The sequence below is a fragment of the Arvicola amphibius genome, chromosome 3, assembly GCF_903992535.2.
Source record: "Arvicola amphibius chromosome 3, mArvAmp1.2, whole genome shotgun sequence".
In the NCBI taxonomy this organism is placed as follows: domain Eukaryota; kingdom Metazoa; phylum Chordata; class Mammalia; order Rodentia; family Cricetidae; genus Arvicola; species Arvicola amphibius.
In genome coordinates, this window is record NC_052049.1 from 127,918,577 (window position 1) to 127,989,480 (window position 70,904).

At 44.7% G+C, this 70,904-nt stretch overlaps 2 protein-coding genes across 14 annotated transcripts in view; both read left to right on the forward strand.

The window, feature by feature from the left end:
- Positions 1-10,604: 10,604 nt before the first annotated feature.
- Positions 10,605-37,576, forward strand: Celf6 (CUGBP Elav-like family member 6). 4 transcript variants are annotated; one of them, XM_038321337.1, is made up of 12 exons: positions 10,605-10,866; positions 14,572-14,654; positions 23,593-23,641; positions 35,040-35,168; positions 35,262-35,341; positions 35,487-35,630; positions 35,744-35,876; positions 35,958-36,107; positions 36,311-36,373; positions 36,646-36,726; positions 36,819-36,962; positions 37,449-37,576. In XM_038321337.1, exons 1-12 carry the CDS (start codon positions 10,605-10,607, stop codon positions 37,574-37,576), a joined length of 1,446 nt encoding a protein of 481 aa, XP_038177265.1. The 4 variants fall into 4 exon arrangements, with proteins under 4 accessions (XP_038177265.1, XP_038177268.1, XP_038177266.1 ...); XM_038321340.1 differs by lacking the exon at positions 36,646-36,726; XM_038321338.1 differs by lacking the exon at positions 36,311-36,373.
- A 13,752-nt stretch (positions 37,577-51,328) lies between these two features.
- Positions 51,329-70,904, forward strand: part of Parp6 (poly(ADP-ribose) polymerase family member 6) — a 32,664-nt gene continuing 13,088 nt past the window's right edge. For 5 of the 10 annotated variants that reach the window (XR_005284669.1, XM_038322773.1, XM_038322778.1 and 2 more), the window contains exons 1-16: positions 51,329-51,455; positions 52,706-52,966; positions 56,155-56,349; positions 56,965-57,042; positions 57,724-57,818; positions 58,253-58,313; positions 58,525-58,615; positions 59,221-59,287; positions 61,018-61,167; positions 62,185-62,395; positions 62,919-62,972; positions 64,370-64,465; positions 65,018-65,110; positions 66,271-66,396; positions 68,364-68,429; positions 69,522-69,589. Coding sequence is in view for 9 of the 10 variants with exons in the window: in XM_038322773.1 (XP_038178701.1) it covers positions 56,347-56,349; positions 56,965-57,042; positions 57,724-57,818; positions 58,253-58,313; positions 58,525-58,615; positions 59,221-59,287; positions 61,018-61,167; positions 62,185-62,395; positions 62,919-62,972; positions 64,370-64,465; positions 65,018-65,110; positions 66,271-66,396; positions 68,364-68,429; positions 69,522-69,589 (1,259 nt within the window). In the remaining variant the exon portion in view is untranslated. Of the gene's footprint in view, positions 51,467-52,511; positions 52,967-56,154; positions 56,350-56,964; positions 57,043-57,723; positions 57,819-58,252; positions 58,314-58,524; positions 58,616-59,220; positions 59,288-61,017; positions 61,168-62,184; positions 62,396-62,918; positions 62,973-64,369; positions 64,466-65,017; positions 65,111-66,270; positions 66,397-68,363; positions 68,430-69,521; positions 69,590-70,904 lie in introns of those variants that run through there. The other 5 variants (XM_038322780.1, XM_038322781.2, XM_038322782.2 and 2 more) reach the window with 3 other exon arrangements.

Consider the following 70,904-nt stretch of genomic DNA (forward strand, 5'->3'; position numbering starts at 1 on the left):
TTCAGAAGACACTGCTGATGTTTATCTAGTTTCTGAAAGTCAGGATTCTTGGACGCTCAGCTGGGCAACAAAGTGTCACTTCTGTGCTGGCTGAGTCCAGTGTGTGAGTGCTCAGCAGTAGATGTAGAGCTAAAGACGTAACTTAGTTGCAAAATGCTCGCCCAGAAGGCCCAGCCACCACAATAATGGGTGTTATTTCATTCCATTCTGTTATTGATGTAGGTGTATCAATATTATCCTCCTCCTGTTGTAATTAAACATCTTGACAAAAGCACCATAAAAAGGCTCATAGTTTGAAGTTACAGTCCACTGTGGTGGACGCCTGAGGCAGCTGGCTACAGTGTATCTGCAGTGAGGACGCAAAGAGGGAGGCATGCTAGTGTTCAGCCTTCTCTGTCTTCTGTGATCCAAGTGAAGCTGAAGCGCCTAGGGAATGGTGACACCCACATGTAGAGTGAGTCTTCTCACTGCAGCTAACCTAATCAAGGTATCTCCTTCACAGGAGGTACCCAGAAACTGACATAATCTAGACACTCAGCCACAGGTGTCCCCAGAGGCTTGTCTCAGGGTGAGTTTACATCCTTTCAAGTTGACAGCCATAACAGGGACAGACAGAAAAATTACATGACTTGCTGTGATTATATAGATCATCTGAGTCAGCATTTGCTTAGAGAATAGAGCTCTGAGCTCAATTCTACCCTCTATTATGCCACCACCAGTCCCTGTCTGACACTACATCAGGTGTCTACTTGCCTGGATGCCACACATAACACCCACAATGCTGGCCTCCCTGCTATATCTTAGCTTGAGTCAAATTTGTTTCTGGTCCATTGATTTGTGTGTTCGTTAATATAGTTATTCGTGATAGGATCTCACATATCCCAGCCTGGCCTCAAGAACTTCTGATCTTCTATACCCTCTACATCCTGCATGCTGGGATCCCAATTATGAACCACAACGCTCAGTTTGTGTAGTACTGGGGATTTGAATATGTATGTGGCTTCTTAAATTAGGCCCCAGCTTCCTCTACCACCACATGCCCCATCTTTCTCTAGAGGAAAAGTAAAAGTCTTTCAGACCTGCTTTTCCAGTTTGCTCTGACTTGTATTCTCATTTCCCTTCCCATCATGCTCCAGGACACTACAATGTCCTGTAGCATTTGTGATCTGACATCAGTCCCATCCAGAGCCTTTCTCAATAAGGTTGGGACAAGCTACATGTTAAAGTCAGGACACATTTCAATAAACAAGCAGTGTATCTTATGACCTGGTTTTGTATTTTGAATTTTTTTACTCCTCCCTCTTGAAAAATCTTACTTGCCGGTTTACTGTGATATGCTTTCTTATGTGTTCTGCTGTTTATGTCATTCCTTCCTATCCTCCATCACTGTTTTATAATGTCCATCCAATAATACTGGAACTGAGGGGTTTCCCTCCTCCCCTTGCTCCTCTCTCCTTCTTTTCCTCCTTCCCTCTGTTCATCCCGAAGATGGGAGGGGAAAAACCACTAACCCAAATCATCATGGCCAAATTAATTAAAGCAAGCAATTAATTAAAGCAAGCTTTTTTTTTTATTTGTGTGCAGAAGTTGCCCTGAGGTGGGATTCAAGAGGTCAGCATTGGCTGTGAGGAAGACAAGGTTTTTATAGCACAGGGGTAGGGGGTTTCTAAATAGGGAATTTGTCAGGCAAAATAGACAGAGTTACAGGAGCAGAACATAAGCGTAGCAATCACCCCTAACAACCTCCTGAAACAACGACACGGTTGCAGGATGGGCATGACAAGGTAGTCATAGGTGCTCATAAAATCTTGAAACAGTCGGGCAGTGGTGGCGCACACCTTTAATCCCAGCACTTGGGAGGCAGAGGCAGGCGGATCTCTGAGTTCGAGGCCAGCCTGGTCTACAAGAGCTAGTTCCAGAACAAGTTACAGAGAAACCCTGTCTTGAAAACAACAACAACAAAAAAAAATCTTTTGAAACAAAGGTAGGATTGCAAGGTGGTTACAAACAACGTTTTTGAAACAAAAACAAGATTGCTGTTCCTGGAACATTTGTAGTTAAGTGCAGTACAGAATCATTTGTAATTAAGGTTACAGGTGGGGCATAGACCAGTCCTTGAGAAACAGAGGTTTAGTCCAAAACAGGAATGAACCTTGTCTTTACTGTAAGACAGCTTTTAAGACTAAGATGGAAGCAGATTCTTCATTGCTCTTCCTTGGAACTCACGATGTAGCCCAGGTGACTCTTGAACTCATAACAATCCTCTTTTCTCTAGCCTGTGAGTATTGGAATTACAGGCATGAAACCTCTAGTTTCCTCCTCTCCCCACTCCCTTGCCTCCTTCCTCTCCTCCCCCTCCCCGAGTTCAAGGCCAGCCTGGTCTACAGAATAAGTTACAGGACAGCCAAGACTACACAGAGAAACCCTGTCTCAGAAAAAAAGGAAAGAAAGAAAGAAAGAAAGAAAGAAAGAAAGAAAGAAAGAAAGAAAGAAAGAAAGAAAGAGAAAAAAGAAAGAGACATTTAGAAATCATGTTTAATTTCTTCCATCCCAATTTTCATCAATGTTCTCATTCTACGTCAACAATTCCTAGTTCCATTTATTCCTCTTTACACAGCCCCATCTTTGTTCAGACTTAACACACGCTTCACTTAAACTTAGACTAGCATCCTATTGGATGCACTTGGCTCAAGTCTTCTAGAAAACAGTTTTTAAATTTTAATTATGTATATATGAGTGGTTTTGTGTATTTGAGTATAGGTGCCCATGGAAGACAGAAGAGAGCATTAGATGCCCTGAAATGGATACCGGAGGTTGTGAGCCTCCTCTTGTGAGCTGGGGTCTGGAAGAGCATCTCGATTGCCATTCACTCAGCATGGAATGTCAGCTTCCTGCTTCTAGAGGACACCTGCCTTGAAGTACCATTTCCTATCACTCTAACTATGTTGTTTACGAGGAAAGAAACTGGCTTAAGCAAAAGAGGTGACACTTCCTCACCATGGGCATACAATATCAAAAATGCAAATTTCTGAGCTATGTAAATCTAGATAAACATCGGAACAAAAAATGAGCAGACAAACAATCAAAAAAGAATAAGCATAGTACAGATAAAAGAAGCCAATAGAGGTAATACACCCTAATCCCAACCCTCGGGAGGTGAACGAGGCAGGAGGCTCAGAAGGACACTCATCCTTGCCTATATAATGAGTTTGATGTCATTCTGGCCTACATGAGACCCTGTCTCAAAGCAAAACAAATAATCAAAACCCAGATGTGTTGCTGGGTGGTAGTGGTGCATGCCTTTCATCCCAGCATGCCTTTCATCCCAGAGAAACCCTGTCTCAAAAAAACAAAACAAAAAAGAAGAAAAAGCCAAGATTAACAAAGTCTATTTTCAAGGAAAGAAAAAAATTGCACTATAGAATTGAGTTGATAACCAGACAGTACATTGTGTGTCCGTCCAGACAGGGTTTCTCTGTGTAGCCTTATCTGTCCTGCAACTTGCTCTATAGACCAGGCTGACTTTGAATTCACTCAGAGCTCCTCCTGCCTCTTCCTAGTGCCTAGTGCCTGCCACTCCAAGGCCAGCTCAATACACATTTTCCTTTGTTGTTTTGTTTTGTTTTGTTTTGTTTTGTTTCTTTGAGACAAGGTTTCTCTGTAGCTTTGGATCCTGTCCTGTCCAGTAGACCAGGCTGGCCTTGAACTCACAGAGACCCACCTGCTTCTGCCTCCCAAGTGCTGGGATAAAAGGCGTACGCAGCCACCACCACCTGACTAATACAGATTTCTTAATTATCTCACATATGCTTCTTCGTATCTTCAGCTACTCTCATACAAATTATATATACAAGGGCTGGAGAGGTAGTTCAGCCATTAAAGGTTAGTCTCACAACCAAAATGACAACATTATATACGTGTATGTATACACACATAAACATACAGTTTTGTTTTGTTTTTTGTTGGACATGGTTTCAGTGTAGTCCAGGCTAGTATTGAACTCACTGGTTAACCCACATGATCTTAAACCATTCATGATCCTCTTGTTTCTGCTTCCCAAGTTTAGAATTACATTCCAAAATGCCTGGTTCACACACAGGTTTTATGGCCATTATCTATTCTTAAGAGCCAATGCACACAATAATTATGCAAAATATTGCCAGGACAATACAGATATTGAGTCATTATAAGGCTGGGTATGGTACATGTCTTTAATCTCAGAGGTGGAGGCAGGAGGATCAGGAGGTCAAGGCCAGGCTCAGTAACAAAGTAAGTAGGAGGCCGTTCTGGGCTACAAAAAAAGTAAATAAAACAAATGAGTAGATGGGCATGAGATTAAGTGCACACCTTAATTCCAGCACTTGGGAGTCAGAGGCAGACAAATCTCTGTGTGTTTGAAGCCAATCTGATCTACATAGAGAGCTCTGGATGATCCAGAATACACAGTGAGACCCTGTCTCTAGATAGATAGATAGATAGATAGATAGATAGATAGATAGATAGATAGATAGATAGATAGAAGATACCTTTAATTCATGACAAGGATTTTGGTTCAGGAATAAACTAACTCAAAAAACAGGATATAAAACCTAGTCAAGAGGTTCTCCATACACAGACACTGAAATAATTAGAGATTACATTGAAAATTAACATGGGGACTTCTAATTCTTTCTGATTCTTGTGGAATAATGTTAGAAACCATCGTTTAGCCTTGCTTGCTACTTCTCCTATGAAAACATAGAACAAAAAGATAAATTTAAAAACAAGACTTAAATTGCATCTTCACTGAAGTAAGAAGAGAACTTAAAAATCTCACCCCAAATTCGTGATCCTAGAGAAGCCAAATAAGAAGGTTAATCCAGAGAAAAACATATAGTTATCCTCCTGGATATTGGAAGTAGACAAGATTGCTGGACAAAAAATGGGAACTTGGGGGTGGGGTGGGATGGGGGGATAGGGGGATGGGGGGATGGGGAGAGAAAAGTGTGAAGTGGAGGATGGGGAGAGCTTGGGGGAATAGGATGGTTGGGATATAGGAAGGGTAGATATGGGAACAAGGAATTATATATCTTAATTAAGGGAGCCATTCTAGGGTTGGCAGAGACTTGACTCTAGAGGGGTTCCCAGGTATCCAGGAAGATGCCCCCAGCTAGTTCCTTGGGCAGCTGAGGAGAGGGAGCCATAAATGTCCAGATCCTATTGCCATACTCATGAATATCTTGCATATCACCATAGAACCTTCACCTGGCGTTGGATGGAGAAAATGACAGAGCCCCACATTGGAGCACCGGACTGTGCTATCAAGGACCTGATGAGGAGCAAAAGGAGGGAGATCATGAGCAAGGAAGTCAGGACCGTGAGGGGTGCATTCACCCATTGAGACAGTGGGACAGAACTAACGGGAGACCACCAAGTCCAGTTGGAATGGGACTGATGGAACAGGCGACCAAACCGGACTCTCTGGATGTGGCTGACGGTGGAGGAGGACTGAGAAACCAAGGACAACGGCGATGGGCTTGGACTCTTCAGCATGGACGGGCTCACTGTGAGCCTTGTCAGCTTGGTTGCTCACCTTCCTGGACTTAGGGGGAGTTAGGAGAACCTTGGACTTAACATAGTGATGGGAACCCTGATGGCTCTTTGACCTGGAGAGGGAGGGAGTGGGGGTATGGGTGGAAGGGAGGGGAGGGAAGAGGGAGGAGGAAGGGAGGAGATGGAAATTTTTAATAAAAAAATGAGAAAAAACATCTCAAACCACCTCAACTCTGTGCTAATAGCTAGTTCAAATACTTCGAGCTTCGAGAAATTTAAGCAAAATATACATACATACACATCTTAATATAAATCATCCATACATAACTTAATATAAATACATGCATATACACCTTAATATAAATACATACATACACACCTTAATATAAATGCATACATACACATCTTAATCCAGGATTTGAAAGGTAAACAACTTTCAAAATTTAAGCTTTGAGGTTGGGGAGATAGTTTAGAGGTTCTTAGTACTGGCTGTTCTTCCAGAGGACCTGGTTTAATTCCCAGCATCCAAATGGTTGCTAACAACTGTCTGTAACTCCAATCCCAGGGAACCCAAAGACACCAGACACACTTGTGGTGCATGGGCATTCATGCAGGCAAAACACCCATATGCATAAAAAAATAAAAAAATTTTAAAAATTAAAAAATTATAAGCCTATTACTTCTCATCTTTATAAAGTAGGTGACTGGAGACAGGTCTGCCCCTGGAGATGGTTGGAAGGGCTCGGAAACACTAGCATGATGAAACGCTGTGAGAAAGGACTCAGATGAGATCTGAGAAAGACTAAGATCCAGCATTAAAAGCCTAGCATTTGGGACAATGTTCCATTCTGGGCACAACTGCCAATTCTGGATAAGCATTTTCTGGAAAACAATTTAGATAATGCCTTAGGGGTGGGAATTAGAAGTTGTGGTCTAAGGTTCAGAAAACATCCTCTGGAGTTGGGGGGATATCTCAGTGGAGAGAAGCACTTGCTGTACGAGCATGAGGACCTGAGTGGGAACCCCAGCACCCATGCTTGTGCATTTAAGGGCCAGTCATGGCTATACATATGGTTATAACCCCAGACTGTGGAGGAATTGGAGACAAGCAAATCACTGGGCTTCCCTGCTGCCAGTGTAGGGCAAGAATCAATGAGAAACCTGTCTCAAGGTAATAAGGATAAAGCAGGACACATGACATCCTCTGTTGGCCTCTGTGTGCACATACAGGGGTGCACACACCTGCACATACATGTGAATGCACACCATACACACACACACACACACATACACACACACACACACTCACACACTCACCCTAAAAAACTCTCTACTCAAAAGTCCCAAAGAGCGAGTGAGTTGGAAATAGATCAATCACTCCGGAGACTACAGCTCAGCTTTGAGTCATCTTAATCACTAAAATTTAGTTTGATTATCTCAAACTGATAGAGATTCTGGATGCCTTCCAGAAACAAATGCAAGTTCATTCTGGAGAAGAAAATACTAACCTCCCCCAACCTCCAATTATTTCTAAAAATATTTTTCCAACACAATTCCTATCACATAATCAGAAGCATCCAGGCACATAAAGAGAATATTAATGAGGTAATAATGATAAAGAATTTCCCCATATTAGTGGCAGACAACAAATCGAAGACTCGGGAATCTCAACGAGGGCACAGCAGCATAAACACACTAGGTAATAACCAACGCTCATCTTAGCATATCATATTCAAACTACAAAAAAACCCAAAAACTTGCAGAACTGGGGTCAGGAGACAAGCCAGAGTATATATCCCATTCACCTGCAGAGGAACAAGGGTTAGAATGGTGTGACATATTTAAGAAAGGAAAAATATACCCACCACTATTTATTTGCCTCTTTTTTTCATTTCTTCATTCCTCATGTTTGTGAATAGGAAGAGTCAGTATTGTTACAATAACATTTTAAACAGTGTGTGTGTGTGCACATGTGTGTGGGCGAATGTATGTCCATGTCACAGTGCATGTGTGCGGAGGTCAGAGGACCACTGTGGGAGTTGGTTCTCTCCCTCCACCATGTGGGCTCTAGGGAAGAACTCAGGTTATCAGACTTGATGACCAGGACCTTTACCCACAGAGCCATCTCCTCCAAGGGCCGCAACAACAGTTTTCTTTCTTTTGTTTCTTCCAATGTGGTTATAGCAATGCAAACCTCGTCAGAATTCCAGGAAGCTATTTTATGGGTTTGGTGATTGTCATCTTAACACAAACTAGAGTCACCTGGAAAGAGGTGGCCTCATTGAATTTCTCCCATCGGATTGGTTGGTCTCTAGCTATTTCAGTGAAGTGGGAGGGTCCAGCCCAGTGTAGGCAGCTTCTTCTTCCCTAGCAGGTGGGCCTGGACAGCAGAGAGAGCTTGCTAAGCAAGCAGTGGGAGCAAGGCACACAGGGTTCCTGCTCTGTTCGTTTGTTTGGTTTTGGTTTTTCGAGACAGGGTCTCTTCTGTGTCACAGCCCTAGCTGTCCTGGAACTAGCTCTTGTAGACCAGTATGGCCTCAAACTCACAGAGATCTGCCTGCAACTATCTCCTGAGAGCTGGGATTAAAGGTGTGAGCCACCACCACCCTGCTTTTTTGGTGGTTTTCCAAGACAGGGTTTCTCAACTATGGAGCCAGTACTGGAACTCACTCTGTAGACCAGGCTGGCCTCGAACTCACAGAGATCCGCCTGCTTCTCTCTCTGCCTCCTGAGAGAGCTCAGATTAAAGGCATGCACCACCACCGCCCAGTTCGGGAGGGCTTCTATGCCCTTCAGAAGCAAGACCCAGGGTTCCTGCTCTGACTTCCTTCAGTGATGGATGGCTTGTGACCTAGGAGATGGGAGCTGAAATAAACCTTTTTCCTCCAAAGTTGTTTTGGATCATGGTGTTCATCTTGGCAACAGAAAGCAAACTAGTACAATGAGTGTTGACAAGATGAATCTAAAGTTTATATCTAAAGGGAAAAAAAGAGTACAGAACACGATATCAAAAGAGAACAATGTGGACCGCTGCCAGCATTTAAATTTCAATTTGTCACAGAACAAATAAAACACTTTTAAATTCAAAAGACCCAATCATATGTATTTTTAAAGTTACCTGCTTTAAATGTAGCTATGGTGCTGGAAGGCACACCTCAGTGGTCTGGTACTTGTCTCCTCGCAGGGCTGGGTATGGTAGTCCATGCTTGCATTCTTAGCTCTGGAAGGTTGCAGCAGGAGAGAATCATAAGTTTGAGGCTAGCCTGGACTATGTGACAAGATTCTGTCAGAAAAAGAAAAAAGTTGCTCCACCAAGAAGAAATCACAAATTGAAAAGTAGATGTACCCCACACAAACTACTAAAAATATGTGATTAGTAAGCTAACAAATCTTCAGCCCAGCATGAGAGTGAGTGCCGGTGACCTCAGAACTTGGAAAGTGGAAAAGGAAGCTCAGTGGTTCAAGGTCCTACTCAATTCAATAATGAGTTCATGGCCAGCCCGGATGACATGAGAGCCTGTCTCAAAAACAATAACATGGGCCTGGAGAGATGGCTCAGCAGCTAGAGTCCTGGCTGCTTGCAAAGGACCTGGGTTCGATTCACCTTCTTCTGGCCTCAGAAGGCACTAGGCATACACGTGCTGTGCGTACATGCAGCTGTGCTGCCAAAACTCTCATACACATAAAATGTTTACAGATTTACTTGTGTGCGTGTGTGCGTGTGTGTGTGTGTGTGTGTGTGTGCGTGTGTGCACGCAGCAGAAGAAACACATACGTGGCGGAATGCTTGTTGAGATCAGAGGACAACTTTCAGGAATGGGTTCTCTCGTTCCATGTTGTTGAGGGTCCCTCTTGTTTCTGTTCCTCTGCTACATGGCCCTCATGATTCTCGTTTCCTCCTCTCCTCTTTGCCACAGAAGTGCTGGGATTAGAGACTCGAGGCTCTGCATCTGGCTTTTCCTTGCGGGTTCTGGGTATCCAACTCAGGTTAACAAGCTTGTTCATTAAGAGCCTTCACCTGCTTGTCTATCTCGCCGTTTCCTCATCTTTATGAATGTGCGCTTGTGAAAAGGGAAGTAAACACTTTAGTATTGTGATTTGACAGATAGCTTTTAGATATTAACACACACGATTTATCAATTTCCGTTTCTTCTTTTGCCCTCGGCTCTGCAAATGCTAGGGACACCTACGCCCTAACTTCTTTGACCCACAGCATCCTTTTCAGGAAAAGGAGATAACACTCCTGAGTAACAGAATAAGGAGGGACCAGGCACGAGCGCTGAGTAAATATGGCTACATAAGTTCTCTTGCTCTCCTGAGAAAGAAATCCGTGCTTGGGGGCTTATTTTAGGATGCAAGAGACGAGAGTATATTTGATACTCAGGAGCGAGGAAGTGGTTGAAGATACGAACGAAAGAGGTGTGTGATGGAGCCCTGTAGGATGGGTTGCGTTTCGGTAGTAGGGATAGAGAGTTGGAAGCCCCGTCCGCCCCACAGAAAACGGTCTCGCTGTTGGAGGTGTGCAGGAAGGGATCGGCTCTGACTCCCGCAGACATCGCCACGCATGACGAAGCTACTTCCCATCCACTGCCACGCCCGCACACCCTCCACATACAGGGCAGCTGAGGGTCCGGTTGCCATGGAGAGCTGGAGCGCGTGAGCCTAGCCGCCCCTCCCGGCCCCCGCCCCAGCTCAGCCAACTCCCGCTCTGATTGGCCACCGCTATCTCATTTTGCAAATCACTTGCGTAGACTGGCCCCGCTAGCTGTCTGACGTCACTAAGCTCGGGGCTGGGGGTGGAGGAGAGCTGGGGCTCGGGGCTGGGTTTAGCGCGCTTAGGGCGGGAGCCCAGAGTGCTCCGAGGGGGACTCCAGCCGGACTCAGGCGCCCCGCCCCCTCGACCACGCCCCTTTCCAGCCAGCCCCGCCCCTCGCTCTCGGCCGGGCCCGCCCCCTGAGTAGCCCCCCGCCCTCGCAGCCGGGCCCCGCCCCCTCCCCCAGGCCCTTGCCAGCAGTCCGGGGAAGGGACGGCGGGACAAGCGGAACGCGCGGGAGGGCAGACGGGGCGGGGACATGGCCGCGGCTCCCGGAGGGTCTGCGCCGCCCTCCGGCCCCGGCCCGCGCCTGGCTTTCAGCACCGCGGACAGCGGCATCGGCATGAGCGGGCTGAACCCTGGTCCCGCGGTGCCCATAAAGGACCACGACGCCATCAAGCTCTTCGTGGGGCAGATTCCGCGGGGCTTAGACGAGCAGGATCTCAAGCCGCTGTTCGAGGAGTTCGGCCGCATCTACGAGCTGACCGTGCTGAAGGACCGGCTCACTGGCCTCCACAAAGGTGCGCGGGGGTCAGCCCAGCCCAGCCCAACCCAGCCCCAATCCAATTAGAGCGCAGCCCAACCCAACCCCGGCCCCAAATGCAGGCCCAACCCCAGCCCTACCTTAGAGCCAGCCCAGTTCAGTACCTGCCACACCTCAGCTCTGACCCCTCCCCAGGTCACAGAGCCCCAGACCCAGAATTTTCTCTTTGACATGCTCTTTCTGAGCATCACTTCGATTCCCTAACAGGTACTTCACTTTAACCTCCAAATCCCTTGTCACTTCTCACATCCCAACCATCTCCACCTCCCAGCTGGACCTCTCCACCATCCCTTCCTTCAGACACCCCAAACCTTGCAATTTGGAAACTTATTCTACCTTCCAGCTCTGGAATATGCGATCTCCTGACCCCTGGACCCACGTATTTCCAGAGCCCTCTGGTGCCACCCTACTCAGGCCTAACCACTCACACACATCTTGGATTTGCACCCCTCCTTTTGGCCTCCAACCCTAGTGAACCCCCAAAGCCTCCATTTAACTCTTGTGTCTGAAAGCTTTAAACACCCCTCACCCAAATTCTCTTTTTCAGAATTCAAATCTGTCTAATGTACACAGTCCCACTCACCTCCCAGGAGACTCTCAGAGACAAATGCTCTCTCACAGGCTATTTGACAATAACCCTGGTGTCTCATACATTTTTCCAGAACCCAACACTCTTCTGATTTGAATCCAGAATCCCAACCTCAGCTGGGAGCAGCCACCTTCCTGTGTCCCCTTCATCTTAGGTTTTCCCTTACGTGAATGCACTTTTTCATGTGTCATCTCACTCCTACGGCTCTCTGCTCCCTCTCAGTCCTCCTGTCTTCCTTTCTTTGCTGGTTGATTTCAGATCAGAGCACTCTCAGGGTGGGGTTAGTTTAATGAGGAAGATGGAGATGGGGACCCTTCTCACTGACCTTCCTAGGAAGACAGAGGCACCATGGTCCTCTCCAGCCACACCCCTTTCTTCCTGTAGAGAAGGGAGGAGACTTGTTTACATGCAGAAAAGTCTGTCCAGGCTGCACTGGAGTAATAGAGCCAGAATCATATAATAATAATTTGAGGAGAAGCGTCTTTATTTCCCCACTAGGAAATAATGTGGCTTCAGGATTTTGGTGGGGGAAGGGTCACCAACTAACCTCCATGGTCTTCTGAGAGAAAAGTGACAGGACTTGCAGGGCAGGTCCATTCCGAAGGCTTGTGAGCTAGCATCAGACAGCTACCTCCTTCCAGTCGGAGACTCCAGAGCACTCCTTGGCATGTTAAGGTAGGAGGCTTTGAGAAAATGTCCATGAAAGACCTAGGCCATTTGAGTAGGGATACATCTTCCACCCATTGGGGTGAGGTTATGTTAAACTTCCACAAGGACAAGTTCATATCATCCAGACACCTTACAATGCAGCCCAACTGCCTGTCTATATTCCTGCTCATCCATTTATGGCACTTTTTTCTAGACATTGAATTCAGTGGGTAAGCATAAAACTAATCTTTGTAGGTGATCTGTAGAATAAAGAAAGTGTGCGGAATAACAGCAGTCCTCACTTAAACACGCGAGTGCTCAGAGTCTCTGAACTGTTCCCTCATTCTCTGTCCCTGCTCACTAAGCTCTAATTCCTCCTGTTCCTCCCTGTACTCCTGTTCCTTAAGCCATGCTTCTTTGTATTTCCAACCTTCCATTCTTCCACCTTCTAACCCGAGCCATCTACATGGGTTCTTTGTGGTAGTACCCTGACTCCTAAGCCTTTCATAAAGCCTCTTCCAGTCTAAGGTCAGATGTTATGGCTCTGGGGCAGAATGGATAAGTGTGAGACAGGGTTATGTGATTTAGTCCCCGATCAACCTACACCTCTCCAAGGAAAGTGTGGCCTTGTGAGATATAGGGGCAGCTTGGAGGGTCTCCAAGTCAACAACTCTCTCTCCCCAGCAACCATGATGTCTAAATACTACAGTGATTCATTTTCATTCTCATGGCTGAGTACTGAGGGAACAGCCACCAAGCTTTGAAAACAGCCATAGCCTGGGAATTCAAGATCCCAAACCCTGACCTGTTACTGACAAAATCTCTGGCTTCAGTTACCCTACTGATATAAAAGCCTTATCTAAGAGTTCTCGATAAACAGTAGGTAATCCATCCTTTGTAAGGAGGCAGCTCCATGGAAGATGCCACAAAAAAACACGAAAGAAAACATTTCTCATTTGCTTTTCTGGTTAGCTATCTGAGCAGAAAACATCACCAGCTCCCAATGGCTTCCCACATGCATGTGCCCTTCCTTCAGCCCTTCAGACCAGAGCACTCTCAGGGTGGGGTTAGATTCAAAAGATTCGTCTTGAAAATACAGATCTTATCATGTCACAACCCCAGAGAAAATTCTTTAGTGCCCCTCCATTGCTCTTAGGAAAAAGTACACGTTTATTGAGGTCTCTAAGGCTTTATGTAACCCAATCCCTGCATCCCTCCCTAGCCACTCTGCTTGAATCCCAAGTCTTTAGCCATACTGGTTTTCTCTCCATTTCTCCAACACATCACATTTTGGCTCAGTTTTTACTCTTTCTACCTGAAATAACCACACCCCTCTTCTCAGCTGGTTCTAAAAGACTCACTATTTTTGTTCTTGAAAACTCAGTGTCTTCTATTTTATCATCATTATTGTTTGCTGGGGTTTGAACCTAAGGTCTCATGTATGCTAGGCAAGAACTCTACCACTGAGTTACATCCCCACCCTCAGTGTATTCTTGTAGATAGTCCTCAACCCTTGGAGACAGACTCAGGTGCTCCTCATGACATCCAATCTCCAAGAACTCCTCTCCATCTCTAACCTATCATAATGCTCAACCAAATAAGTAAGTATTGGATATTTTCTGATGAATGAATTCTCAGTGAATATTGGAAAGAAAGACACCTACTTTGGTGTTTTCTAGAAGACTGTGGATTCTGAAGCTGAACATAGTGGGATAGTAGGCCCTACTCTTTAGCTCAATTTAGACCCATTATCTTCCCCAATAACTAGACTCCTTTTAGAAGAGTCCAAGCTGGGTCACAAATAACCCTTTATGGGCCGTCTTGACAGACCGGGGTCCTTGGATAGGATGAGGGAGTTTCTGGAATCTCCTCCTTACAGGAAGCTCATAACTTGGCTTCTCCTACTTACAGGAAGCTTCAACAAGGCTCAAATCAAATTCATTTCTAAACTTCAAACTTCAGGAGGGAAGTGTTGGGAAGTAGTTAGCCTTCAACCCTTCATGTTCCTCTTCTTTTTCTGACACTTGGAACTGGATTGGAAAGGAATTGAGACTGATTCTTGGAGACTATGAGTCTATGTCTAAAATAGGTAGGCATTGTGGGGGTGGGGTACTTCATTGAAGAAGGCAAAGCTGCTTAGGGAGGTTTAACCCTGATAGGACTTATGGATGGACTGGGGAGGGAAGCTGTGGGATTGAATGAGCACAAGACTGGATGCATGGGTACAGATATTTCTTGGACAGAAGGCCAGGAAAAAATGAGAGGAAGCCAGAACTTGGGACATAGGTCCCCAAGCATGTGAAGACTCCCATCACAGAACACTTCACAGGGCAGTATTCATGTTTACAGAGTAGTGACCCTAGGTTTGTTGACTTATTTGGATCTTACCAAGAAGAATGTTGAAGGGTTTCAGAAAACTCCCTGAGCCTGGCTCTTCCTCCCCAGGCTGTGCCTTCCTCACCTACTGCGCACGGGACTCTGCTCTCAAGGCCCAGAGTGCACTGCATGAGCAGAAGACCCTGCCAGGGGTAAGTCAACCAAGGTTGAGGGTGGGATGGGTGGGAATCACCTCAAACTTGGGACAATGCTCTGCATGCATGCCAAAGCAGCATAAGGGGTTAAGCTGGCACCAGCAGCTAGAAACAGGGTCATCTACCCAGGAAAGGGATTATGTGTTCCTTGAACAAGTCAAGCCCCGTGTTACACTCAGTCTTCTGGCTCAAAGAAATGGGCTCAAGACACTTGAGCTAAGTGTTCCAACCTATGTTTTTACTAGAGACTTCAGTGATGTGAGTTAAGCTAGGATTTTTCCACTTTGGCTAAAATCATGGCTTCAGGGGTTACTTATCACTGTTGTGAGCATCTGTGTAGTAATGTAGGGGGGAGACTCTGCTGAGTCAGTATCCTGTCTTCTCCAATCTTGTGGTCCTGAATGGTGCTTTCCTGTGGTTTTCTTCCTGTAATACATTTGGAGTACCTTGTCTCACCAAAATCGTCTTCTCTCCATATTACAAAACATAGCTAATGTTAAAAGAGGTTTGGTTTTTTTTTTTTTTTTTTTTTTTGGTTTTATAGTCACCCAGGATTATACGATCTGATCTCAATTAATGGATGGTCACAGGTAAAAGAAACTCGGAACCAACCATTCATGTAGTAATGACAGTCAGGATCTAGCATGGGTTGTCAAGAGGAAAACATACTTCCCAGCCTCATTTTCTCCCATCTGAGTGTTGTGTCTAGAAAAAGAACAATATTCAAATGTCAGGAGTAGGAAAAGTCTGGGACAATATCCATTTTAGACTTAAAGAGGTTAGTTATTGGCTTTTAGAAAGAGACCAGGATAGAATAAAGGCACAAAGACACATAAAATATTATGAGATATGTTTAAAGGAATTGCATATATATTTACATATATATGAAGAAATAAAGGATTTAATGGGCTTTTAATATGAACACATCATAACATGATGATTAAGAATACTTGGTTTCCTATCTTTCAGACTTAGATTTAATCTCGCCGTTGTCACCACCTCTCTGTCCCCCTCCACCCATTCTTCAGCTTTCGTCCCTGTGGGGAGTGGGCTGCACTAACAACCTAACTCCTTGGCTCTAGTAAGAAAGTCCCAGTAAATACGACTTTTGCCTTAAGATCCTGACCAAGGACTTGGTTTTCTGTACATGGTCCCAGATATCAAGAGCAAGATCAATGAGAATAAGAAACAGGTACCCATTTCAGCTTTGCTCTATGAATTGGAACTTTCCAGGCACTCAACAATTCTGTGACCCTGGGCAAGTTTAAAGCCCGAGTTTTTCTGGTCACACCTTTAATCCCAGCTCTTCAGAGGCAGAGGCAGGCAGAGTTCCTTGAGTTTGAGATCAGCCTGATCTATATAGTGCGTTCCAGGACAACCAGGGCTACATAGTGAGACTCTGTCTCAAAAATACAATAAAACCTGAGTTTCTTCATCTATAAGACCGAATGTGTGGGCAGATGGGCTAAGTCATGAGAAGTACAGAGCACAGCAGAAAGCAAGCCTGCAGTGTGGCTTGGCTGGTGGTAGTACTAGCAGTAATTGAAACAGTAACACTAGCAGGAGCAGTCGTAGAAAGCACCATTCATCTAACTGTGGGAGCAAACGATTCCTGCTGCTAGCACAGGCATCGAGACAAGCTGGAACACCCATGCAGAAAACAGTGCAGTAAAAATTCAGAGCTGGAAGAAACAGGTGGGTGTGAAGCGGATGGGCCCAATGCGGGGGGCAGGGGGAGAGGACTCAAGAGAGTCTGGGCCAGGCTGAGGCAGAATCCCACCGAGGGTTGCAGTTGAAGGGGAAACAAGTGGAGGGTTTGGAGATTTGGACTTTACCCTGAGAAAATTAAGATGAGCTTGGGAGAAAAAGCTTCTGCAGAAGAGATGAACTGTACCTGTCGGGTTTTATAAGAATGGGTGTTCCCGAGAGAACTGGAATGATTCTAAGGGAGAAAAGCAACATAGTAGTAAGCAACAGTTATCAGCACCAATATTCATGGCATTTTATGTGTTCCAAGTCATTTAATACAAAGAAGGTATCGTTACTGGGTCCTGCCCCGTGCGCCCCTCCCCCATCTCACCGATGAGGAGACTGAGTCTCACAGTGAGCTGACCAAGTTCATGTTTGAGAAGTTCCGGTCATTGTGCCCAGTCAGTCTAATCTTTTAACTGCTCCATTATTACATGAGCTAACTTGGTAGCAGAAGGGGCTTAGCTTATGCTTTAGATCCTGAAGAGTGTGGCAGTTGAGGACTTGTGCCTCTTCCCACCCTTCCATCTACAGACCTTCCGTGTGGCCTGCTTTCCTCTGCTACTGCCAGGATTGGCTTTATTTGCCCTTCTCAACTTAACGAAGTGAAAATTAATATTTAATTATCCTCTTAAATGAAAATCAATAGCACTGTTGGCTAGCCCCGGCAACAGCCAGGCCATCAATCTTTCTTCTGAGCTTGCCAGGGGCAGCAGCAACTTTCACCAGAGAGGACCGGCACCTAGCCTTCTGTAGGCACTGGGTCCTGGGCGTAGCCGCCACCTGCTGGAGAATCAGGGATAAGACTTCTGTCTGTGTTTTTGCTGGACTCTGGCAGGACAGTAAAGGGAAGGAAGCCTGTAAAGGCTGAGGGAACCCCCTCAAAAGAAAGCCCAAATCTTCACGGGAAATAGCACAGTTTGTTCTGGAGTGAGACCCCCCCCCCCAAGATCCTCTCCTTTTACCTACTGCCAGTCTCTACCACCTATTGAAGCTTAACTCCCTACTCAGAACTTCCCTCAAACTGCGATCATCCGCCACCTGGCTTTCAGTTGCTGGAGCCTCTTCCTGACAAAGCTACTGCTCTTTCTTGGAGCCTCACTCTAGTTCTAGAATCAACCTGAAGAGAATGAGGTCAATTTTGACTCCAATTCTGGGATTTGGAGGGTGTCCCTTATTGGTCTATCTCCCTATCCATGACCTCCCACCTTTAGACACTGTGAAGAAGACAGATACAACCAAGTTGAGGAATGTATTTGCTTGCACAAGTTGTGTCCTGTGCAAAACAGCTTGGGAGGAGAGAGAAAATAGAATTTAAATTCTATTACATTCCATAGACCAAGTCATGCCCTCAAGAAGCTCCAGCTCAGAAGTAATCCATTGCACTCCATTGGAGTTACACCTGGGCGTGTACAAGAGGCCTCAGGAGTGGGGGGAAAGGAGGGTGCTATCAGATGCTTTCTTCATATCTGAGGGTTTGGAAACCTAAATGCCAAAGACCACTCCTGAAATTCTGAGGCTAATATGAGAACTGACAGGACGATGTCTCCTAACAAAGATGGCGGTGGCTGTGAGTGGGTGGCGGTGCTGTGCATGCTGGGTAGAGGAGACGGGACACAGGAGTTTGCCAGTCAGTCATGGGTAGCTTTAAGAAGAGTTAGGGAAAAAAAAGAAGAGTTAGGGATGAAGTTTTGAAGAATACTCTGGCTACAGCACGAAGACTGAACTGAAAAGAGAGCAATAGTGGAGGCAAGGGGGCCCTGAAGGACAAAGTCGCTTCTGAGTGAGGCAAGGGGGCCCTGCAGGACAAAGTCGCTTCTGAGTAGGTCAGTGGTGGAGTGTGCTGCTCTGGAGCTGGGGTGGTGTAGGATTGGAAAGGAAAAGGTGGGCTTATGGTGCGCAGGTGGACCCTAGAGTTCGTGTGGATTTGATAGTGAGCTGGGTTAGAAGAAGTGTGATAAACTGAACACTGGTGGTGCACACCTTCAATTCCAGCACTTGGAAGGCAGAGGCAGGTGGATTTCTAAGTTTGAGACCAGCTTGGTCTACAGGGCAAGTTCCAGGACAGCTAGGGTTGTTACACAAAGAAACCCTGTCATGAAAAACAAACAAAAAAACAAATGAAACAAAATGAAAAAAAAAAAGAAATGAAAAGAAGTGTGGTAGAACCAAGTCCTGAAAATGATGGTGTTGATGTCTGCCACACTCTCCTTTGATCCTCGTGACCTCTCCTAGACTCACCAACAGTCCTTCTCAGGGAATACTTATAAAAATCCCTCCCTGTAGGAAAGGCATGCTGAGTGAGGAATAGAAGTCAGGACATGGTAATGAATAGCCCAAAGACAGGACTTGTAGATTAGTCTATCCAAGAAGTGGGATACACCTTGCTTCCCTTCTGCTTACTGGGTCAAGAGAACAGGGTAACTTTCCTCACCCCACTTTCTGGAGTAGGTTGTTCTCTTCTCTCCAATATTCTCCACCTTCAGGGTCCTGACACAGACACTGGCCTGGGAAACTCTTTGGGAGAACAAGCGAGTGAAGGCTCACCTGCAATATCATGACAAGTTTGTGGTTGAGGAGTCAATGCCCTCATTTGCTGGGTGCACCCCAGACCCTTCCCCTACTTATGGAAGGACTAAGACAGGCAGGGTTGCCCAGTAGCTCTCATGAGCAGCGTTCTCCTCCAGCCATGGGTAGCATGCTAAACCTCAGGTGTTCCCTATAATCCCTGCCTTTGGGGCTGAGGCTTGGAGTCTGGGAAGCAATACTCTGCCAATTTCTGAACTGTAAACCTGAGAGTCAAGCCACATGCCCTCCTTTCCCTCGGCCCCACCCTCAACAGAACTATGGTCTAGTCCATTTGTCCCGAACATCTTTTGGTCTGTTTCCTTCCCCGATGGTCCCGGTCACTCTCACCTCCCACCCACATCACTTACCTCCCTGCCTCTTCTCACTCCCTTAGCCACCCTCTCTCTGCACAGCGACAACCCATGAGATGCTTTCTAAGACTAAAAGACCAGATCATCACCTGCCCTCCTCTTGAGGTCCCTCCCTGGTCTGGGTCCTTTCAGCATTTGATATATCCGTGTCAAATTCCTTGTCATGCTTTTTACAGCCTGCCTCTCGATTTCACCCCATTTCGCCAAAACAAAATAAAAACGAAAGCAAAAATTTAAAAAGCTAAAAGGACACAGAGGCACACAAAAAGACAAAACCTGTCCTATCTAGTATACCTACTAAGATCGGGCTCTTGTTATTTCCACCATGATCCCCCTTTATGACTGAGGACATTGAGGCTCACAGACCGTAAGGAGTTGTCAGTGATGTAACCAGGATTGAAGTTCACGTCTGTACCGTGAGCAGTTTGTCTTCAGGAGTTGGAGCGCTTGCTCTTTCAGGCTTGATACTCCATCTCTACTCTCGCAGTCTAGGATGCTCACCTGTCTGCCCTGCCTCTCCCATTATCTCTACCCACTCTGACCTACAAGGCCAGAGGGCCAGTTGGTCCTGACCTACAAGGCCAAGGTCCAACACTGTTTCCTCAGGGATTGTTCCCTGTGTCAGCGTCTCCAGTTGCAGCCAACCTCACTAATAGCTCTTCACCCTGCATTGTCTCCAAGGCCCCGGTATCTCTGTGTCTCGTTAGTTGTGTTCATAGCTTAAGAATGGAACTAAGGGGCTGGAGAGATGGCTCAGGGGTTAAGAGCGCTGGTTGCTCTTCCAGAGGTCCTGAGTTCAATTCCCAGTATCCTCATGGTGGTTCACAACCATCAATAATGAGATTTGGTGCCCTCTTATGGCCTGCAGGCATACACGCAGGCGGGACACAGCATACATAATAAGCAAATAAATCTTTAAGATTTATTTAACGAATAGATAAATAAATAAATCTTTAAGAATGGAACTGCGGGCTGGAGATATGGTTCAGTCAGTTAAGTGCTTACTGTGCATGCATGGGGACCTGAGTTTGCTCCCTAAACCCACATACAAAGCCACTGACAACGATCATTCCTGTAATCCCATGATTGCAGGAAATCCCCAGGTTTGCTGGTCAGCTGTTTAACTTAATTACAAAATTCCATGTTCATTAAGAGACCCTGCCCGAAAACAATAAGACAGAGGAGAGACTTGATTAAGAGCACTGGATGTTCTTCCCAGACTCAATTCCCAGCACCATGGAAATTTGCAAATATCTGTAACTACAGTTCCAGGGGATCTGTGATGCCATCTTCTAGTCTCTGTGTGCACCATTGCACACACGTGATGCAATATAAATACAGACAAAACACCCACACACATAAAATTAAAATAAGTCTTCTTATAGAATGAGGAAGAGACCTGATACTAACTCTGACCTGCACACACACACATGCACAAACATGTACAGTGGACTTGAGCTGGGGATGGTGATACATATCATTCAGCAGTCAGGAGGCTGAGGCAGGAGGATCATGAGTTTGTGGCTAGCTTAAGCTATTAGCAAACTCCAGGACAGCCTGAGCTATATAGTGAAGCAAAATAAAAAACAAAATAAAAACCAAGGAGTTGAGCAGTAGTATACGAAACTCAGGAGCTTCACCATCAGGCAGACGTGGAGTGAATCTCAGAGGACCCACAGTGTGGTCCTAGACAAATAAACTTCTCTCCCTGAGCCTCAGCTTTCTCATCCATAATATGGGGACACTGGACCTCCTGAAGTGATTAGAAAGATTTGAAGACAGCAGGTATAAATAGCCCAGGGGAAGGCGTGGCATCTGGTGGGCTCTCAGAAAATGGGGCCTTATCTTCTCTGTGAGCCTCTGAGGGCAGTCTCCATCTAAGCGTCACTGGGGCTCATCACAGAATTCAACAAGTGTTGGCAGCATGCCCGACTGGCAGAAGGTGTAGACCTTGAGCCTCTGAGGACTGGACCCTGGCAGGCCCATGTAGGAATTCATATATACCACCCAGTTTCCACTCTCTATCAAAAGATCAGGTGGTTGGGAGGAGGGAAAGGAGCATCCCTTGAGCACCAATGAGCACCATCTCCCAGGAAACCCAGCCAGAAGCTACCATGGAAACCGCTGCTGTCACATGCGCTCGTCACTCTGGGCTCCAGAGAAAAATTCTCAGGATCTATTTAAGAACTAATAAAATAATGATGGTCTTGATCACTCTCACTGACCCCCCCAGCTCAGGCTTTTGCCCCTCTCCTTTCTACCAGACTCTCCTCACTCCCCCCAAACCTGCTTTCTGCCCCCATCCCCTCCTTTCCTTCCCATTCCCACCAGTAATTCTCTTTCTTTGCCCTTTTCTAGGTCTGTCTCTTACTTTCTCCCATGATTTCCGTCTTGCTGTGTTTCTTCATCACTCCCCTTGTCTCTGCTCTCCATAGCTCTGTCTCTTGGTTTCTCCTCCACACTCACAGGTGGCCATGCCTAGGGACGGGTCCTGTCCTCCTGGTCCCTGGTCCAGGCCAGTCCAGACCTGTCCAGCTCGCCCTGATCTGCTTGGATTGATCTGTCATCCCCTCTAGACTACAACCTGAGTCCTGTCGGTGTCTCGGCCCCCACCCACAGCCTGGTACACTGCAGGTGCTCCACTACCAGAGGGTGGGTGTGTCAGAGCCTTGGGTGGGTGGGAGGATTACAATGGTTCAGGCTTGGCCTGTTTTCCTCTCCTTTTTTTTTTAAAAAAACGCGTCTTCCTCACCCCTCCCACCCCAAAATTTGATCCAAAGAAATTGCTCAGCTGTGACTGCCAGGGTGTTACCATGGTTACTGGGTAGCACTTGTGGCTATGGTAACAGGAAGCTGCCTGTTGTCTCGGCAACGAGCACATTGGAAGGGATGGAGTGGCCCCTGATTGGTGCAGAAGCAGTACGTTTCCTGAGGGGAGGGGGTCAGATCATCACCTTCTCAGGCCAGATGGGCATCAGTTACCCCTTCCTCCAGGAACAGGAAGGCCGCTGTTCCTTCCTCCCGGCACTCAGCTGTCTGCCCCCAACATCAATCCCTCACATCCCACGCACCCAGCTCTTGGCAGTTTACCAAGACCTTCTGCACCCCCATTACCTCATGTGATCCCCACAACACCTATGAGAGGAAGGTGAGATGGGGATTCAATCATGAATTCACTTAGGGTGGTTGGGGGATGGGAAGGTGGGGGTATCTATTGAACCACCGAGGAGCTCTTTCAGGTTCTACAGTCCCCCATCTTAAAAATCTAATATGGTTCCCAGGTGATTTTTAACCACGTCTGATCAGGGAACCCTTGGATTAAAAGGTGAAGCTGGCTGGAGGAGGGAACGGGTTGGAGGGAAAAGTTAAGCTGCTTTCTAGGTTTACAACCTGAGTGATGGAGGATGGAGTTTGGGTGGAAAGATGAGCTCGGGTTCTGGTGTGTTGAGTGGGAAGTGCCAGTGGGCCTTTCTCGCCAGGATGCCCAGCGAGCAGCTGGAAACATGGGTCTGAGGCTCAGGAGAGAATGTGGGCTGCAGACGCAGAGGTCTGAGTCATCCTTCTGTGGATAGCTATTGGGGCTGTGTGTGGGTGAAGCGATCCAAGAAGAACTGAAAGAGAGAGATGAGCAGGAAGAAAATGGTGCCTAGAGAAGCCTAGCGCTGTCAGGGAAAAGGGTGCCCAGGGGGACGGAGGGGTGAGTGCAGAGACTACCATGACATAGACAGTCGGGAATGTTTCCCTGATTTGAGAGACAGTGGCTTACTTAAAATCATACAACCCAGAAATGGCAGAGTCCATAGCACTAAGTCTGAGTCCCAGACTGTTTAATCTAAATAGCACACAGCTATATTCTCAGCTTTAGACATAAACCACAAATGTGCTATAGCAATTACACCCTCCCACCCAATTCCTCTCACTCAAAGCATTTATGCAAGTCCAGGAGCCTGAGACACAGGCACCACATGGACCCTGAGTCCAAGACAGAAGAATTTCTTTGGTCACTGCTTCCACCCTGTTTGCCACTGAGCTTCCTGCCATCCACTCCTTCAGGTTCCAGCACTTTCTAAACTTCTGGGTTTAAGGAAGCAATCTTGGAGAGAATCTATAATCCCAATGGGAGTGGAGGGGTGCAGAGTGCAAAGGGGGCTGGTACTCAGAGCCCGAAGAGCTCAGTGGGAAGAAAGAACTAAGCCTTGGGACCAGGCAGTCATGCTAAATGGGTGTGTTGGTTCCGTGTCTTTCAGATGAGTCGTCCGATCCAAGTGAAGCCGGCTGCCAGTGAGGGCCGAGGAGGTAACTTCCCTGTCTGACAAACCTCAGAGTGGTACCTGAGTAGAGGATGGGTGGGCCCACTCTGGAGTTAGTCCTCCGCCAGGGCTTATGACTAGACCCAGCCCAGGTCAGTGCAGTCTGGAATTGTGGGTCTCAAGAAATAGCTCAGCCATCCCAACTCAGACTGAGAAGGGAGAGGTTCGAGAAAGCTAAGACCCGGATGTGGCAGAAAGGGTAGAAGCAGAGGAAGGGTGCTGTTGCTACCTTACTCCTAGAGAACGGCCATCACTGCCTTGCTGAGTAGAATTTACAGGTGTATAGAAAGAGGCAAGCTGGGGTTGTTCTCCTTTTTCAGGTCCCTCTGGGTCCACAGAAGGGACCACTCATTCCTTTCCTGTCATGGCCTGATTAATCACCATAAAAGATGAGCTGGCCCAACAGGTATTGTGAGCATTGTGTGCTGAGGCTCACGGAAGTCTTTAGACATTCTTGGCTGTACTGTCTCCTGGCAGAGAGACCGCTGCTTTTTAAGAGCGATGAGGAGCCCTCATAGCTGTGGTCTGGCCAGCTTTGCTGCTACAAAGGCGGAGCTGGACTTCTTGAATCAGTGCTTGGTGTCTTTCTTGCCCTTGGGTCTTAGATTACAGCTCTCCTTGGTATCTGCTAACTCTCCCACTCTGATAAGACAGACTTTTCCTGTCTGTCTCACCCAAGAGCAGCCATTGCTTTGTTGTGTGATTGTCTAAGATTTAGGAGAGAATAGAATTCAGCTAATAGAGACAGCCCACAAAGTCCTTCACACCCTCCCTTGATTTCCTGTCTACATTCACTAGGGGCTTTGGTGGCATCAGGGTTCTGTTTGGTTCCCAATAAATATTCCTTCCTCCCTTTAGATTCTCTGACATTTGTCTTTGATTCATAATTTCTGGTCAAGATATTATCAGCCCCACAATGCCTTGGAGAGATCTGTCTGGATTCCTTTCCTTTTTCCATGAATGTCCGTCTTTGTCATCTCACTCTTTCCAGACAAGCTTTTCAGGTGTTCCAGCTGCATACAGAACATGCTCAAGAAACTCTTCTCCTTGGGAAGCTCTGTTAGGGATCAAAGTCATTATTGGCCATATTCTAAACCTTACCCAGCTCACACACATAGACAGTCTCACAAGTCACCTATGAGCATACGAGTGAGCTGAGAAGCAAATAGAATGCGCTGTGGAGGTCACTCAACTCTCCCATCACTGTGTTCTAAGTTACTCCACCTTGGGAATACAGAAGTCTGGCAGACCAGGTCCCACAGAGCCCCCAGATTATGAGGGGACAGGTGGGAAAGCAAACAAGGGGTCACTATTCAGTGTGAATGGTATTTCCCAAGGGAAAGTCTAGGATGGGACTCTGGAGACACAAATGAGGGGTAAATAGCCTACGCTAGGAGGTCACAGTGAGCTCCCAGAGGCAGTAGCATTTAAAATGGCTTCAAAAGGTGACAGAAAGTAGTCAGATAGAGAAAAGAGGAGAGAGGGAGAGTATTCCTCAGGCAGAGGGAAGGGCATGTTCTGGGGCCCTTGCTCTCAGCAGGACATGGCACAACTTGGAATCTTGCTCAGGAATTGCTCCATGTGCTGAGGTACTCATAGTATATACGGTCCTCCACATCCCATCAGAGCTCAGCAGGAGGCTGTTCAGAGGGTACCTCCATACCAGTAACACCTGCCCTGAACCCCGTGGCATCAGCTCGGGTCCATCTTCTCCCTCCTCTTTTTAGACAAATATTGCAGGTGTCACATCACGACAAATCCTGTCCTTGAGGCATCTCACCCGTCCACCTGGTCATGTTCAGAGTAGTTCAGGGGCAGGACAAGAAGTCTGCCTGAAAAGACGGCTGCCTAACAGTCGAATTTATTACTTCAGGAGCTTTATGTTACACAGATTTTTCTTGACAAGCGATGGTTTTCAGGGACTATGCATTCCAAGCAGATCTCTGAATAATCCTCGCAAATGTGCACGACCAGATCTCTCAGTGCCTCCGTGCTGCGTACTCAGGAGAGGAGTAGGTGTAGTAAGTCTTACAAATACCTTATCTGCTGACTGATCTGTGATCTATAATCTTGTGACTAATCAAAATGAGTTGCTTTTCTTCAGGGCCATCACATACATATCTCTTCTAGATTAAAGTAATGACTTCATGTGTGTGTCTATGTACGTACATAGAGGTGCCTGCAGAGGCCAGAAGTGGCATCGGATGCCTTGGAGCTAGAGCTGTAGGTGTTTGTGAGCTGCGCAGGGTGGGTGCTGGGACCTGCCTTCTGGTAAAGCAGTAGCCCTTGTAACAGCTCAGTCATCTTTTCAGCCCCCACACACCTCTGCTAGATTTGATATTTTTGTTGTTGTTTTCTTGTTTGTTTGTTTGTTTTTGGAGACAGGGTTTCTCTGTGTAGCAGTTCTGGCTGTCTGGAATTCAGTTTGTAGATCAGGCTGGCTTCGAACTCAAAGAGATTCGCTTGCCTCTGCCTTCCAAGTACTGGGATTTTGATATTGAATTTTAATGCTGTCTAATATGTGAGAAGCTCGGTTTTGTTGGTTTCTGATTGTTTTTGAGACAGGATCTCACTGTGTAGCTTTGACTGTCTTTGAATTCAGAGAGCCACCTGCTTCTGCTTCTCAGTTGTTGGTATTAAAGGCGTGCAACACCGTGCCTGGCTGAGGAGCGCAATTCTTTAAAGATGATTTTTATTATCTTGCCTTTGAAATGTAATAAACAACACCAACATGGAACAGTTTGTCCCATTAAAGCGTTATTTCAGTGACCTCAAACATTCTATAAACTTGATTACACCTGTTCTTGTGGCCCTAGCTGGTGAGGCTGCATGGTTTTATTACTGCTTGAGTTGAAGTCTTGAGTTTACAGCAGATTATTAATCGTTTTTGTGTCCGAGAAGGACACTTGTGTCAATGAAATCTTAATTTAAAGGACATCAAGGCTGCTGATGCCTGTAATCTCAGAATTTAGGAGGCTAAAACAAGAGAATTGCCATGGGTTTGAGGCTACCATGGGCTACATAGTAAGATTCAGGTCAGTTGGATTATAGTGTGAGATCCTGTTTCAAAAACAAAACCAAAAAAATTTTAAGACATTGGTGCAGGTGAGGTAATTCAACAAGTAAAGACCCTTGTTAAGCCTGGTGTCCTGAGATCAATCTCTGGGACCTACATGGTGGAAAAGGCAAATGATTCTCACAATTGTCCTCTTAACTCCACATCCAAGCCATGGCATGTGATCTTCCATGCACACACAAATAAATAATAAAATGTAACTTACAAAGTATATCAAGACTAATGTAATCTAAAAGTCTCCCATTTATCTTCTGGAAGAAATCTTTTTTAAAAAGATTTATTTATTTATTATGTATACAATGTTCTATCTGCATGTATGTCACCAGACCAGAAGAGGGCACCAGATCTCATTACAGATGGTTGTGAGCTACCATGTGGTTGCTGGGAATTGAACTCAGGACCTCTGGATGAGCAAGCAGTGCCCTTAACCCCTGAGCCATTTCTCCAGCCCCTGAAAGAAATCTTATATAATTTTTTTCTCATAAAACAAGGGTCAGAAACTAACCTCAGGAACCCAGGAAGGTAACCCTACAACTTAATACAAAATTTACATCTTAATTATTTAAACGGAAGTCAACATACCAAGATTCTAGCTCAATAAATAAGTGGAAAAAGTTTCCAGGGATAAAACCCCAAGGTTCGTGTATTTCAGAATGGAAAATGTTAACTTTAAATTATCTAAAATCAGAAGTAAGAATCCTAAGTTGATCAAACAATGATTACTACATAAATGGACACTATTCAGCATAGGGACCACTGTGGATTTTTCTTCCCCCATTGTCTCTACTTTGGAAACGCTAATAATAAGTTACACTGTAAGTATAGTCTTATAGGAAATAACTCTTTAGTCATGATGAAACCTTCAAAATCAATGGACCACTAAATTTATATTTTTCCTTTTTCAATTTTATAATATAGACAGTAAATTAATTAATAAATCACAATGGTGATTATTCTGTTTGTTCTACTTCTCAACTTGGTTGTATTTTTTTAGCTACACAAATCTTTACACATCCAAAATGCCTAAGGTACAGAAATAGATTAAGTGATCAATATACTCAATCAATACACTCTTTCTACTTTTTAATTAAGTAATTAATTAATTCAAAACTTGGACTTGTAATCTTTCTACTTCAGACTCAGAGTGCTAGAATTATAGGTGTGCATTACAACACTTTGGTTTAATTTTTAAAAATTATCTTATTTTTATGTGTGCCTACTTGTCATGTTTTCTAAGAGGGTGCAGTTTCTGCAGCATCCATAAAAGAGTGTTGGATCCTCTGGAACTGGAATGGCTGTGGTTGTGAGGCACCATGTGGCTGCAGGGAGTCAAACTGGAACCTTTGGATGAGTAGTCACTGCTCTTAACCATTGAGCTATCTCCCCAGATTCTTAATATTTTTTTTAAAAAAATCTTTATTTTTTATATTAAAATATAATTACTTCACTTTCCCTTTTCTCTCCCCAAACCCTTCCATATATCCCTCCTTTTCTTTTCTTTTTTCTTTTTTTTTTATTTGGTTTTTAAAAACAGGGTTTCTCTTTGTAGCTTGGAACTTGCTTTGTAGACCAGGCTGGCCTCGAACTCACAGAGATCCACTTGCCTCTGCCTCCTGGTTACCGAGGTGTGCACTGCTACAGCTGACTGTATATTACTGTTTTAAATCAGAACTGTTGGAGAACAGCCAGTTGACGGTCATTACTATCTTTGGTTTATAGGCTTCTTAATTCTAGAAAAATGCCCCCGACCTTTCTTACGAGTCTAACTCGTTAGGTTTTACAGAGAGCACAAAAGTTGCCCCAAGTTAACTCTTTGCTTCCTGCAATGTGTTCTGCCTCTGAAGGTAAAGAAAGCTGCTTGGCTGAGAGCAGAACATGTTAATTAATGTTGTAACCCCCTAGGGCCTTGGCTGCAGTGGAGCCAGAGCATACCCCCATCACAAGTGGTACTTTTCAGACACAGATGTAAACCCACAAAGGAAAATGCACCCCTGAAGTAATTTCTGTCTCTAGGAACCTGGCTCACCTTTCTTACTTAGACCAGGCTCACTTGGGTCACAATGAAGGGTCAGTAGCATCTTGTTTCCATTTCTAACTCTAAGTCTCTTTGTTGCCATCCTCCTAAAACTCTTATTTGTTTAATGGTAAAATAGAAGGACTGGGATCCTGATAGACAGATCAGTAGTTCAGAGCACTGGAGGATCTGGGGTCTGTTTTGAGCATCCAGATGACAGTTTACAGCCATTTGTAGCTCTGGTTCCAGGGGATCTGATGCCCTTTCCCATCATCTCATTTCCCTTGAGAGCACCAAGAACACATGTGGTGCACATACATACATGTAGGCAAAACACCTGTACACACAAAATCATAAGAAATTTTAAAAACTTAGCTATCATCTTAACCATTTTAGTGTTACACTTACTAGTGTTAAGTATATTCACCAAACCCCAGAAGACTTTATTCTTCAAAATGTAAACAGTCCAGGAAGAGGACTCAGTCAGTAAAGTATTTGCTACACAAGCCTAAGTTACCTGAGTTCCATCCCAGCCCCCATGTAAAAGCCTGCCTACCTGTATGTCTCCCAGTACTGGGAAGGTAGAGTACTGGGAAGGAAGATTGATAGATCTTTCTGGCCAGCTAGTCTAGTGAGCACCAAGTTCAGTGATAGACCTTGTTTCAAAAAATAGACTGGAAAGTGACTGAGGAAGACACCCCGTGTCCACCTCCGGCTTTCACCACCACTCCTATACCTGTGCACACGCACTCCCCGGCCCCAGCATGTACACAGAAATGCACACACGTGTATGTGCATGCACACACACAAAATCAGACCCCTGAAACTTGACACCATTAAACTTTTCCCCTTGTCTGTAGCCTCCAGCAAACACCGTTCTGCTTTCTCTTTCTAATAGTCAGACTACTCCCCACAACTCATGTAGGTGGAAATGGGCAGCTCAGCACAATCCTAAAGGCTCATCCCTTGAGGGGGGAAATGTCAGAATCCCTTTCCTTTTTAAGACTGAATAGCAGCCCACTGGATACATATGCTGCATTTTATTTACTCATTGATCTGTTGGTGAGTGTTTGGGTTCCCTTTATCTTTTGGCCATGGTGATTAATCACATTATAACGGAATATACAGACATGTCCTTAGGATCCTGCCTCCTCAGAGAACAAGTGCCACATGATTTCACTCATGTAAAATGGAGAGAGGAACTCACAGAAGCAGAGTGGGATGATGGTTAACAGTGGCTGATGGGAGATGGGAATGAAGGAAGGAGAGATGTGAGTCAACGGCTCCGGGTTTCTGTTAAGCAGAGAAACATGTTTTTGTGGGTGATTACAGAACATGGCAACTATAGTTAATAATAATTTGTAAAAATGGCTCAGCTCACATATTGCTCCTGCAGAAGGACTGCATTCAGTTTCTAGAATCCTTGCCAGGTGGCTGTAAGTCACCTATAACTCCAGCTAAAGGGAATCCAGTGCCTTACTGTGGGGCTGGAGAGTGGGCTCAGCAGTTAAGAGCACTTGCTCCTCTTGCAGAGGACCCAAGTTTAGTTCCCAGTGCCATATCCCATATGATGCCTTCTTCTGGCCTGCAAGCACATGGTACACATACTTATAGAAAGCAGGCACACACATATACATAAAGAAAAATACATAACGAAAAAATCCACAAAGCCAGGAGTGGCAGCACCTTTAATCCCAGCACTCAGGAGGCAGCGGCAGGCAGATCTCTGAGTTTGAAGCCAGCCTCATCTACATTGTGAGTTCCAGGACAACTAGGACAATAAGAGATACCCTGTCTCAAAATAAATAGATAGATAGGTAGATATTTAGGAAATGAAATAAATCTTTTAAAAAGAATTTTAAAATTTACCATGAAAAGTCAAGTAAAGTGATGAACATGTTAATTAGCTTAAGGTGATGAATATGTTAATCAGCTTAATTTAGTCATTACACACTGTATACATCAAAATATGAAACTGTATCCCATCAATAGGTAAAATTATTAATGCTGATTAAAAATAAAAATAATTTTGGAAAAAAGTACAAAACTTTTAATACTTTGGCATAAATTCTTCAAAGAAGGTCATTCTGGATCATACGGTAATTCTGCTTTTATTTTCTTGGGGGCTGCTATTACATCTTTTGAGGAAGGGCAGTGAGACAGGGTTTTACTGTGTGACTCTGACTGGCTTGGAACTCCCTTTGTAGACAGGCTTGCCTTGATTTCACAGAGAGCCACCAGCCTCTGCTTCCCAAGTGCTGGGGTTAAAGGAGTGCCACCGAACCTGATGCTGTTTGCATCATAGTAGCTGTGCCTTTTTACCTTCCTCCCTGCACCAACGTCCCAGTCTCTGGTGTCTCCTAATTTTGACTTCCATTTCCCTAATGATGACCTAATGTTTCAAGAAATGTGTGCTTCTCATTCATTGGTATGTCTTTGTAGAAATATTAATCTTAAGATCTTTGCCTATCGGTTGGTTTTGTTTGTGTGTTTAGTTGATTAGCTGATTTGTTTGTTTTGATTTTTGTGACAGTGTGTCATTATGTAACCCAAGATGGTCATTCTGTCCCCACCTACCACAACACCACACAGCTCTTTGCCCACTAAAGATAAAACTTTTTTTTTTTTAACAGAGTGTCACTATGTAACCATGATTGGTCTGGCACTCCCTATGTAAACCAGGCTGGCCTTGAATTCACAGAGATCTTCCTGCCTCTGCCTTCCGAGTGTAGGTTAAAGGTGAGCACCACGACTGGGTAAGTCTTTTCATTTCTGACATAGAGTCTTATGTAGCCCCGGCTGGCATCTGTGTAGCTGAGGATGATCTTGAATGCCCTGCCCCCCGAGTGCTGAGATTACAATTGTGTGCCACAATGCCTGATGCATGAAGCCCTCAAGATCAAACCCATACTGAGCAAGCATTCTGCCAAGTAAGCTTTTACCATTAGGCCTTTACCATTGAACTCTGTGGCTTTCCAACTATATCTCAACTCCCCACTGATGTTTCCTCCCTTTATCTTCCACCCCAGGAAGATAGAACTCCACAGGAAGATAGAAGATAGAAGATAGGGACCTACTCACTTTCCATGGGATACTCTTTATGTTATTATTTTTTATGTGTATGGGTGTTTTGTCTGCATATATGTTTATGCACTATTTGTGTGCCTGGGGTCTACAGAGACCAGAGGAAGATGTTGAACCACCACCGTGTGGATGCTAGAAATCAAACTTGGATCTTCTGCAGCCCCATTGGGTATTCTTACTTAGATGCTTTTAAGTACTGGGACTGAACTCCAGGGCTGTGTCATGCTATATAAGTGCTCTACCATTGAGCTACACCCCCAGCCAGACATTTATTCCTCCCTCTTATAGCGCTCTCTTTTAAGCAAACTATTAGAGTTTGATTAGAGGAAGCTGATTTATCTGGGCTGTTAGCACCATCATTTCTATCTGAAGGGGAATCAGTATGCCTTAGAGTCTTAGTGTCAGTCTGGAGGCTACATGAGAGGGCCCAGGCTTATCTTTGATCAAGTATCATGAAATTATCCCACTATTTCTGGATTGCCTGAAGTTCCAGCTCATCATCCTGTGAAATGTTAAGTCCTTGTAAAGTATCAGAGAAAGTTCCAAGATTCAAGTGCTACCTTGGAAACAGGTAGAGAACCCGGCCCATACCGAGTGCTCTTTTCAAAGATGGCGTTTTTGCACCTCAGTTGTCCAGAAGCATAGGCTTAATGCCCTGATGGAAACTCTCAATCAAGAGCTCCTTACTGGGACAGCAGGGTCAGAGGAGAACTGTGATAGCTGTGCTGAAGCCACCTTTGTCCCACACTCCACCATGGACAGAAAACATCCACATAAAGTTTAGATGAAGGAATGCAACGCCCCTGTCCACACAACCTTTTTACTATGTTAGGGGCTTCATCTAAGCGTGTGTTCTCTCTTTTCACGTAGGGCTCCTGGATGCTGGCCCAGGAGGCATGACAGTGTACAGATCCTATCAGTGACACAGCTCTACTATAAATTAGAGCACCATGAAGCTCCCTTGGGACTGTGAAGGGATCTTCTCCAGACACTTACAGGCCTTTTGCAGACATGGGCGTATTTTAATGTCACAGCTCAGAACAATAGCATAGACTTCTTGATGTTTGATGCTGGACATTTCCCTGACCACTTGAGGCCTGTTTGTCAATGTTAGAAGAAAACCATGAATTTCATAATATTTATGCAAGACTCAAATCCACACTGGTGCTACCTTCCAACTCCTTCCATTCCTGGAAGGTTGAGGCCCATCTTTGATGTTGCTCAGTGGCTTGCATGCCCCCTTCCTCTTTCCTGTCTTCTCAGGTTATCCGGAACTCTACCCTCTATTTTCTTTTAATGGTTTCAGAGGACTTTCCTTGGATTGCACAGGGAAGATTTCCGCTCCCTTTCCTGGCTTCAGTCCAGGCATTTCTGCTTTTCTCTTACATCTTTACTTTCACCCTAATATTTTATTACATTGATTGATTGGGGTGTGTGTGTGTGTGTGTGTGTGTGTGTGTGTGTGTGTGTGTGCCACAGCATGTATGTGGAGTTCAGAGACAACCTGTGGAAGTCAGTACTCTCCTTCTACTATGTGGGTTTCAAGAATAGAACTTAGGTTCATGAGAATATATATATACACATGTGAGAGAGATAGAATCAGGTTCATCATTGACAGCAAGTGCTTTTTACCCACCGAGTCATCTCACCAGCACCATCTTAATATTTTTACTGAAACAATGTATTTCACCACTTTTAAAAAATATTTATTTATTATATATACAATATTCTTTCTGCGTGTATGCCTGAAGGCCAGAAGAGGACACCAGACCTCATTACAGATGGTTGTGAGTCACCATGTGGTTGCTGGGAATTGAACTCAGGACCTTTCGATGAGCAGGCAATGCTCTTAACCGCTGAGCCGTCTCTCCAGCCCAACACTTTTTTTAAGAGATTGGAAAAACAGGGATCTGTTCCATGGGCTCAATTCTCTCACTAACACCTTAGAAGCAAAATCCATCGTCTTACGAGGATGTAAGCTTGCAAGGTAGCAAAGGGGTTTAGGAGCGGGTTTGTTGTTGTTGTTGTTTGTTTGTTTGTTTTTCTGAACTCTGGGATCTTAACAATGAAATCTGATGCCTGATTCCCAAGGAACCCTTCTTTCCCACCCCTAATTCAGAGGCATACTTGGAAAGAGACAGAATCCAGACTGTAACAGTAGGTCCACTGATTCTATTCCCCCAATCCCAGTTTCCTAGATAGTCCTGCAGAGGTCTGACTTGAAAGATGTACAGCTAATCCCTGGTTCAAATCCAAGCCCTCTAACTTTCCTCAGGGAACAGAGGTTCAGCTTCCAATCCTGTCCCTTTTTTTGCCACCCCCACAGGAAATGTGGGTGCATGGAGAGAGTCCTTGTTTTCAAATGATCATCTAAGTTACCGATGGAATGTGTTCTTCCAAGGCATAAACACAACAGAGGAGGGATCAGGGCACAAGAACATGAGGAGTCAAAGAGGAGGTCACAGGGCCCATGGAGGACGATGGAAGCTAGGCAAGGAGATGGGGGTGGGGAGGTCTGGAAATTAAGAAAGGGGCTCAGAGACTCAACAGGCACAGTGGGGAAATACTATGTTAGAAGCTCAGAAAACCAAGCTTTCTCTGTAGGTTTTGGGTTAGATCTGGTGCTGGGGGTAAGGATTCTCCATTCCGGTGCTGAGTATCTTAGACTAAGACAGTAGAGTAGGACAGCTGTGTTCTGTGTTGGTTTTTTGTTTTGTTTTGTTTTTGTTTGTAATTTATTTGTTTGTTTGACAGAACCCTCTTTAATTTGAGCAAGAAAGAGCATTGATTTGGCCATTGCCACCAGGCTGACCAGTCAGGTCATAGTCAAGCAACCCTTCCTCCAGCATGCTGAGTCTTGAGTAGCATTGCCCAAGTTCACAATAAAAAGGGTCCAAATATAACATGCTGTGTATAGGGCTCCACCCCAAAAAGGCATCAGATAGACTATGTCACTTCCCACAAGAGCAGCAATGGGTCTCAGTGAGCTTCTGGAGGACCCATGGTAGAAATCAGCTGAGTTTCTTCCCTCAGGATCTGTAGGCCACCCTGCCCCTCACAGACACCCAGCTTTAGGGTCCCATTGCCTTCTCACTCCCTACAAGTCTTCCTAGAGCAAGACTGGTGAGCCACCTTCTCAAAATCTGCAGGCGACTCTGGGGAGTCTAGGAACATTTGGGGTCCCCAGGTCATTTCTGGCTTTGTCCCCAGAGGATCGGAAGCTGTTTGTGGGGATGTTGGGCAAGCAGCAGGGTGAGGAGGATGTCAGACGTCTGTTCCAGCCCTTCGGCCATATCGAGGAGTGCACTGTCCTGCGGAGTCCTGATGGTACCAGTAAAGGTGACCTGAACTGCCCCTGGGTTTTCCGGGTGACCTTTTATTACCCTCTGACTCCTGGGGCCTGAGTCGTTCCATTCTTGTTTCCTGCACCAGGCTGTGCCTTTGTGAAATTCGGGAGTCAAGGGGAAGCTCAAGCTGCCATCCAGGGACTGCACGGTAGCCGGACAATGACAGTAAGAGCGGGACATGGGCTGAGGGTGAGGCCAGCCGGGTGGGAACCTGCTCTCCTCATTCCGGGGCAAGAGCTGGTTGGGGAAGGTGCTGGACTCGGAGCTCAATCAGGGTCAGTACAGGTCACCACACCCTTCCTTTGCCAAGGGCGCCTCATCCAGCCTGGTGGTGAAGCTGGCAGACACCGACCGGGAGCGCGCGCTGCGGAGGATGCAGCAAATGGCTGGCCAGCTGGGCGCCTTCCATCCAGCGCCACTGCCTCTAGGGGCCTGTGGCGCCTACACCACTGCGGTAGGTGCCTGCCTGCCTCCGGCCCAGAGTGAATAGGACCTGGCTCCATGTCGGGAGATCAGGCAGTTGCCAGCCGCTGAGGCCTCTACAGATGCCCTTCTTCCTTCCCCAAGATCTTGCAACACCAGGCAGCATTGCTGGCAGCGGCGCAGGGTCCTGGGTTAGGCCAGGTGGCCGCGGTGGCCGCCCAGATGCAGCACGTGGCGGCCTTCAGCCTGGTGGCTGCACCGCTATTGCCTACAGCAGGTTAGAGACCCAAGAAACTGAAGCCATGGTTGGGAGGGCCCATGAAGTACCGCTCCCTGACCCTCTTATCTCCACCTATAGCCAACGCATCACCTGGTGGAGGTGGTCCTGGTGCACTCCCCGGCCTTCCAGCGCCCATGGGGGTCAATGGATTCGGCTCCTTGACCCCCCAGACCAATGGACAGCCAGGCTCTGATACTATCTATAACAATGGGCTTTCCCCTTACCCAGGTGGGTTACCCTACCCTCCTGGAAATGGAATGGGAAGCCAGGTTTTCCAGGCAAGGCCATGCCTGGGGGGGGGAAGGAATTCCCCCATCTTCCCTGCTGCCTTTCATGGTGGTCCTCCACCTCCCACACTCCCACCCAGGGTCTCTCCCCTGGCACCTGCCTACCTGCCTTCACCGTGGGCCTTGTGCCCCCTCTCTCTCCAGCCCAGAGCCCTGGTGTGGCTGATCCCCTGCAGCAGGCCTACGCTGGGATACACCAATATACAGGTTTCACTTGGCACTGCCCAGCCCGGGTGTGTGGGTGTGGGGTGTTAAAGGGCCTCAGGCAGGAAGAGGGAGATTTGTGGGAGGGTTAGGCTCTGTTCTGAGGAGCCAACTCTTCCATCCTGTTCAGTCCCCAGCCCCAGTCCCCAGCGACCCGTCTTGGGTCAAGGGTTATAGTGAACTGGGTTGAATCTGTCAGAGCTGGTCAGGCAGATGGGGCTCTGTCGGGGAAATGGCTCCTGGGGGTCACTGCCCACACCCACCTCTGTCTCCAGCAGCCTATTCCTCGGCCTATGCCCCAGTGAGCACAGCTTTTCCCCAGCAGCCTTCAGCTCTGCCTCAGCAACAAAGAGAAGGTGAGGGACTGGGGGCTGGAGAGCAGGGGTTTGTGTGTGAGGGTTGCCCCTGAGGATCCTTCCCCTGAGCAAGCCTGCTACTGTTCCCACAGGCCCCGAAGGCTGTAACCTCTTCATCTATCACCTGCCTCAGGAGTTTGGGGATGCAGAACTCATACAGACATTCCTGCCCTTTGGAGCTGTTGTCTCTGCCAAAGTGTTTGTGGATCGTGCCACCAACCAGAGCAAGTGTTTTGGTGAGCTGATCCATTCCTGTGCCTCAGGAGGCCCATAAGGCTTCCAGAGACTGAGTGTTACGGGACAAAGTGTGAGCACAGAAAGCCTTGTTTCAGAGCACCGGAGAATCTTGGGTAACTAGAATGTGTGAGATCGGGAAGGTTTCAGCTTTAGAGTCTGTCCAAAGCAGGGTGAGTTTGGATGGGTTTGGAATAGAGTTGCCTTCAGACCCCAGCTGCAGATCTGAAGCCAGACTGGGAGGAGTGAAGCAAAGTAGTCAACAGGGAAATACTCTTACCCACACAGACTTACTTCCCATCTTCTGGAAATCACACCTTTAGGCATGATTTGCCTCTATTAAGTATGTGTCTATACTACGTATGCATAGATGCTCACATAGTTAAGCAATAGAAAGGTGCCTATGTGATGGACCTAGTCCAGAAATTAGAGAGAGGGGATCCCGGCAAGCTGGGTTCCCAGCTAACCTGTCTGCCCACGCCCTCTAGGGTTTGTTAGTTTTGACAATCCAACCAGTGCCCAGACTGCCATCCAGGCCATGAATGGCTTTCAGATCGGCATGAAGAGGCTCAAGGTCCAGCTAAAGAGACCTAAGGACGCCAACAGGCCTTACTGATCTACATTCACTGGTCAGTCACAGACAGGTGAGTCTTTGATGAATGTCAGGCAAATGGGACCCTGGTCACAAGACCCTGGCAGCTTTATGATATCAGGATACTGTCATCTGAGAAATCTAGAAATAAAGAGAAGAGCCAGGGATAAGGGGGACAGAGACTGGGATTTTTTTTCAACCCAAAGTTCAAGGTGAACTAGATGACCTTGGTGCTTCCAGTCTTGGGGAGACGATTTCTAGGAAAATTCAGCCCATTCTATTCTAGGCACAACAGCAGGAAGCCACAGGAGCAGTGAGCTTATATAGGGGGGCTGTGGAAAATGGGGTTTGGTTCATATCTTGAAGATCCCATAGGCTATAGGTCCTGACTTTAGCGAAGGGGAGAGAACCACTGGGCAGCTTGAATGAAGAAGAGAGCAGCTCATGAGAGATGGAGGGAGCGAAGTAAAGAGCCCCGAAGAGGCACACCTGCAGGGCTTAGTGGGCAATGAGCAGCATGGTGACAAGGCCCAGGCTTCAGGAAGGGCCACAGGAGACTACCTGCCACCTGGACAGCTGTGCTGTGCTTGCAGGTCCCCTTGGCCTCAGCTCACACAAGCTGCCCCAGAAACTGCGGGACATTTGCTACAATGATCTGCCTAGGATCTAGGCAAAGGCTAGCTTCTGTGGCAAGGATGCTGCCAGGGAGAGAAACCCTGACACTTAGCTGAGAAGTCACAGAGGGGACAGGCTGCTCTTATCTTACCCTCAGTGACCTTTGCCTCCTCCCACCCCTGTTTCCTTATCAATTAATACCAACAACAGAAACTGAAGAGTGAGAAGAAAGGAAAAAGAAAAGCACAGAAATGCTGGAGTGGCCCTACCGGAAGGAGTGGCAGCAGATGGAGGTGGACCAGACCCAGGGCTGGCGCCTGGGGCTCAGGCCACTCATCGTGTGGGTTGTTCCACGGAGCGATCAAGCTGGCAGGGCAACCAGTGCTGGCTGAGGATCGACTGATCTAAGGGAACCAGCAGAGGGCCTTGGGGGTGCCAAGGGCTTCTCAGTAAGGAAAGCCCAAACTTACTTTGTTCAGAATCATATCATTCCTTAGTGTTTAGGGACCAAAGGACTATTGCTTTTTAAAGAATATATATATATCTATATAAATTAAAACAAAGGAAAAACAGAAAAGAGACAAAAAGACAGTATAGAGTCTCATAAAAGCTGCCTTTAACTATCCCTAGGAGACAGGGTGAAGGAGACCCTTAATAGCCCAGCCTAGGCAGAGGAGGCTGTGGAAAGATTGTCCTGTGTCTCATTCCTTCTTAAGCTACTCCCTTACTCTGCCCTTAAACAGAAATGACAAAGGATGTGAAGTCTAGGCTCATAGTCCAGCAACAAGAGGGTTATGGAAGCAGCGAACCCACAATCCCCAAACTTAGATAGTATCCCTAAGGAGGCCTCAGGAGGAGTTCAGGCCTGCGCTGCTCTTTGCTATGCTACGAGGGTCCTGGCCATCAGAAGTGGGAATCTGCCTTTCCTTCACGATGCCCTTTCCTGGGGAGTCAGAGCCTCCCCAGGCAGGAAGAAAGAGGGAGCCTTTTCCTTCCCAGTCCAGGTAGACCAAGGCCACACCTTTGGCTAAACTGAGACACCTCCTGTTGCCCTCCCCTTGCGACTGCCCCAGTGTCCCCTTGCTCCAGGCCACCTTCTGTCTCTTAGTCTCAGTTTGTCCACTGTGAAGTAGACTTGAGATACACGTAGAGGGCTGTGACACAGACGCGGAAGGCGTGCTGCTGTAAATACTGCCGCCGAGGAGGGGATACTTTATCTACGTAGAAGCTTCAGAATTAGAGGTCCCTCTTTACCCAGGACCCGGGAGGGAAGTAGATGTTTTGCCAAAATACTAATTCATTCCTTTAAAAAGTCCATCTCTCCTATGCAAGTGCGTCTCACGTGTGCTTACCCAAGGTGCTTTTAGATGGTGAGCCGTGTTCAGCTTAGAAGTGGTGTGTGCTCTGTCCGTCTGTCCTTGTCTGTCTGTTGTATACAGTGGGTGCCATATAAAGCTGATCAATGGTGGTGCTTCCTGCTGCTTCTGTGAGATGGGGCAAAAGGTTCAGCTCAGAATACCACGATTCACCTCGTCTTGGTCAGCCCTCCCTGGGCCTGCCAGGCCTTGAATATACTTTTCCCCCTGGGGAAATAATTGGAATAATTTACACCTCCACCACCAAGTCGCGGTTCAACTTAGTTTGAAGCCCCACGGAATAGGGGATGCTCTGGTCCAGCACTGGAGGCCTGCCATCTGATAGGTAACACTGGGATGTGGAACGATATGGAGGGAAAGAAGATAATTCCTCCTAGGCTCTTTTGAAGAAAATCTGTTCTCCCCCACACACAGCCCCGTTCCTCTGTCTTTGACTGGTTTTTGGAAGTAATGAGAATTAAAACTAGATTTGTCAGCGTTGCTAGGTTAGCTGTGGATTACATCCACAAACAATTGCCAGATGGGAGAGGGACTGGTCCTGAAGCGCACATACCCGCATAGTGCTAACCCACAGACAGATGCCTCGGGTACAGGTAGAGGAATACAACACCTGCCTATTCTAACAAAAATATATTCATGGGCTTAGAGACATAACTCAGACAGTACAGTGTTTACCTTGTGAGCCCAAGGACCTGAGGTCAATTCCTCAGAACTCACATTAAGACAAACAAGCAAACAAAACAGGCAGGCTCTTGTAACCTCAGCACTGGGACAGCAGAGACAAGTGGGTCTGTGAGGCCCACTGACCAGTCATCCCAGCCAAATTGTTAAGTTCGAGGACAGTGAGAGATCCTGTCTCCAAAAAGCTAGGTGATGACCCCTGAAGAATGACAGCTGACGTTGTACTCTGGTCTCTACATATATGTGCACACACAGAAACAGACTTCAGGCATTCACCTAAAAGCAGACAGTTCTCAGTGCTAGGTGTTAGGCATTGTTCTGGGGCTCAAGTCTCTTCCAAGACCCAGGAGCTGTGGGGAAACTCTGACAATTAAAGCATATACAATTGGGGACACACGTGGTCTATACCAGCAAGAAAGCTACAGCCTGCTCTAATGTTGGGAGAGCTCCAGAAAGTCTTCCTAGAGATAAGGTGAAGAGTCGTCAAGAAGGAACTAGGATATTCAAAGTCTCTGAATGATTGCATAATTTTGAGAAGGTATTTGTAGCCAAGAAATAATAATCCCTTATTTTAGATTCTGTTACATTACAGATAAGTCAAGAGCCTCTTATCATTCCTAAATCTACCTGAACCTTAACTCAGTACTTTGAGTCATGTCAAAGCATTTGAAACAATATGGAATTTATTTTACTTCATGCTATAGGGTATGAGCAAGGGACTGGTAGATTTTAGATCCCCAAACTGCAGGTGTTGATGCAATTTAGGTCAAGTGCTGGCAAAGTATGGTGTATCAGCCAAACCTGACCTGTGACATTTGCATGGTGTAACAATTAAGAATGATTTTTTTAAAAAAAATTTCAAGGATTTTATTTTTTTAAACTATAGGTATGTGTGCATGTCTCTGCAGGGAAGTGCCCATGAGTGCAGGTGCCGTAGAGGCCAGCAGAGGGCATTGGAGTTCCTGGAATTGGAGTTACAGGTATTTGCCAGCTGCCTTCTGAGGGTACAAACTGAACTTGGTCCTTTGCAAGAGCAGTGCACATTTTTAACTACTGAGCCATATCTCTAGTCCCAATTTTATATTCTTTAAAGAGTTGTCAAAACAAAATGATGATACAGAGTCTTATGTGGCTCACAAAGCTTATAAAATTTATCTGGTCCCTTAGACATTAAGTTTACTGACTTACCCTTGGTAAGGTAATGGAAGATTTGTAGAATGTCTGAGTTTGAGCAACATGGTCTGTTTGTGTGTGCATGTAATAGTCTGGCCCTTTTCAATTGCAAGCATCAAAACCTAAACACAAACATCTTTAAATCATTAGGAAATTAAATAGCTTGCATAAACACTAGATCAAAGGCTAAAATCGCTGCCTTCAGGCATTATTGGATCTAGGGGTTTAAATGACAATGTAATGTCTCCACCTCTTGATTCTGATTCCATTTAAATGTTGATCTCACTACTTCTCACTCTAAAATCCTAGGAAAGACTTTCCTTAGTATTGAGCATATCTACACTTCTAAAATGGAAAACTGGGCTACTTTTCCAGGCCTGTGAGGAAGGGGAGAAATAGCTCTGCAAAGGGAAAGATTGGACAGATAAGTAGTACCCACCTAGCACATTTTACATTTATTGCATCCACCTAAGCTTTGATTGACAAACTTACAGTTGCAAAACTGTGTTTGCCCAACAGTGTAGTAATAGTCCTGGGCCCAACCAAAGCAGTCATAGCCACTTTCCTGTGAGAGAGAAAGCAGTTACAGACACAATTTCTTTACCTGTCCTAGTCCCTTAGTGATGTGCGATTCTTGATCATGTCAAAGAGTGTCCTTAAGATTTTGCAGTATGTGGCCGAAAGGCTGATTTTTCACCCCTACACAACCAATATAAAATAGTGAAGGGAGATTACACCATAGTTTTTTGTTTCTAAAAAAAAAAAAAAAAAAAAAACAAACAAACAAACAAAAAAAAACCCCAACACTCTTCCTTTTGGAATAAGACAGAAAGCAATGGACTCCAATCTCTAGCCCTTCCTTTGAGACACCAGGACGACTGCTCCAGAGCCTTTCTGTTGGAAAATATCTCCTTTATCGCTCTTTTGTGGACATCCCTGAGAAGATGGCTTTTCTAGAATCAAAGCATCCCTCACCCAATTTTCCATGGACTTGGATCTAAGGATTGCCTCAGCAATTCAACACCCCAGGTCCATTTGCCAGCTGGGGGAATTAGCTGATTCCTGGGCTCTCTGTGGCTAGCAACGCCCATGGTTTCCAGACCCCCACTGAGTGCTCATCCTTGAGTCTTGATCTGGCCCTCAGAAATTAAGCCTCTTAGCAATTGTCCTGTTTTTTTTTTTCTGTTGCTGTGTTAAAATACCTTGACAAAAAGCAACTTGGCAGAGATAGGGACTTACTTCATTTTACTATTGCAGGATATAGTCCATCATTGTGGGGAAGTCAAATAGGAGCTTCATCCACAGCCAAGAACAAAGAGAACTAGGTACAAACCTGTTCAATGTTTGCTTGCTGGTTCTCTACTTTTACCCAGTTCAGGACCTAGGGACTGGTGCAAAGAGCCACTGGGGCTGCTTCCTACATCAAGACAATCCCTCACAGACATGCTCCCAGGACAATTCAATAATATAGACCATTCCTCATTAAGACTCTCTCCCATGTGGTTCTAGGCTGTGTCAGGTTGACAGAGATAGCCATAATAGCAACAGGTCACAGTTTGAGCATTCCTGTGCTCCTCAGCTTCACGGTTTCTGCAACAGCCCATCTATCTTGCTGCCCTACAGAGACAACTCCTGTTCTGTTCCTTTATGCCTCACTTTCCAGCAACCTTGGGCTTCACTCAGTAGTCAAAATCCCTGACTTCTAGGCCTCAGCCTCAGGAAGGACGCTTGAGTGCAGGCAGGACTGAGGCAACCACACAAGTATTCATCTGGCCATCAGTCTGCAGCTTCCTGCTTGCCTCCCCCTTCAGACACTGCCAGTTTTTAAGTGGAGGTGACATCAACAAAGGACTCCTGAGGAGATTTCTGTCCGTTAACACCGAATCTGGAACCCTTTTACAACCCAAATAGCTTGGAGACTGTGGGCATAGTCTTTGGCCCTCAACATGACCTCTGGGGTAGATTTCTTCCCTAGATACAACCCAGATATCCTGAATGTGGAGGAAAAGGGCATTTGGTCTGAGATGAGCATGACTACCTCTGGCTTCAGAAACAGCTCGGGGGCTGGAGTGATGACTAAGCAGCTAAGAACACTGGCTGCTATTCCAGAGGTCCTGAGTTCAATTTCAACAACCACATAGTGGCTCACAACCATCTATATAATAGGATCTGATACCCTCTTCTGGCATGCAGGCATACATGTAGAGCACTCATACACTTAAAAAAAAAAAGCTGGGAGATGATAGTGCATGCCTTTAATCCCAGCAGATTAAAGGTAGAGGCAGGGGGGCTGGAAAGATGCCTCAGAGGTTAGGAGCATTGCCTGCTCTTCCAAAGGTTCTGAGTTCAATTTCCAGCAACCACATGGTGGCTCACAACCATCTGTAATGAGGTCTGGTGCCCTCTTCTGGCCTGCAGGCATACACACAGACAGAATATTGTATACATAATAAATAAAATTTTTTTTTTAAAAAAGGTAGAGGCAGGCAGATCTCTGCAAGTCTGAGGCCAGCCTGGTGTACAAAGTGAGTTCTAGGACAGCCAGGGCTGTTAAAAAGAGAAACCCTATCTTGGAAAAACTAATATAGACTGTGTATGTGTGTGTGTGTGTGTGTGTGTATGTGTGTGTGTGTAATATATACATATACAAATCACACACACACACATATATATACTGAGCCACAAACAACTCTGGCTATGCTGCTCTGTGCTCTGCTCCTATCTGGAGGCTCAGTGCAGCAGAGCACACATGGGATGCCCTCCAGAAGAAAGCCTTAGCATCCTAGAGACTGAAGAATGTCCTTGCTCCTTTCTAGCTTCAGTCCTAGACTTTGGACCCCATTGTCCTAATGCTGTAGCAGCCATCATGACAAAGCCAAGTTAAGTAGGAGCTCAATAGTCTGCTTGTGACCTCTGGGCCTCCCCCATGCCAACTATGTTTGGATATTACACAGCCTGGTGTACTTTGGGCTTAATAGCAGAGCCAGAACAGGCCAGGTAGCTGGCTCCCAGCTTGCAGCTTGGATCTGTATTTCCAGCTTTCTCTTCTGCCCTCCTCTAAGTTGGCACTTGGCACACATTTGGTCACATTTTTACAGACCTTACTTACCCAGATAATCATGATAGACTGAAAAGAGTCTGGCTTTCCCAAGAGATGCCTTTAGTGCTCAGCAGAAATTTCAGGGACTCGGGAAGAAAGCCTGCAGAGTGAGCTTCATCTTCTAGGTAAGCAGTCCACAAATGGCCTGACATAGCCACTTTGGCTAAATTAATTGCAGTTGAATAGGAAAATCAGATACCCACTGTTTGGACCTAGTGTTGAGATGGGGACTTTATTATCTCTCTATAGCTTAACAAGTCCTCCAGAAAGCAGACTCTGGGGGAAAGATTAAAATGATGACTTGAGCATGGACCCCAGAATGGTGGCAGGGTGGGGGTGGGGGGAAAGAGATAGGAGGCCATTGAAGGATGATGCAGCCCTGTGTTGACAACACTTTACATAAGTGGTGAAGAAAGGGCAAGCCGCAGGACAGCGCCAGGCTTGTTTCTAAGCATTCAGTACTTGTAAGGAGAAGGTGCGTTTTGGAGCAGTTCACCAAGGGGATTTCACAAGGGATTATTCATCTACACTTCCCCCCACCATGTCTTATTTTCTACTGACCAAGGTACATGCTACAAAGCAACTCTCAGGTACTTGCCAAGTGTACCATTTGCTCCCTGGAGGTTGGGAAGGCCAATATGCATTCCTACCAAACATGTAGAAGCAGAGAAGCTATCTGGCATAGGCCTCCCCACTGAGAAAGAAGAAGGTTGCTTATGGGATACAAAAAGGTGCATCAAGTTTGTGCCCAGTTGGCAACCAAGCACAGGGTTGACAACCAAGCATCAGAACTGTTAACATTGAGTTCCACACCAAATGCATCTTAACCTGGAAGATGAAAGAAGTGCTTAAGTATGGTTGTGATGATCAAGATTCTCTAGTTTTGTTTTCTGGAAATGCCTAAGCCTTAAATTCCAGTATTTCCTGGATTTCCCGGTTCAGTCCTTTTGTTCTCACTCACTTTAGATTTGGCGAAAGAAGGCTGGGGCCAGAGGCTCGCTGCACAGGCATGAGGACCATAGTTCAGATCCCCACAACCTACCATAAAAGACAGGTAGGGGACTGCTGTAATCCCAGCCTCAGGATAGACAGAGATAGAAGATCTCCTAAGCAAGCTGCCTGGGGAGACTGTCTACCCTGTCAAGCTTTGAGTCTGGTTGAGAGATGCTGCCTCAGTAAAAAAGGTGGACGATGAGTGAAGTGAAGGCAGGACCACCCCAAGGTGTGGCTGAGGAGAAGGTTTTCATCGCAGATATGAGGGTGAGTACAGCCAGAGGCATCTGGAAGAGTCCAGAGCAGGGAAAGAAAGTACTAGACTAAATATGACCATGAACTGGTCCATAAGAGAGGGGGAGAATGAGAGAGGAGAACCAAGGGGGAAGAGCAAGAGAACCAACAGGAGAGCGGGCAAGAGAGGCACTTGGCCAAAATGACACGGTTATATGGGAACGAGAAGCCAGGGGTTGGGGTGGGGAGAGCCTGTGCGTAGAGAAGTTTAGGACAGGAGGTGTGACAAGATGAACTGGAGGAGCCAGGATGCCGGGAACAGGTACTTGTGGAAAGAGCCTGTAGGCTAGCACACGCTTTGATGCTAATAGATACCACAGTTAGCCATTTGTCCTGAGTTTCTTTTAGACCTGGGAGAAGACATATGGTGGATAATTCCAGCCTTCTCATGCACGAATATGCACATGTGCCCCTACACATACTAACGTTCATAACACACATATGAAAATGAAAAAAGTATTTGACTTTCATAATAACATGCACAATTATTTTAGTCTTGGCAGACTGAATTGATGGGCTACAGCAGCAAAGTTGTGCTTATTCAGGTCCTGTTGAAAAATCTCAGGATTTCCATGCTCTAACACCCAGACATCTTCCGTTCTAATGCAGCAAAACCAATAGCATATGAGATTTAAACTGAGTTCTAACTTGTGGTTTTATATTGTTTACTTTTTGAGAAGGGCCTTACTCTATAGGCCAGGCTGACTTCAAATTCATGGTGATCCTTCTGCCTTAGCTTCCAAGAGCTGAGATTATAGGCATGAGCACCTGGTTAAGATTGAATTTTTTTTTAAAGACTGGATTCGGGAACTGGTGATGGCGCAGTAGTTAAGGGCACTGGCTGCTCTTTCAGAGGAGCATCCATGTTAAGTGGCTCACAACCATCTGTAACTTCAGCTCTAGGTATCTTATACTTTCTTCTGACCCTCATGAACACACACACACACACACACGCACACACACACACTTTATTTTTTTAGAAAACTGAGCTAGTGGGCTGGAGAGATGGCTCAGCGGTTAAGAGCACTGGCTGCTCTTCCAGAGCTCCTGAGTTCAATTCCCAGCAACCACATGGTGGCTGACAACCATCTGTAATGAGATCTGGTGCCTTCTTCTGGCATGTGGGCATACGTGGAGGCAGAATGTTGTATACATAATAAATAAATAAATAAATTTAAAAAAAGAAAAAAGAAAACTGAGCTAGCTTATCATATTAATGTGCTAAGATCAAAGAGTAGGAGAGAAGAAAAAATGAATTTATATAAAGGAGACAGAATTAATGAAGGAGTAAAGTTCCCACCTGGTGAAATGTAGGATACAATCAAAGTATAGCCTTGGATTACAAGGGAGTCCTTGTCTCATCTCAAATAGAGAGGATGGGAGGGAATCACTATTTGAGTGTAAACACAAAAATGAAGCAACTTGCCTCCTGGCCTTTATTTTCTCTGCTGTGGAGCCGAATAGGGGTAGGTGGGAAAAGCTGATAGGCAGAAGGACAGTTGGATCCACCAACGATTCTGTTGAAAAGACTGTGAAGGGCACAAGCTGTAGCTCCTTTGTTGGAGTACTTGCTTAGTATGTATGCGCAATGCCTTTGGGTTTGGTCCCTAGCATAAAGAGTTGCGATGAAATATGCCTGTAATCCCAGAACTCAGGTAATGGAGGCAAAAAGATCAGAAGTTCTTGGGTTATGTAGGGAGTTCAAGGCCAGCTGGGGCTACGCGAAACCTTATCTTAAGAGCAAAGGTGGCTGTGAATTTGTTGTAAGTGTATTGTGTATAAGTTAAGTAAGCATAAGCAATTGAGTCTAGATAGAGTGATTCATAGACACCCCCCGCCATGTCAGAATTCAGAGGTTTTCAGAAAGGGTTGGGAAGCTGCCAGGAACTTGGAATAGTCTCCCCATTTCTCTGCCTCTCTTCAATCATTCTCTTTGGCAGTTTGTCTTTCTCCATTCTCATCCCTCAGAGAAGATTGGATGATGTCCAATTAGAATCTTAACCTCTCAGTCCTAATCTCAATAATCCCCAAACAAAATAATCTGTTTAACACAGCAGTGTTGTGGCATATTATTTTAAATTGCCAAAGATGTGTTATAATTGTTTATGCTGTATTTGTTTAATGATGTGTGTTTAATTATGTAAAGATGTGCTGTATCTGTTTCCCCTTTCCTGCCTAAGACATCTAATTGGTCTAATAAAGAGTTGAACGGCCAATAGCCAGGCAGAAGATGGATAGGGGAGGCTGGCAGGCAGAGAGAATAAATAGGAGAAATCTGGGTTCAAGAGAAAGAGGAGGAGAGAAGGAGGGAGACACCTGGGGCCAGAAGCCATGCAACTCTAAGCCAGCCAGACATAGAGACAGCAAGAAAATAAGAAAAGTCAAAATCCCTGAGGCAAAAGGTAGATAAAGAGAAACAGTTAATTTAAGCTAAAAGAGCTAGCCAGGAAGTGCCTAAACTAGGCCTAACATTCAAAACTAATAATAGTTTCTGTTTTGGGAGCCAGTTGGTGGCCCAAAAGAAAAAGCCTGGTACACAGCTTGGTTTAGGAATAGACTCACAGTTCAATTAACTGTAACGTAGGCCCAGACATCTTAGAAAACATGTCCAGAGCCTATGGGTGCCAGGCACAGCCATGGAAAACACAATTCCCAGAGAATGAGCTCAGGGGTTGGACTAAACAAAAAGAATGCCTACCCACAAACTCAGGTCTGAGAACTTGGTGATTTCCTTCACCCATTATTAGTCCCTTTCTTGAAGCTATGATAAAAGACCTGACAGGAACAAATTATGGAAGAAAAGGTTTATGTCTGGCTCATGATTCCAGAGAAATTTCAGCCCATTGTGGCTGAGAAGGCATAGTGCTGGAGGGAGTCACAAGGGGAAATGTCTAAAATCTCCAGTGAGGGTCTAACAGCCTTTCTCACTCCCACTTTCTACGAAGGGATATCAACAGACCCAATCTTGTGAGGGTCACTTTGTGGTAACCACTGTGATTTCTATGATTAACAGTAATGGCTGTTAGGGTCAGAGGTGAGTGTTCAACAACACATATTAACACAACTGTGATGATGGTGACTGATTTGATCTTGGGGAGATGACTCAGTCAGTAAAAAATTGCCATGAAAGCATGAAGATTCAAGTTCAGATCCTCTGGGCCCATGTAAAAAGTGAGGTGCAGTTGTACCATCTGTAATCCCAGCACTGAGACAGGAGAATTCCTGGGGCTCACTGACTAACCAGTCTATCCAATTGAAGAACTTCACTTTCAATGAGAGACCCTGTCTCAAAAAATAAGGCAGAGTACACACACACACACACACACACACACACACACACACACACATATGCACTCACACACATCACGGGGGGGGGACACTAACTGACAGGATATGTGTGCATAAGGAAATGAACAAAGCCAGGAAGATCATACCTATAAAGCAGTTGATAAGTCACCGTGAGTACGTGAGCATGAGAGGGAAGGGGTTAGAGGGAAGGAATCCTAGGAGGTTGTGGGAGTCTGGAATTTGACATTTCATTCGCGGGACAAATTCTTGTGGTTTCTTAAAAACACTATGTTGAGCACATTTCCACAGTGCATGGCTCTCAAAGACTATGTGATGGTTATGAGTATGGCAAACCCCTTTGTAGAGTAAAAGGGCCAACCAAAGAAACACATCCTGACCCTGAAACCAGTGCCAAAGAAAGACGCTTTGTCCCTGGAATTAGACATATGCCCTGGCCCTAAAACTAGAGTCAAAAGGAAAAAGAAAAAAGATTTTTAAAAAGGTCAATGAAAGAAACACAATTTGGTCTCTGAAACCGGAGCCAAATCTGCCCCTAATCAACTAAGCTGAAAACTAACCAATTCCGGGCAGGGAAATGAACCAATCCCTGAGCAGAAAACCAACCAATCTGAGCAGAAATCTAAACCAATCTGAGCTCAAGGGCCTGAAATTTGGCCAATTCCCACCCTGAAAATCTCCCTGGATAAATTCTGCTCCTAAGAAGTCCTATATAAGCCGTGCACCTGTTCTGTTTGCTGCTGCCCTTTTTCCACCCTGGCAGAGACAACCACTCCCCCGGATTCTTCCCTCCTAATAAATCTCTTGAAGGAGGTGTGGGTGAAGACCTTTCACCAGAGCAAAGATGGAGCGAAGCAGCATTGTAGCACATTCCCTGGGAGAGCCTTACCCTAGCAGATCCGAGTTGTTACAACTTCAACAGGTAGGCAGCAGAACAGGGATATAACACTTTCACCACGGAAACCTTCCCCTAGCAGAGCAGAGTTGTTACACTTCTGGCACCAGAGTCTAGCTGTAACAACTTTCCTGGGAAAGCCATTTCCTGCCAGAACAGAACTGTTACATTGGGAAAACCTTCCCTAGAGCAGGGCTGTAGGCTGCTATCCTTACTGTGGCCTGTGCTATTCCCTGCCTCCCGACTGCCGGGATAGTTATCCATCTAAGCCACAATGCTTACACCCTTTCTGTACTACTATCAACGTTTGCACTCTAAAACTGGAGTATATCCCTCATTTTTTTTCAGTTATTACAATGTAACAAATATTGAAGTTTGTTAGCAGTCAGCTACCTGGGGGCCTTTTGCTATATCCAGACGGGAATCATGAGTAAGGAGAAAATCTAGAGCCCAGTGAAAAATCCCAAGTGCTAAAACCAAGCTTTAATCTCAAATAAAATCACTTAAACAAGTGTTTTCCGGCATGTGTATGTGTGCACTACATTGGTTCCTAGTACCCTTAGTGGCCAAAAGAGGGTGTCAGATCCCCTGGACCTGCAGTTACAGATTATTGTGAGCTGCCATGTGGATGCTGGGAACTGAACCCAGGTCCTTGGCAAGAGCAACCACTGGCTCTTACCTGCTGAGCCATCCTCTGAGATGTTCTTACACATCCCATTCTGGTCTTGAATTTGCTATGTAGCTGAGAATAACTTTGAATTTTTCTGTCTCTACTTCCTGAATGTTGAGACGACAGGTTTGCTGCACCACACAGGGTTTACACAGGTGTACAGAAACCAAGGCTCTGTGAATACTAGGCAAGCACTCTACTTAGTGAGTCCCAACCCACTAAGGTTGTGTCCCGAAGGCCATGTAGATTCCAGCACACCGAGCAACAGTGCATGGGGGCGAGGCAGATTTAAGAATCTTAATTTTTTATTTATTTTGGCCTGGCTTCAACCTGCACCGAGGGGACGCCTCAGTATCTCTATATAGACAATCTAAATTGCTTTCCTTCCGCAGTCCTCCCAACCACACGAGGCGACAAAGAAAAAACATTTTTTGGCGAAACGGGAACACTTCTTCCTCCCTCGCCCTCAGGGACCTAAGGAACAGGCGCCACCCACTCGCACCCTCACGCCTTCAGCTATCGGTCACTGCGCATGCGCGCCCAGGCTGGCATCCTGGGGCGGGGACTCGCCCAGGCTCTGCTTGTACGGCGGTTGGTCGGAGGCGGGGCACGTGACCGCAGTGTCCTCGTCCGAGCATGCGCAGAGTGGCCCAGCGTGCCCGGGACGGCACGCTGAGGCGTGGGAGCGCGACCTCGCCCGCCCGCCTCGGTCCCCGCCCCTTGGCCTGCCGCTCCGCCCCCGCGGGGCGTCCCGGGCCGCTCGTCCCCTCCGCGGCGGCCGCGCGCGGCCCGGGGTCGCCGTGAGTACTCTGTAGGCTGGCGTGTTGGGGGAGGCCGGAGCGGGATGAGGCGGGGCGGCCGGGCGGCGGGCGGGATCCGCCCTGCCTGAGGGACCGAGTGAGGGGCGATGACAGGCTTCGCTCGGCTGGGCGGCTGGCGGCAGTGAGCCGCAGACGGCTTCTTAACGGGGAAGGCCGGGGCTGGGGGCCTACGGGGGACACCTGGAGAAGAGGCCTCAGGCCCTGTCCTGCAAGCGCGGGTGTCCTCGGCGAGCATCCCGGTCCTCTCCCTCCGCGGGTGCCCGGCTTAGCGCTGGCCGGCTGGACTCGCCCCTCCGCGCCCGGCTTCGCCTTTGTTTAGTAGCTTAGTCCTTCTGTCTCTCCTGTTGGAGCTTTCCTCTGCTAGCACACAGAGATGGGAGGCAAGCCCAGAGTGGAGACGTTGAGATGAGAGGCTTCTGTGACTAGATAGATGTCAGATGGTCACTCTGGAAAGTGCCTGTGGACTTAGAGAGAAAGACATTTGTGAGTCGTCCTGCGGCTGATTTACCTTTGGCATAATCTTATAGGAACAGATCAAGCATGTTAGGCGAGCTGCCATCACCCAAAATAAACAAACACTGAGCGAAACAGCGCTCTTCTCTGGTCACTCTGATAGTCTCTATTTGGCCTAGCTCCTCTTCAAAGGGTCCAGCTCTGTTTTCGTATCTCAGTTTAGTAACCGCTGTGTTAGTTACTGCTTCAACCCGTGAAAAATGAATGTATTTAGGACCTATCAAATGTTCGAGTTTCTCAGGCAAGTTGTGATTTCCTTAGGTTGGAGTATTTTTTTTTTTTTTTTCCGAGACAGGGTTTCTCTGTGACTTTGGAGCCTGTCCTGGAACTAGCTCTTGTAGACCAGGCTAGCCTCAAACTCACAGAGATCCGCCTGCTTCTGCCTCCCAAGTGCTGGGATTAAAGGCGTGCGCCACCCCCCCACCCCCCCCCAACCCCCCCCCCCCGGCTTGGAGTATTACATGAGAACTTTGAACTAGGTCATCTTTCAGGCCCTTCTTCCTTTTTTTTTTCTTCTTTTTTTTATGTCTGGGAATTCCATGATCCATAAACCTGCCTCTCTCCAGCTTTTAAATCTACTCCCCATTCTTGAGGGAAAAGCATTTAGTGTTAAGGGTTCAAATCTTTCCCACTAAAACAGCTTGGTTTGAAAAGGTGGTCATTTCATAACCGTCTTTTCCTTGGAAAAACTGATCCCCCCCCCATCCTTTTAATAGCAACAGAAGCCAAGCAGCAAGCCTTGAAGACATGCTCAGTGTTTCTTGACTTCTTAAGGTGAAAGACCTTGAAAGAGCTGGCACTTCTCACCTAAGCTGCCATCGTCCCACCCTTCCCAAGAGAACCCAGGCTGAAGAGTAGTGCTTCTTCCCTCTGTATCCCTCCGTGGTTGTCCATATCAGCGCTTGACTGTTTATTTTCAAATCTCAAAGAACTCCAGTCTCCAGAACTTCAGAATTTGCTTCTTGCTGCTCTTGAAGGTAAATGAGATCTTGAATATTAAAAAGCATTTTGTGTGATTATTGTTGATGTATAGAAGCGGTGTGTTTAAGTTCTTATATTTATCTCCCATTTGGTACACATTCACTAATTCAGTAAATGTGTTATAGAGGCTGAGAACAGTATGAATCTTTGCTTACAGAGCTAACAGTCTGGTGAAGAGATAAATGTATGTCCGAGTGTGGGGAAGGAAATAATTGGAGAGGGACAGGGAATGCTGGTGTAGGTATTATTATTACTGTTAGGATTTTTTAGTGTAGGTATTTTATAGAGGTAGTTAAGGTGACCTGTGACCAGAGTGTGGCTATCTTAAAAGGCCATCCTAAAAGGGGAGAACAGCAGAGACAAGGCTGTTTAGTGGGACTATGCTTGCTGTGTTTTGAAGAACAGCAGGGAGACAAGGGGAATCTTCCTGTTGATGTGCAGAGTTGGCTTTCTAGGAAGAGCCTTTGATTTTATAATTGCAGAATTTTCCAACTATATACCAAAAAGCAGGGAGTATAAGAAACCCTCGTGTACATTTCTCAGCTTCATCAGTTACCAACATTTTTTTGTCTTTTTGTTTTGTTTTGTTTTTGTACTGGAACTCATTGTGTAGACCAGGCTGGCTGAGAACTCAAAGAGATACACTTGCCTGTGCCTTCAGAATGCTGGGGTTAAAGACATGCCACTGTGTTTGACTCACAGTTATCAACATCTTGCAAAATTTATTTCATCTGTTTTCCCACTTATTTTATTTGAAAATGGGATAGTATTTAATTTTTAAAACTAAAACTAAAATTCTCATTGACGTACAAAACACTGAGTTTTTTCATACATACAATTGTACTTTGCTCATCCTTGTCCTCCTGACCCCCCAGTAGTGTTTTAAAGCAATTATCAGATGTCAGGTTATCTCGTCTCTAAGAACTTGAATTGTAATTGACTTTTGCATATTACTTTTTGGTCAGTGAGGTAGTACAGTCAGCTCAAGGACTGCTATGTAGAGTTTATTTTGGTATTGTGCTTTTATAGCTCCATACTGAACCAATTACCAAGTTTAACTTAGTATCTGAGAAGAAACGACAGACCCTTGGAAGATGCAATGACCTAGTGGGATGGTTCTCAGATTTTATCATGCAGCATAATAACTTTAGGGCTTGTTAAAACATCACTGCATTCCAGTCCTGGTTTTTCTGCTTCACTAAATCTCAGGGGGTAAGGGTTAAGAATTGGTATTTTAACAAGTTCCCAGGTAATACTGATGCTGTAGTCACACCAGCCCACCTAGAACTGATGATGTAGAAAAGTAAGGTTTGGTAGAATCACATTAAGGACCAAGAACACCATTGAGTAGTTTGGAATGGATTAGATTGAGGTATATGTGGAGCCAGGAAGGATTAGTGGTTCTTAGTATTGGCTTAATAGTAGAGAGGTTTTTTTTTTTTTTAAGATTTATTTATTTATTATGTATACAACATTCCTTCCCTGTATGCTTGCATGCCAGAAGAGGGCACCAGATCTCATTATAGATGGTGTGAGCCACCATGTGGTTGCTGGGAATTGAACTCAGGACCTCTGGAAGAGCAGTCAGTGCTCTTAACCTCTGAGCCATCTCTCCAGCCCCTAGTAGAGAGCTTTTAACTGACTTAACGTTCAGGATTAATTTGTGTGAAATTGTACTAATTGGTTATGGAATAGGGCTATGTATTGGTCTAAGTTGAAAGCTCTCCAGGCGATTGTAATATGTAGGTAATGTTTGTGACCTACTGATCTAGAGAGCAGCAGAAAGCTTTGAAAACCTACTGTTACTGTAGCTTTGACATCTGTTACTGTTCAAGCCTTCATAATTTCATAGCTGAGGTTTTTTTTTTTCATGACCTGATGCAAGTGAAGGCTTCAGTGGGGCTAAAAATAGCCTGTTATGAGATGGAGGTCTTCTAGGATTAGAAGTGGGGAGGAGGTTAGTGCTTTTTCTGAGTGCTTGTTGGGTCATTACTGTAACTATGTAGAGGTTAGGTTCTGAGACGACCCTGGAGCATTGTTTCAGCCATGACAACTCAGATAAATTTTACCAGAGCATCGTTGGTGTTGAGAAATTTGAATTAGATGGTTGTCATATAATGGCTTTTAGTAATAATTGCTTTTATTTTTTAACAATTTATTTTTAGTTTTATGATTATTTGTGTTAGATCCCCTGGAGCTAGAGTTATAGGCAGTTATGAACTGCCTGGTGTGGATACTTGGGAACCCAAGTCAGGGCCTCTGTAAGAGCACTACTAAGTCATCTCTTCAGCCCCCTTGAATTAATTTATTTTTGAGACAGAGTCCTCAAAGTATCCTAGGCTAACCTCAAAGATGTTATCTTCTTGACCATAGATCCCCTCCTTATTGCTGGGACTATGGGTGTGAATCACCAAGCTCAGCTAAAGCTGATGTTTTAAAAGCAATAATGAGGGGTTATGGATATGGCTTGTTGGCTAAAATGCCTACCATGGAAGTGTGAGGACTAGAATTTGGGTCCCCAGAACCTACATAAATGTCAGGTAGGCATGGTGGCTATGTATAATTCCAGTTCTGGGAATGTGGGGATAGGATCTCAGTAAGCTGGCTAGCTAGACTAGCCTGTGTAGGTGAAGCACAACGTTAGTTGAGAGATATTGTCTCAGTCAGGCAGGAAATGAATGAGAAAGACTCCAAGAGTCAGCTCTGGGGGCCTACACGCACATTCACGTGCACTTTTATACACATTCGCTTGCACACACATACACATGTAAAGAAAAAAAGTGATAGTTGCCCGATATGGGAGAATAGGAGCAAAGAGTCTAAAAAGAATCTGGTTCTGGTTCATAAGGCTGATGAGGCTTGGTATTGTGAAAGCTGTTCATAAATGAACTGAGTGGACACAGTAGCATAAGCAGTTGGTTCTGCCATTGTTACTTTTGGTTTTAAGGTTATTGTAACCTTATAGACTAGAGCAGATACTTACTCCAGTTCCAACTTTCAACTTTGAGTGGAATAGACAGGTGTATATTCTACTGACAGTGCCTTCAGCTTGGTGAAAGAACTAAAGTCTTGTGTTTATGTGCATTATGCCTCTTTACATGTGTCTGTAATTGGACAGAATATACCTGTGTATATACTATTCAGCTAATAAGTGGTGAACCCAATTGTTATTTACTTTTCATAGGACAGTGACTTATTACCACAACAGCAGAGCCTGCCATCTCCAGCAGATCACCAGTACCTATGACATCTTCACCTCCTTTGTCTCATTCTGTGATCTCCTAAATGCTCATCTTGTTGGCCTGGGTTCGATTGGTGGTATGGAGGGGTGCTGCCTAGCACTGACCTGAGAGTGTGTGTGAGACCCACTGACCCAATGGTGAGGACTGACTCCTCGTCTCACTGGACTAGTCATCTAAGGGGCACATAAGACAGAAGGCTGATTTTACTTTTTCCTGGTATTTTCCTCCTCTTACCCTTTTGGAAGTAGCTTTTTGAAGTTAACTGAAGGAGAAGTATGGAAAAAGTGTCACTTGAGCTGTGTAGGGCTCTTCTCTTTGAAAGGAAGGGGAGAGATAAACACTAGGAGATAGAAGAGTAGAGGAGAGGTTGGCTGTGGTGGCTTGCATCTGTAATCACAGCACTGGGGAAACTGAGGCAGGTAAATTACTGCAAGGTCTGAGGTAGCCAGGGCTATGGAGTGAGACCCTGCCTCAGAGACAACACAAAACAAGGGAGATGAGGAAGTGACGATGCAGAGCTTAGGTGTGCTTAGGGGTGTTCTCTGCCCCACCGAGTCAGAGCTAGACTTAGGTAGTATTGCACTCAGTCAGAGTGAAGTGAAAGGTGTAAAAGGATTCAGGCTTCAGTTACTTATTCCCAAGAAATGTGAGAATCTGTTTCCCATCCTTTTGCCCTACCCTAGCCCTTGTAATAACAAGGACCTAACAAAGGATGGTGCTTCAGTGTTTTTGTTGTTGTTATTTATTTCCAGGACATCAAAGGCCAGTTCTGGAATGATGATGATTCCGAAGGAGATAATGAATCAGAGGAATTTCTATATGGAGTTCAGGTAAGGTGCATTCCCTCAAACTCATTGTTGGATGACTTAGATTTTATATGCTGGGTACATCAGAAGGAAAGTTCTACTGAATAGAGATGAAATAAGATAAAATGTTAGTGGGATCTGATAGGAATCTTTCAGAACTGATTCATTGTCCTTGCTTTTACCTAGGACTTGTCATTATCCCGTAATAAACTGCATCCTCCACATGAAGAGAACCCTTATGTTAGTTAGAAATTATTTTCTTCTCTCATTAGCCAGAGAGAGTCATTTCATTGTTAGGATCAAATCTTAAATGGCTCCCGGAGAGTGTCATTATTGCCACCCAGAAAAATGCAATTGCTAACAATTGCATTCCTAATCAAAACTGTTCAGATTCTCAGGATGCTTTTCAGATCGAACTCGTCTGAATTTCTGTAGCAGGCAAAATTTGAGAGGAAAGGCTAGAGCCTGAGAATATGAACTTTTAAAGCAAAACTGCTTGTTGGTGTGCTGAAACTTTCTTAGGCTGGAGTAGAGAGTCTTGTTCCCTGACATATGTGCTAGAGTTACCCCCAAGAGCCTATGCGCTGCCCTTTCATCTTTCCTGTTCCTGGTGTGTCTGCATGTTCTGTTTATTCTCTTTCTTACTTCCCCTTTGTTTATCTCTTTCCACCTCTGCTACCATCAATATTTTTATGGCTGAATCAGGGGAGCTGTGCAGCTGACCTGTATAGACACCCACAGCTTGATGCGGACATTGAAGCAGTGAAGGAGATCTACAGTGAGAACTCTGTGTCCATCAGGTGGGACTCGACTTCAGGGTGACAAGAATCTTTAAAAGGCTAGAATTTCCTTGTGATGGTGTAATGTGCTGATAAATTTATGAGTTTAGCAATAGAAGGTTACTCAGAGTATTTAAAAATGGCTGACCATAGGAGATAGGAGTTAAAACTATTCTTTTTTATCTATTCCCTCTTATCCTAAATACCTTTAGGTCACTAGTTCCCTTTGGGATTAGAAGGGCTATGGTCATAAGTGATCTGATACATAGCTTGTTGCTGTTTTTTGTTTGTTTGTTTGTTTGTTTTAAGGCAGGGTTTCTCAGTGTAGCTAAGGTCTAAGTATGGAACTCTCTTCCACCCTTTCTCATGTTCCCAGAGTTAGTTCTTTACCTTCTTACCTCTCTAGTCCCTTCTGTCTTAATGAGCCTTCCTTGTGGTTGCCTGTGTCTCTGTAGAGAATATGGAACTATTGATGACGTGGACATTGACCTCCATATCAACATCAGCTTCCTCGATGTAAGTAGTGCCAACAGTATGTGTAGCTTGCCTTAAGGGTTTTTTTTCATGTAGGCCTGGTGTTTTGTTCTTGAGTGCTGTATTTGGAGCCTATATTCTACACCTCTGTCATTCCTAGACCATCAACGAACAATGGTGTATACTGTTATGTGCATATATGTGTCCATTTCTCTCTGTTGTAAACCAGAAATAATTTCTCTTACTCTCTTAGGAGGAAGTATCTACAGCTTGGAAGGTCCTTCGGACAGAACCAATTGTGTTGAGGCTACGGTTTTCTCTTTCCCAGTACCTTGATGGACCAGGTAAAGACAGTGACATTGGGCAAGTGGGTAGTCGGAGTGTAGTTTGCTCCAAAGTACTAAGTTAATTGAAGTAGAAATAAAGTTAGAAATAAGACCTTTGTGCTCACCCTTTGTTTTCCATTTCTTGTCATTGGTGTTCTCATCCCCACTCATCTGATAGCCTTCTTCTTGATTTGTGAAATTGTTTTCTCTGACCTGAAGATATTTGTTCTTCTCCAAACCTCTCAACTTCCTACTGAAAATATTTAAAGTTTATTAAATGGCTTCTAGAATTTACTGCTGCTTCAAGTTTTCTTCCTCCACTATGCAAGCATGTCCAACTTTTGACATTCCAACACATTGTCCTCTTCAAAATCCACACTCAAGAACTGAACAACCAAGTTACCAAAAAAAAAAAAAAAATTTTTCATAATGTTTTAAGTAAGTTACAGTTTTATATTCAGCCACATTCATAGCTATCTTTAACTGCAAGTTGGATATGCCTGAAAGTACCTAACAGCTACTGTGTTTAGAATCTGAGGAAACTGTCCTACTGAACTGTGACTTTGGACTTTGTAGAGATTAGAATTATGCACACATTGGAAACTTTTTTCTTCTCTTTGCAGAACCATCCATTGAGGTTTTCCAGCCATCGAATAAGGAAGGGTTTGGGCTAGGTCTTCAGTTAAAAAAGTAAGAACTTTTTTTTGTTGTTGTTGTTGTTCATGGACATGTGAGGGAAAATGATTGAGAAATACTTATCTTAGTCAGCTTTCCATTTCTGTTATAACATACCTGAATTATTCAACTTAGAAGAAAGAAAATTTTATTTTAGCTCACAGTTTAGAGGTTTCAGCCTACTATAACTTGACCCTATTTATGTCTTTGACAGCACAATACATCATTGTGGAAGCATGTGGTAGAAGGGGTCTGTTCAACTTACAGTGTGCTGGCAAACACAGACAGAAAGACAGACACATATACACTTGAGGATCAGGGTACCAATATCCCCTGCAAGGACATGCTCCCTTCTTCAACCAAGTCCTGCCTCCTCAATATTCCGCCACTTCCCAATAGTGTCACAGACTGGGAGCTAAACCTTCAGCATGTTAACCTTTAGGGGACAGTCACAATCCAGACTCTAACCACAAATGTGTCAAAGCCTTGAACATCGTGTTTTCTTCCAGAAATGCCCTTCAAAAATATTCCTAGGAAAAGTTAAAATAAATTTAGGAAGCTAGATCGGGTTGGTGGTGGCACATACCTTTAATCCTAATACTCAGGAGGCAGAGGCAGGTGGATCTCTGTAAGTTCAAGGCCAGCCTGGTCTATAGAACAAGTTCCAGGACAGCCAGGTGTAGATCGATGCTATGAAATAGTCTCACACGAGCTCAGAATTTAGAATAAGGATTGAAGATAAGCATCAGTGTACCAGCAGATGTAAGATTGTTAAAGAAGAGGATGATAGGGTGAAGAGAAAATAGAATTGAAGACAAAAAACTTTTTAATACCCAAAGTACCCAGGAATCCTTCAGGGTGGTGGAAAGAAGAAGAAGAAACACTAAAACTAGGCCAAAGGAATCTTGTCCCCCTTAAAGATAGATCTCAGAGGTAGAACACTTGCCTAGCTGAGATGCAGAAAAATGCAATATCTTATAGACTTCGGGAAAGGAACTGACCAGACAGGAAGATGTTTGATCAGGGCCCCTAAGGACAGAAGACGGTGGTAGAGCCCAAATAGAGAAGTCAGTCTTAATACGAGAGTCACCTTTTCTCCAGAGAATGAAGGGCTAGAGATAGGGGTTGAGGAGAAACAACTTTTGTATTAGGGAAGCTAACACCTCATGTTTTTTTTTTCTAATGAGAAGAAAAAGAAGTTATTGGTTATAGGTGAAATTTTGAGTCTGAAAAAGCTGATGAGGTTTCGTCATGATAACTTAGGGTAATCCTACAAAGAACTGGTCAAGGACAAGTGAAATGATTGACAAGTTGGGTTGCAAGGTGAAGACTATAAATTCAGGGATGTAGTTTTTCACCTAACATTATTGGTATCTCATGTCCATAGTCATTGCACTATCTGCAAAGTAGAAGGTTATATTCTCTCCTGCCCCACCCCTTCTGTTCTGTTTTCAGTGTCGTTATCTGTGGCACTAAATCCAGACTGTGGTTTCTAGACCGAAGGTTCACCTTTATAATCTCTCCAGAAATATTCTGGCTCGTTGGTTAGGTAACAGAAGTAAGTGTTTATTCCTAGGATGAAGATGATGCTTTAGGATAGATAGTATTTTCATATGCCAGTGTCATCAAGGGAGGCTTTGGCAAACATTCTGTCAAAACTAGCTTTATAGTCTCTGAGTCTGGAGATTAGTTGCCACTCTTTGTCCTTTTTTGCCTGATCTTGCCTAATCCTCTTGATTTCCTAGGATCCTGGGTATGTTTACATCCCAACAATGGAAACATCTAAGTAACGATTTCCTGAAGACCCAGCAGGAGAAGAGACACAGTTGGTTCAAAGCAAGTGGTACCATCAAGAAGTTCCGAGCTGGCCTCAGCATCTTCTCACCCATTCCCAAGTAAATATTTTCCTAGAATTGATCATTTCCAATTATCTGTCTTATCACCTTCTGGAATGCCTAAAATAATTTTTTTCTGTCTTTTCTCTGAGTCCAGTAAATTCTGTACCTTTTACTTAATAATAATGACACATGGTCCTGGTCCCCTTTGTATTCTTACCTTTCTACTTTGATTCAATATTTATAACTCATCCCGTATGTAAAGCACAATACCTAGCTTTTGGAGGCATGTGTGTTATTTTTTCATCATTTTAGAAAATTATGTTTAAAGGTGTTTTGCTTGCACTACGTGTGGGTCTAGTGCCCTCAGAGGCCAGGGGAGAGGGTATTGAATCCCCTGGAACTGGAGCTTCCTTTTTGCTGGAAGCTGCCATGTAGGTGCTAGGAATCAAACCCAGGTCCTCTGCAAGAACTGCTGAGCCATCTTTCCAGCCCTTTATCTTTTCATCTTATCTTCATCTCTTATCCTTATTTCTTGTCATAAAGAAGCAGAGACATAGACACTCACTTCTTGCTCTTATGTAGGAGGCTCTGGAAATAAACATTGCTCTATTCTTTGACCCTGGTTCTATATCCTACACTTTGGTGGTTTCTGATTCTCCAAAGATGGACACAAAGCTAGGTTTGTAGTGTTCCACAGGCCACTTTTGATGGTTAGACAGTTGGCATTAGGCAAGGTTTAGGCTACAACTACTTGCCTAGGATAGTGTTGAATGCTTAGTCCTTTTCTCTCACAATAAAAAATGATCCTGTCATCTTTAAGGAATATACTTAGTCATGATGGCTGAAACTCTGCTTCTGCCTTTTATGTGCTACAACCTGAAGAACATACAGATAATGATATCAAAAGCCAATTTTGTGATTTGTTATTCTCTTTTGACATTATTTAAGTAACAATAGACTATGCCCTTGAATTTATGATCATCTCTGGCCTACGATATTCTTTTTTCTAATTCTCTTCTAAAGTTCATAATGAATTTCCAGTTTTATTACTTTTTCTTTGCTCTTTCTCTGCAGGTCTCCCAGTTTTCCTATCATACAGGACTCCATGCTAAAGGGCAAACTGGGTGTACCAGAGCTTCGAGTTGGACGCCTTATGAATCGTTCCATTTCTTGCACCATGAAGAACCCCAAAGTAGAGGTGTTTGGTTATCCTCCCAGCCCCCAGGCAGGTCTCCTGTGCCCCCAGCACGTGGGCCTCCCTCCCCCAGCACGGACTTCTCCTTTGGTACATGGGCTGGGGATGATGTGATGTGGGCATCAGGAGGGTGGGGGTAGATATGTAGGGGAATAACTTTTCAAAGGGGTGGGGGTAGAGCTGTCTAGTCAAATCCAGGCATATATCATGAATGTATAGAATGGAATAGTTTTTAAATATTAAATGCTTACATATAAATAAATAATATTAAATAATAATTATTAAATGCTTATTTCATGCATGACAGGCCTGTCTGATAGTAGTTTATAAAGCAGAGTCTGGAGATTAGCATGCCAAGATGAAGTCATGTATAGTATAGTTAGGTTATGGCTACAACTTGGTAGTCAGCTGCTGTGCCAACCTATTGTAACTTTGAAGAGGGTTAAAGACTGGTAAACCTTAGAACCTTTAACAAAACTTCTAAAGGTCTCTGTAGCTTTGTGATTTCTTAGGCTGAGCTATTTTAGGATAATCCTGGATGAAGGTATGAATGAGGTATGTTTGGGCCCCACTTTATAGGAAACTCATAGGATCTGTCTTGAACTCTTACTAGGTCAGTGGTCACTGCAAGAACATCCCCACTCTGGAGTATGGATTCCTTGTCCAGGTAATCAAATCCAGAACTTTTTTCCAAAACCCTTCCCTGTTGCTCACCCATCTAACTGCCTAAACCCCAGCTCTTGAGTCAGTGATTTCCTGAGTTGATTTGCTCCCCAAATTATACTGATTAGATTCTATCCTCAAGAAGGTCACAGCATTATCAAGAACACTTACTGCTGTGGTTCTCAACTTTTCTAACGCTGTGACCCCTTAATATACTTCTTCATGTTGTGGTGACCCCAACCATAAAATTACTCTCATTGCTACTTCATAGCTGTAATTTTGCTATTGTTATGAATCGTAATGTAAAATGTCTGATATGTAGGATATCTGATATGCTATCCCTGTGGGTTTAGAACTACTGACTTGCAGGCTTAATAACCAGCCCATAAACATGTGAACAGCCTGATTGATACACAAGAACAAGTAGTTAAACCAGTGTTAAGTAAATAAAAATTTAAAAGCATATAGTTTAAGATACTGTTGCAAAAGCTCTGGATTTATGCCATTTTCCTTCCATAGAGTATGTGTGTCTGTGTGTTCATGTTTGCATGTGTGTGACTAGGAGATGGGTTAATTGTCCTTAAGTGGTAGAAATCACTTAAGCCCTGCCCTTCAGCATTTCATCTTGGATTGAATACACTCATGCCACAAGTAGAAAATCTATGATGATTGCAGCCACCGTAACTGATTAGTTAGTACCTGTTTGTAAAATACTTCATGAGAACCTGTGAAGTGGGTCAACTGGTAAAGCACTTGCTGTGAAAGTCTGACAGCTTGAGTTAACTCCCCAGAATGCCCATAAAGGTGCGAGGAGAGAGCTAACTCCGTAAAGTTGTCTGTTGTTGCCTTGTTGCCCATGTCCTTTCCTCACATCTAATACATAATGATGGAGACTAAAAACAAAATTTTACTTAATTAGAGGGGGCATACACATATATGGGGGCACATACATGCATACCATAGCACTTGTGTGAAGATCAGAAGACAGCTTGTGGGAATCAGTTCTCTCCTTCTACATATGTGTCCCAGGAACTCAGGTTGACAGGCTTGATGCCACCTCCCCAAATTTAAATGCATGGACAGATCTCATTTCTTGCAGTATATTTATGAGATGTATAATGTCTTACTTTATAAATGAAGAAAACAAGGCTAAATGTATCTGACTTGCCTAGTAGTTATATTTGATAGTAAATAGTAGATGTGGAATGTTGACTCGAGACTTCTGTGTCAAAGATCAGGCTGGTCTACTTGTATAGTATCATACAGGGTTAGGAGTGTAGGGAGGCCATCAGTTTAAGTTCAGAATCTAAACTAGAAAATACTGAGTTATTTCCATTTTCTCCCAAACAACATGAAAAACTTCTATACTTAGAAAAGATATGGACTCTTTTCTCTCTCCAGATCATGAAATATGCAGAGCAGAGGATTCCAACGTTGAATGAGTACTGTGTGGTGTGTGATGAGCAGCATGTCTTCCAGAACGGGTCCATGCTTAAGGTATAGGTCCCTGCTCTGACCATCTTACTTGACCAAGGCCTTTTGCTTCCTATCTCTTCTTTCTTCCTAGGCCTGTAGTAAAAGATACATTCTGTTCACAATCCTGTAGACACTATAAATAACCGTTTTCTCAGAAGATGAATCTCAGTAATCCTCTATGGAGAGATAAATTTATAAAAACAGTTCTGAGGACACCATTCCCACCTAACATTTATAAGCAGGCATCTGGTATTGACCACGGTGTACTTGGCTATTCCCAAATCTAGGTGAGTAGGTCGAACACTTAGCTATAAATTATAATCTATGTGTATATATTTAAAAGCAGGGAGCAGTGTTCTGAAAACTCAGAAAAGAAAACATCTAACTACCTTAATGATCAGAGAGAATTTTATAGGTAGACAAGATCACTCAAACTTACTATTAAAGCCTTTAAAATTTGATTGATAGTCCTCCTCAATACACACACATCTTCTCAACACACAACTCATCTCTCCTTATAGCTTCTCCATACACAACCCACATCTCTCCTGTCTGTTTAATATGTCCCTTTAGCCAGCTGTCTGTACTCGTGAACTATGCGTCTTCTCCTTCTACACGCTGGGAGTCATGTCTGGAGCTGCAGAGGAGGTGGCTACTGGAGCAGAGGTATGAGGGAGGAAAAGGACACTGGGGAATTGGGATCAAGAAAAGTAGAAGAGTCCAGTTATGGTGTCAGTGTCTTTAACCTCAGGATTTAGAAGGCAGAGACAGGAGGATCTTTTGAGTTTGAGGCCAGTTTGGTCCATAGAGTGAATTCCAGTCTAGTCAGAACTACAAAGTTAGACCCTAGCTCAAAACAAACAAAAGCAAAGGAAGCCAGCAGTTTCATTCCTTAGAATTTAACTTCCATGGGGGAGCGGGAGGGAAGCGGGAGGAGGGGAGGAAGTGGAAATTTTGATTGGTATTATTTATAAAGTAATTTAAAAAAGAATTTAACTTCCAAATATGCTTTCATACTTACTGGTGCTCACTAAAGTATAAAGCTTATAATCAACCTAAAATGGATAATGGACTGTCTAGGAGGTCCATCAAAATTATGGCATATCCTTACATTGGAAATACTGAACAGCTATTATTTGTACACAAAATTATAATGCACAGTTGTGTCCAAAATCAAATACCAAGTCAGGCTTGTGGTGGCATGTTCCTTTAGCTTCCTAGCTGCTTGAAGGACTGAAGCAGGAGGATTGCTTGAGTTAAAGAGTTGCAAATGCTTAGCATAGATGAGGTCCTCAGTTCATTCTTTGCACCTTTTCCCAAGAAAGAAAGAACAGATACTATTTGTATATCAAAATATCTTGGAAGGATATTTACTAAATTTTGTAGTTACTTGGGAGCAGATGAATTTGTTTGGTGGATTGGAGATGATATCTCTTTTCTTTAATCATTTTGCTAGTATTTGGACTTTAGGTAAAGATTTATTTTTATGTGTATAAATGTTTTTCCTGCATGTATATATGTGTACCATGTAGGTGTCTGATATCCAAAGAGGTCAGAAAGGGTTTTAGATCCTCTAGAATCAGAACTACAGACTGTTGTGAGCTGTCATGTGGGTGCTACCAACTGAACCTTGGTCTTTTATAAGAGCATCAAGTATTCTTATCCACTGAGCCATCTCTCTAGCCCTAGTATTTGAATTTTTATAATTTTGTATTTTCTAATTGGAAATCCATGAAAACATTTGCCTTAAAGGGGGTGGGAACATTCTGGAGACCACTTGACTCCCAGAACTGTCATTTAGTTCTTCCCCTTTCTTTATTCCTAAGGTGGTAGATCTGCTGGTGGCCATGTGTAGAGCAGCTTTGGAGTCTCCTAGAAAGAGCATCATCTTCGAGCCTTATCCGTCTGTGGTAGACCCAACTGATCCCAAGACTCTGGCCTTTAATCCTAAGGTATAGTTGTTGGGAGGAAAGGGATAAGGGACAGAAATGCTGGGAGGTTGGATTCTAATTCCTATATACACAACAGATCCAATGAAGGACAGAAGAAATGGAACACTTGTTTCTTGGGTACTCTTTTTTTTTTTTTTTTTTTGGTTTTTCGAGACAGGGTTTCTCTGCAGCTTTAGAGCCTGTCTTGGAGCTAGCTCTTGTAGACCAGGCTGTTCTCGAACTCACAGAGATCCGCCTGCCTCTGCCTCCCGAGTGCTGGGATTAAAGGCGTGCGCCACCACCGCCCGGCTTCTTGGGTACTCTTGAACACTGGTGTTAATCCGACAAAATAGCTGGGCTTGTCAAAGGAAAGGAAGAAAAATTAGTACCTGTTACATCATGATGAAAAGAATATAGGCTTATGGCTGATGTGGTGGCATGTACCTTTAATCCCAGCACTTGGAAGACTGAGGCAGGAGAATTGCTTAGGGTTTAAGGCCAACCTGGATTACATAGTAAACTTCAGGCTGGTTTACTCTAAGAATGAGGTCATGACTGGGAGGAAAATAAAACAACAGTGAAAGGACGTAGGCCTGGCGGGAACCAGCCAGACGTGGACCCCACCAGAGGGTCTTTGGCTTTCGTGTTGAATAGTGCTAGGGACGTACTTCATCTTTCTCAGTTTCAGCTGTCTGCCTATAGAAGGGGGTAGGAGTTATTTTGTGAACTCTTACATAAATGAGAGATAATGTATATGAAATACCCTATGGGGGGTTCTCTGGAGAAATAGTTAATAGGCTGTGGATGAATATAAATATATTCCATTCATTTACATGTGAATTATAGGGGATTTTATTATGAGGAATGGTCCCACCTAATTAGGGAGGCTGAGAAGTCCCCACATCTACAGTCAGTAAACTAGAAACCGTAGAGAGCCTGTGATGAATTATGTTCCAGTTCCAGTTCAGAGACCTGAGAACCATGTAGGCTCAAGACCCACAAGGGCCAGTTTTGTAATTCATTCAAATCTAAAGCCAGGAAAAGGCCGATACCTCAACTTGTGAAGAATACCTTTTTATTCAAGGGCCAGGATTAGGGAAGATTAGCTTTCTTATTTTATTTGGGTCTTTATTTGGCTATATGAGATCCTTATTAAGAAGGGCAATCAGCTTTGCCTAGTCTAGCCATCCAGCTGTTAATCTGAACCCCAAAACACCTTCAGAGAAAAGCCTAGAAATCATGTTTGACCAAATAAGTAGGTACTCTGTAACCTATTTGAATTGACTTTTTTAATTTCTTTCTTTTCTTTTCTTTTTTTTTTTAAATCAACAGAGGAGTGGGGTTTCAAGACAGGGTTTCTCTGTGTAGCCCTGGTTGTCCTATAATTTCTGTAATTTCCTCTATAGATCAGGCTGGTCTTGGAACTCAGAGGTCCGCCTACCTCTGCTTCCTAAGTGCTGGGATTAAAGGCGTGGACCACCAGCTTTCAAACTGACTTCTAAAATTAACCATCACTGTATATCACAGTGCCTCATTGTTTTCTGTCAGTACTATATATTGGATATAATACTAGATTTATACATTTATTTAATTCTCAGAACATCTCTGACGATTGCCACAGAAATAGTATTTTTAGTTACAAATGAACTGAAGTATAGCTCAATGTAGAGCGCTTACCAGCATATGTGAGGGCATAAGTTCAATCTTTAGCATCACCAAAATCCTGACATGCAAAAATCAGACAGACAGAACACCCCCTGTCATTTGCAAACAGGGCTTGTAATAGTTGAAGATGTTCCACGACTTCTCCAGGTAATTATATAACTAGTAAAGGGACTAGCATAAAACTCTAAAGTTTCCAGATAAAGCTTGTTTTTTTTTCCATGGCACACTTGAGTGTAGACTTTAACTACCCTCTTTTTCTTTTTTATTATCATATCTTTGTATCTGCTTCTAATAATTATTTTCTTCCCATTGATTGTCAACAGAAGAAGAATTATGAGCGACTTCAGAAAGCTCTGGATAGTGTGATGTCCATTCGGGAGATGACCCAGGTATTTTGCCTTCTCTTTGCCTAGCTCAGCCCTCTTTCCTGCTTGTAATTCACAGGAATAGGGTAAAGATTTAGAGAAGCTACTCAAATTCCTATGTTTTCCTTATGTTCCCTTTATAACCATCCCAGTTCTTGTTCCTGTTTTGTTAGCTTTCTTACCCTATTTCTCTTCAATACTGGTGTCTTTCTCTCAATCTTTATCTTTGCTGCAGATTCCTTCACCAGTTGTTCATGTTTCAACTTTTTTCATAGTTCTTGGAGAATTAGAGAAGCTAGGGAAAGACTTCTGCCCAAGGTTAGGAGGGTGAAGAGGGGACCTAGAGAGGGTCCAGGGACAACATCTTCTGTCCTTCTAGGGGTGGGGCAGCCACACGGAGCAGTGATCATCCTTTGATCCTTTGACTCACCAGATTTCCCCACCCCTTGTCTGCAGTCTCTACATGAATAGACATTCATTTGTACTCATATTTACAGGTGGGCCTCTTCTCAGCAAATCCTATATATCACAGTGCAGTTAACACAGAAGGTATACCTAGAAGGGATGATTTACTATTAGAAAGACTTTTTTTTTAAAGATTTATTTATTTATTATGTATGCAACATTCTGTCTTGATGTATGCCCGCACGCCAGAGGAGGGCGTCAGATCTCAGTGCAGATAGTTGTGAGCCACCATGTGGTTGCTGGGAATTGAACTCAGGACCTCTGGAAGAGCAGCCAGTGCCCTTAACCTCTGAGCCATCTCTCCAGCCCCCTAGAAAGACTGTTTTATGTGAAGATTTGCCATAGGATTCTTTAGCCTATTCTTTGGGGGACATTGATTTTATTTATTTTTTGATTTATAAGCAGCATTTTTAGAGCTGTAGGAGTTGCATAAAATAAGAGAGACCCACCTGCATGTTGTTTTGTAAGCATCTTCAGTCATTTTCAAATTTATAAGTCTTGCCAACCTGACTGGGCCTCCTTAAGGGTGGGAACCCCCTTGTCTTCATTCTTCCAATAGACTATCTTGGCTTGGGTCCCAGTAGTCTGTAGAGAGTAGGAGGGGTCCCTCCTCTCATGGGAGATAATCTTATTATGGCCATTGTCTTACAGGGCTCATATTTGGAAATCAAGAAACAAATGGACAAGCTGGATCCCTTGGCCCATCCTCTTCTGCAGTGGTATGGATAGAATGGCTCAGGCTTTGTATGGGGTGGGGAAGAAAAGAGTCATCTATATGTTCTCTTAGAGGCATTTCAGCATTCTTTGCAAGGTTCTAGATTATGACTACTTTTTCTTGGTGTTTTGCTGACAAGCCTTGACTTGACAGTAACTATAAAGAAGAGCTCACAAATTCTGACATGATTTCTCAAGCTTTAAGTATTCCATATTTCCCCAAATGTTTGTTTTCTTACTTAATTCTTTTAATATAAGATGTTTAAAAAGTGTGAGTATTTAGTTGGGTGGTGGTGGTGCACACCTTTAATCCCAGCACTCAGGACACAGAGACAGGTAGAGCTCTGAGTTCAAGGCCAGCCTGGTCTACAGAGTGAGTTTCAGGACAGGCTCAAAGTTATAGATAAACCCTTTCTTGAAAACCCAGAAGAAAAAAAAGTGTGTATTTGTCATGCACAACATGCATTATGTAATGGTTCATTAGCGTTTTTGAGTGCTAGGATATTGCCCATTATGACTCAGCAATTCTCAAAATTTAATGTTATTAACTATAGTTGCCATTAGTAGATTTTCAGTTTTTCAGCTTAGTTTTTTGTGTGTCTAAAGAAATTCATCTCTGTCTTCTATCTTCTTCCCTGATGAAGAGTGGCTAGAACCAGATGCATTGTTGTTTCCTACTGTTAGCAAAGAATTGGGCTGTTCCATTCCTCTCCTTCCCTCCTGCTGATCTGTCTTGTTTTCCTGACAACTTCTCTTTCTAGTTTGCCTCCTTCCAAGTCAACCCCTGACACTAAGAAGCCAATGCAGTAGATTATTTCCTCATAGCATGAGTAATTACCAGACATAGACTTCTAAAGTAGCACTGTAAATTATGGTGAGAGCCTGGAATTGTCTAGTTGGTGAAATACTTACCATATAAGCGTGAGGACCTGAGTTTGATACCTGGCACTCACAAGAAGAGACAGGCATGATGGCATACATTTGTAATTGCAGCACTGGGAAGCAAAGATAGGCAGGTCCCTGGGGCTCACTGGCCAGCCAGAGTAGTCTAATCAGCGAACCTCAGGTCCCGGTCAGACTTGTTTCAAAAACCAAGGTGGACATCTCTTAAGGAACAACACCTGAGGTTGACTGTGGCCTCCGTGGGTGCACATGTGTGCATACACAAAAATTTAAACAACCACAAAATAAGTACACTGTACCCACTGTAGGAGATTCAGCTCTTGCTGAATCCTTAGTTTTTTGTGCTTTTGTTCTCTTATCCTTCTGTTCAGGCTATATACAGCCTAGTCTGTCCTTGACTCCTCAGAAAGTTCATTC

Bases quoted from the DNA above. Each gene is read 5' to 3' on its own strand.
- Celf6 (XM_038321337.1), top strand. From the start codon at position 10,605: ATGGCCGCGGCTCCCGGAGGGTCTGCGCCGCCCTCCGGCCCCGGCCCG. The intron at 35,877-35,957 runs GTTAGAGACCCA...CTCCACCTATAG, and splicing joins ACCGCTATTGCCTACAGCAG to CCAACGCATCACCTGGTGGA. The intron at 36,727-36,818 runs GTGAGGGACTGG...CTGTTCCCACAG, and splicing joins GCCTCAGCAACAAAGAGAAG to GCCCCGAAGGCTGTAACCTC.